The following is a 72,089-nucleotide window of genomic DNA, read 5'->3' on the forward strand; positions in this document are numbered from 1 at the left end:
GTGTACCGCTCCCATCACTCCTTACATTACAGACTTTACTGGAGTTATTTCAGCACAGAGATCTGGACGGAAATATTTCACATATGTGACTCTTTGTCACAGAAAATTGTTTAATGAGTTTTAAATTAATTGGGCTGTAACCAAATAAATGAGCAATTTCATGTGAAGTGGCCCATCATTGGTATCTAGAAAGCAGGGGCTGTGAGACAAGATATTCATCTTCATATCTCTGTCTCTTATACTGCATTTTACTTGACTTTGATGGAAATAGCAGATGTCGCTTCAAAGAGTTGTTTGTGAGGCTGCGGGTTTACCCTTTACATCACGGCTGGGATGTAGATCTGACTGGAAAAGGGGGGGAAAGAGTTAAGATTAAGGCTCACAACACAAATATTCCTCTCTCTTTTTTAAGGCCTTGCTGTTTATTCTTTTTTCCCCCTAGAACAGCAAATTACAGAAGCAGTATTGAAAATAAAAGTCTTATTTTCTTGTTCTTGTAAAAAAAAAGAAAAAAAAAGAAAAAGATCTGCACAAAATTTGAATGACAGTACAAAACGAAGCGTTAATATGCCATTAAATGGTGGAGGGACATTACGGTTGGAAAATCTATTTTGCCTTTTTCAATAATGAAAACATCTGAATATTTTTACAGCTCAGAATTATATCACACAATCTGAAACTATATATATATATTTATATATATAAATGAAATAAATGAACATGTTTTTTTTATTTTTTATTTTGACCTCTTGTTTTTTTTCTGCAAATGAATACTATAAACACATAAACTTCTTAAATATATTTATCAGTGCAACATTGTTGTTATGCTACAGTATCCTTTTTCTCTAGTTTAGCAGATGTGGCTGGAGCTGCAGTCCTCTATATCTGAAAACGCAGACAGTATGGTATAGAGGTCAATAAGAGTGTGTGTGTGTGCATTTGTGTGTATGGAGTGGGGGGGATGTCAAATCTGAAATGGACAAGCTTCGAATGTGTTCACCACGGCACGATGGCACAACAGCACACAGATGTGAAAGACTTCTCCGCTCTCAGGGCCAAGTTTGTGATTGTTTGACTCCTGAGTCTTTGTGTCCTTCAATGCAACAGAGTTCACACACAGTTCCTTCCCTTGTGGTGTCTGGTGACGGATCTGATCCATCTGTCCGTCTGACAGCAACAGCTTCAAAAGCTGGTCGAAGAGTTCACATTGACGTGACATTTTCCACTTATTTAAGCTTAAAAAGAGATAGAAAAACTGATCATCACTCATCGTTCCTGTGTATAAATGTCCCATCAGCAACCCTCTTAATTTCCCCCGTGGGGGCTCTTGACAGGGAAAAGCAAGCATTGAGTTTTTTTGTGAGTGATGAGCATTGGTGACCTGTCATCTTGTGATAGTGAGTGTGTTGGTGATAACCCCCGGTGACCAAGACGAGGGCAACCATCCTTTGGTAAAGCCACAGAGGGCAGGCCAGGCGACCTGAGTCAGGTGACATCACTTTGATCCCCTCAGTGTTCCGACATCCCGTCCCAATGACATCAGCTCTGACATCACAACGTTATGGCTGCTACACTCGAAACACGTACAACTCTTTGCAGCCCGTGAGGCCTTAAGCTACATTACAGCATGTGAAAGATACAAACCGCATTTATCAAGAGATAAAAATGTGTCTGGCTAAAATAATGATAGCACCATTCTTCAGTTAGTGTGTATAACCCTCTTTTAATAGACTCTTATCATGAGGGAATCAGTAACAAAGTGCATTCAAGCTGCAACGTCTAAATAGCAGATTTTTTTAGTGATCGATCCACAGTGAAGTTTGGAGGTGAGAAGCCAGGCCTCAGCCAAAGCGAAGCAGTGATGATTGTATTCATTTATCTATTTATTTTTTGGTATGCCAGCAGATGTTTTCTGTATTTTACCACCTCCTCTGCCATCGCCAGGAGTACCTCTGAAGCTACGTGACCTTTTAACTCATTTTACCGTCAGTGGTTGTTTCCAGGTAGCTTGAATGCACGTTGCAAAATGATGTGATATCAACATCACATATATTTGAGTCAATAATCTAAAATTAAAGACAAGAACACTGCACCTTCCACAAAACAGTCAGACGATTGTATTTACACACACAAACCCATGAAAAAAGGGATACTGCAGCTTTTTTCTGTTTTACTTTTTTTTTTTTTTTTTAAAAAAGGGCAATAAAATATATTAAAACATATTTACAGTGTGTGGTTTTTGGACAGAAAAAAAGCTCTATGATAGATTGTTTTTACTTTTTTACAGGTATTTATATGATAATGTGCCCCTGTTTCCTGTCATTTAAACTCAGGCCTTGTACAGTAAAAAACACTCAGATCAACAGTTGAGGCCAACCAAAATTTTCTAAAGGCACTGTCAGAACCATACATTGCCATGAATGGACCCTCACTTTAGAGAGACATAGGTCAAAGGGGAAAGGGTATGGTTTCAGGGTCATGGGATATGGGCACACCCTGTATGCCACACCATGGGGCAAATCTACAGTTTTGCCGGATATGGTTCATTTACGATTTTGATACGTCTCTTTCAAAACTTTAAAATAAACAACAGCCTTCATAAACTGATAATAAAAACATTTCTTTTCCAGAAAATGATAAATACTTTAAACATCATTAATAAATTGGTCTCAACACCAGCATCCGATTGTAAAAATGAATGAAAATCAAAATAGAAAATTAAAATATCATCTAAATCATCTGTACATGTTTTTTTTTCTGTATTTTATTTTTACACAGTGTCCCCTACTGGTAGGTTCTTTTTACTGCAGCTCCTGAGAAAACTGTGGATCAGTCCAAACCTCCCATTGGTTCCTGAACCCGTCCCTCCTCCAGCGAGTTGAGAGTGTCGGCAATCTTTTCAACCTGTCTGCTCACAGACACATGAGGATGTACCTACAGTCAGTCTGGTGCACAGTCTGCGAGCTCTGCAGGGCTTAAAGTCACATGGATGCACACAGTCCCATCTCACGCCTCTGAGTATGAGCTCTGTACATTGAGTTTGTCCTTTTTTAGCTTGACACCATCCACTAGTTCAAAGTTATAGTTCTCCAGGGCCGATAAGTTTCTGTCTGACATGCCTCCATGTGAGCATGCACAGTACAAGACCACACCGCAGATGGCACCCAGGAAGACACCCAGGGCCGACATGGCGATGATGGTGATGAGGATGGGGTCAAGTGTCTTCAACATGTTTCCTGCTCCGCTGATCTGGTTGGTCTCCACAAAGTCAGGGTATTCAGTGATCTCTTCGACTGGAGCAGAGAGACAGAAGAAGCAGACGAGCGTGAGGCACGAGGAATAAGACTCAAATCTGGAGGAAAATTGGGCACACGTTCAAATGACTTACGGATTTCATTGAAGCGATCCTCTGGCAGCATGGGTTCTGTAGGTATGTCGGGATCTGTTGAAACAGAAATTTGAATTACAAGCCGCAGTGAAGTCTGAGTAGGCATATTTCATATTAATAAGGGAAAGCAGACATTGTTACAGTGAACACTAACCTTTACAATCAATCATGCTGAGCCCATCCAGTACTTTAATATCATCCACTGCAATGTCTCCCCAGCTCTTTGCATCCACCAGGCTCTCAATCACCACCTTGATAAAAACAAAAGTACAGTAACCATTCAACTGTTTCTTAAATTCATCAATGACAAGAGGATAGGCGCAGTGGAAAACACCTGAAGAAGAAGTCACAGACTGGAAGAGCGGACAGCTCTGATTTACCTGGTAGGGTTTGTTAGTGCGCGGCACAAGGACACGACCTTCCCTCCACCGGTTGCCTTGGTGACCGCTGACTGTCCACAACAGGATATTAGCTGGTCCCTCAACTATCTGTTTGCGCTGTTTAATGTGGAGCGTTCCAATGTGTGACCCGAACATGTGGTACCAAAAGGAGACGCACAGGTCTGCGTCTGGAGAGCTGACCACTGGGCTGACCAGCCGAGCCACCTTCGTCTCCTGGGGACCCGTTGCTAAAGTGTAGATGAAGTTCCCAGATCCACCTGTTGGACGATACAGCTCGTATCAGTGACGCATAAAAATGTAACTGCTGAATGTAAGTTTCACGTATTGTGTCGCACACTGTCCATTTAACGGTAGTCTTTACGATCCCCACCTGTATGGTCCATGTTAGGTCCAGTGTTGAGGGTGGGGGTGCCACTGGACTGGATCTGCCACCTGGAGCCAGTGTCCTCTGATGTCCAACTGCAAAAGGATGGGTCATTGGCCCAGCCGAAGTCACAGGCAAACCACAGGAAAGCTGTAAATGCAATAGAGAAGGGTTAAGGTCACGTGTCAGAGGACAACACATCTCATCATCCTCCTTAGGACAAAAGTTAAACTTGTCAAAAGTTTTTGGGCGTTACATGAACACCTGGGGGGCTTTCATGACATGACTTTAGGCTACACTTTGGAGCGTTAGCCACACTTCCTGATCAGATGTGAGCACTGGAGGGCAGTAAAGAGCTACAGGGTGTAAGTTTGAAATCACAGCTGAGTGAGTGAGAAAAAAAAAAAAATCAGAACCAGACGGGGAAAGACTGACTCTAAGTTCTGGCTCTAAGATGCGAAAAGAGCAAAAAGACAGCACAGATGTAATTAAGATCTTAAGTTTTGGCTGCAGTTAGTGATATCTTTTAATTAACCTGACACTGTATACAAAGCAACACACAGAAGGATCCTATAAACAGGTATAGCATATGATCAGGACAGGGAAAATGAAGGTGGCGCCTGAGCCGGTTGAGAAAGAAGCATTCATGGCGGCTCATAGATATCTTTGGTTTGTAATGAGAGCAGAGATTTGATGGCATCAATGTTGAAAGTGTCATGGCTCCTTTCCAATGATGAGTCCCCTCATGGACATATGCCATGCTGAAGATTCCTCAGGAGACTAAAAGACCACATTGGAGCCCACATTCGTTCAAGAATCTCAAAGGACTGGGATATTTCCAACGGTACCCTCTGCCTTAAACTCATGCATAATCTACCGTTAGAGATCCAATCATGTAGTTCTTCAAATGAGAGACTATGTAATAATTCCTTTAATAACAGGATGATTTTAGTTTGAATTTGCAGGCAAGGACTCTAATTACCCCTTCAGTACAAAGGATGTAATTCCTATGTGGAACTCCGTTTCATATGCCAAACCACAATTTTTTGTCATCTGATCACCAGTGAAGATGACTTTAACTTTTATCCTCATTCTTTGGAGGCTTAACTTAAGCTACCAATAGGCTGTGGATATGATGAGCAGTTATATGACTCATTTGGTCATTTGATGACATTGTGTTTTTCTTCTTCGTATTTTTCGTATTAACTTTTCCAAATGCAAATTTAAAGAGCACACAAACACACACACACACAGCCACACACGCTCTAACACATGGAACTGGTTTGCATTCATCGTTTGAGAGCTTGAAAATGAAAAGTCATAAAGTTTACCCACAGACGTTCCTTCGACCCATAAACATGCACCTCGGCTCCCATCTACAATCACAGCTGGTTCCCCAGCAGACTGCAGACAGACCACAGCGTCAGCTGATAGAGTGAACGGGGGCTTGGATGGAGCCTATGGCCCATTAGCCAAGGTCAGACTGGGGCACAGCCTCTTAGCTGGCGAATGCCTCATCAACCTGCTGTAGGAAACTGCACCGTGTATGTCAGCTCATGTGACCCCAAAGCACACTTCATTTCCTGTGGTCATGTGCATTTTTGCGTCTCTGTGTGCTTCGTGTGTCTATGTATGCAGTTAGTGTGTGTGTATGTGTGTGTGTGTGCGTAGTGTGGGCCGGTGTCGGCCCAGTGATTAGTGATTGTGCTGAGGAGGCATCAACAGAGCACCAATGCTAATCATTGACTAATCCTGTATCACACAAGCTCCCTCAGGAGCCTCTCAGGGCCATATCATCAGCTTTAATAACAGGAGGCCGGCTGCTAATCATTAGCTAAGGAAAAGTCTATGGTAATGAATTTAGCACTTAAATTATTATATTTGAACACACTGTAATATAACCTTGAAAGAAGTGCATGGAGTTTTGATGGTGGTATAGAAACATATCCATTTTCTGCTCACCTGGGACGGTGTCCACTTCAGTAGTAGTGATCTCAGGCTTTCTGGTAACACCTGTCAAAATAAAGAACATTAGCAGCGTTCGCCCAGCCTGGCAAGAGTTACCGGAAAATTCTTTTCAAATACCTGCACTCATGCATTAAATGCCTTCCTGCCCTCTAAATTTAGGATAATCAATACATGCTTTGTCTATCCCTTTAGTGTTATGACTTCCTTGTCTCAGTATATCCACCGTGAAGTATTTATATAATACTTTCAATGCACGTGACTGAGACAATGCTCATCATTGGAGACTGCAGGTTAATGGGGGGTGCAGGCAGCTGTGCAGGCTCAGTGAGTTAGTGGGTTAGTGGGAAATGAGGCCAACAGGAGCAAAAGGAGAGGAAGGTGCAGCAGGACAAGACAGGTGAGAGATGAAAGGAATGAGAGAGACAGCTTTGGCCTTCTGCTGGGTTTAGAAGCAGGTGTGTGTGTGTGTGTGTGTGTGTGTGTGTGTGTGTGTGTGTGTGTATGCACACATCTGTTGATCTCAGGTGCAAATGGGGCGATCTAGTGTGTTTGCAGAGGGGGAAGTAAGAGGGGATAAACTGAGAAGGGAGGTGGGAGATGCTGCTGAAGCTAATTAGAGCTGTGCACATGCCAGAATAGATGTGGGTGTATGTGTGTGCAGTAGATGGCAGATTAGCTACAGCGTTAAAGGTAACTGTGACAGGGAGGGGGGTGCAGATCAAGGGTGAGAGGCATCGAAGGGGGTTTGCTTGCAGTCTCGTGAGGGCGATGTTAGCACCTGTCACGTCGTAGTCATCACCTGTGCCGCTGTGACAGCTCGCCTGGTCGTCGTCGCATTCGTCCGACGGAACGGTACTCGGGACCACCGTGGTCGGAGGGGGTGTAGGGGCTGCAAAGGTTGAGAAGAAGACAAGGTATCAAGGTATTAGGTATCAAGTTAAATGTGGATACGCCTCTGAAGTAGAGACTGGAGCTTCAGTTCAATGACTTTTAAGCTTTCAAGCAAACCAACGTCTCCTTTAGTTTCCAGAAATTGTAAGGAATTTTTTACTTACCATTAGTTATTATGATTAGCATAAAATTACATTCTTGGTGTTTGGCATGATTGTGTCGTCACTTTAAATGACGCATTGCAAATTAGAGGGTCAATGCTACGGAGATAGAAATAGGAATACATCCAATATGGCAGCCGCTTAAATACTTGAGGTGAATACCCGTAAATAAGTCCACGCAATGTGTTCACAGTAAAAATAAGTCTGCTATAAACAATGTAAAGAGAGATATATGATGTTTCACTAAAATAGAAAAAGTGCGCATGAAAGCTTAGCATGTTCACACTGGGCACAAAGCTGTCTAACCTATCAGTGTTTCTGCTTTCATCATGCATGTAGGGGCATGGGTGTGTACAAAAATGAAGCTACAGCATGATGCCTACTGCTTGAAGAACCAGAAACATGGTTTGGGATTGGCTGTAGGCAGGGCCATGATAGCGCCCTATCATTATGGCCCCGCTGCACTTGGATGTGGGCCTGGCTCTAGATCCACTCCACGTTCCGCTGCCACACAGCCGTCCTGTGGTGTAGCTGCATTTGTATCTGTGTGTGTGTGTGTGTGTGTGTATGTGTGTGTATCTACAGAGAATGAGTAATGAATGGGCTTCCCCAGTGGAAAGGAAGGATAAAGGAGGAGGACAGAAAGAGACAGACATACACAGATAAAGGCAAACTGCTTGAAAAGGTATCTGTCAATATTTGCGTGCGTGTGTGTGTGTGTGTGTGTGTGTGTGTGTGTGTGTGTGTTTTGCTCTCTCTCCGTCTAGGAGATGAAATATGAGGCAGATCAGTCCCTCTCTGACTCGGGGTGGGGAAGGTCAGGGTTGGGGTCAATGCTGCATGAGGGAGCTTCTCCCAGAGATGAGTATTTAGTTTTTTAGTTAACACACACACACACACACACACACACACACACACACACACACACACACACACACACACACACACACACACACACACACACACACACACACACACACACACACACACACACACACACACACACACATGCTTATATAAGCACCTGCATATGTACTTGACAGTGTGTATACGCCTGCAACCACATGTTTGGCAGGGTGATTGCGGTTACTCTGTGTATATGTTAGTGTGAGTGTGTGTGCGAGTTTGGAATTAACACTGAAAACAAGCATTATCATCTGACTAAAGCTCCCGGTGGGAGCCCACGAGGCTTACAACAGAACGGGCCTCCCTGAAATCCAATATGCAAATCCACTTAGGGCTAGCGCTACACACTCTTATATCGCTGAGCGGCTTCTGCGCTACATTGGCTTGGAGAAAGGAAAAGATAAAGAGCTAGGGCGAACATATGCGTAATGTTAAAGATAACAAAGTGTGTGTAACCCTTTGACAGATGAAACACATGCAGGGCTTGGGGAGAGTGCGATGGGGCCAGGCTGCAATAATCCTAGTAGGCCAGGTGGGCTTTCATTTGATCCCCTCCAGAAATGGCTATCTATGGGGGCCACGTTGATGTAAGAGGGAGACAAGACAACTGTCCCTTGTAGGGATAAAGAGCAAGAGCTGGACAGCTGTGTGCTCAACACAGTCTGCTCTCACGGACATCTTTAAATAACTATGGCAAAGACAAGAAGCACAAGTTTACAGCCATGTCATTAGCTGCGATGATAGATGGCTCACCTGGGTACCTATCAAGACCTGTCACTTGGGAACACATGTCAACAAAGTCTGCAGATGAATATGTCAAGGGGTGACAGTAATGCTCTCATTGTGGGTAGGAAAATATATATTCTAAAAAAATTTTTTTTTTAAATCTACAGACGTCACCAGGAGTGAATATTTCATTACCATGAAGCATCACCACAGCTGGAAACGCCATTAACGTGAGAAAAAAAAAAGGCTTTGCTCTGTCTCCGCTGGCAGAAACACCATTACTTCTGGTAGAATCATAAGCAACCACTATAGGTTCAACCACCATTCCTACTGAACACATTTTTATATAATACGTATTAAGACATGTTTGTTTATTTACATGAAAAAGTCACTTTTATGCAATTTTGAACAAGAGTTTCGAGTTACCTTCAATCTCACAGCCGATGAGCTCCACCCGGAGACCCATGCCAGTCGGAGTGGCCCTCTCTGGGTAAATCCTGATGAAACGGGTGAGCAGAGGCTCCACTATCCTCAGCTCAGGAGTGTCATAGTTGCTATTCCCTTCAAATATCTGGAAGGTGAAAATGAGAAAAGAGGGAGGTTAGAGGGATAGAGGAGATGGTGGAAGAAAATACCCCAAAACCCAAAACCTATTGGGTTTGAATCATGAGAGTTAAATACCCCAATATAGACTTGCTTCTGTATTGTAGAAACTAAAGTGCTGTAGAGGAATGATACTTGCAAGATGGGATGAAGGCCACAAAGAACAGAAGATGACCAGGACTCTTTCAACATAATGACCTCTAAAATGCAGTTTATGCAAGTGATTCAAGAGGATGGTTGTAAAGACAACATGCCTCACACCAACTTTTGGTTTCCCTCACAAAATGAGAGAAAAAGAGGTAGACATGGGTTTAATAAGTGGGAGAAAATGAAGAGATAAAGGACAGACGGAAGTGGATTAATGGATGTGATCACATGAAGGAGCTTCGGTGCGACTTGGATGGTGCGAACCTCTCAGGCGAGAGGAGGGAGGTGGCTAACTGGGACAAGGCGGATATGGATCCTCCTTAGTCCCGTCATAAATCAACCATCAGCCCATCTGGATCAGATTTATGCCCTGTCAGGGATGCTTGTAATTGGGGACGAGCTGCTGTAGCTTGTCTTTGTGCGTGTGTGGTTGTCTACGTGCTCGTATATATACATTGTGTAAGTGGGCGCATGCATTGAGCAAAGTGTTGGCATGTGTCCTCTGTGTGTGCAGCGACACTGGCTGATAAATCTTGGGTCACTTTTCCATGTTGTATGTTCTTTCCTCCTTCCTCCTCATCTTTCCTCCCATTTTCTCAAGACTCCCTTCACCCGTCCTTCCTCTCGAGAGGTTTCACTATCCATTTGCTGGGTTGAACGGTGTGTGTGTGGTGCAGAATACAAAGCGAGACGAGAGAACTGGGAAAGGTCTTGAGATGCTTATCCTAATGTGATTCAAAACACTACTGAAATTGACTCTCAATGACTGCATAATGACTCATAACTGCCAGGCACAATGCTCCAGTGAAAACTGTTTTGACGTATCTAAGAGACATTTTGAAATGTATGTATTCAAGTAATTTTCCACAGCGCTGATATTTTGGTCTATTTTAGAAATGAAAACCAATTTCCGTGAAAGAAGTTGACAACCTGAAGAATCGTTAAAAAGGCATTATGGATTCTCTGGGTGGCGATAAGCTACTGATTAGAAGAACTGAACCAAGACTTCGATGACTTTTGGCGTAGCACAAGTTCTCACCTTTGGCTTGTTTCCATTAGCGTCAAACACCATCCTCCAGTCGGAGCCATTTGTGCTGTAGCCAAGGCGGAACTTCTTCATGAAGACTTTGTTCTCACGGTGTTTCCCTCCTTGGATGATGAACCCCTTCACGACCTTCTCCTCACCAAGATCCACCTGTAGCCATTCACTGGTAAAAGGCTGGGGCTGGGGCAGCAGGGTCCACCCCGTCCTGCTGGTCAGCAAGCGGGCGTTCTCTGGTACCCAACTCCGGTCCGTATGGGATGATGCAGTGATCTGGTTGTCAGTAATCAAACCAGACACCATGCCCAGCATGCCAGAACATGGATACTCTGAAAGATAAAAAAGAAAGCAGAAAGCGTTAAACGTTTTGATTCAGGCTAATGAAAACCTGCAGATGTTTAGATAGGAAACAAAGGACTTGATCTATATCCAAAGACTTGCTAGCTCACATTGTTTACTATGGCACAAATGTAGTTTTGAGAGTTCAGCTTCTTATACCATAGGGGCATCAAGGATATTGAAAGTCAAAGTGAGGAGAACAATTCCCCCAACTCTTTGAGATGTTGCTGTGATCTCTCCCTCTATTCTCTTCCTCTCTGTGTGCCTGCAGATCTCATGCATACTAATTCCTCCGCCTGAAGCAGTTGTCTCCAGGCAGCCAATTAAAACCCTCCTCTCAGTTTGTGCTTCCATGTCCTGTGTTCTGGGAGCACTTTTTTTCTTTTCATCTCCCCTATCCAACCCACCTCTCTCAACAGACTCAGATATACTCAAAACAAAAACACATTCTCTTTGTGTTTTATCTTCAGCTGCACTCATCTTCTACCTTCTGCTCTGCAGCTGTCAACACCTGTAGGACAGGTGTCTTCTAAGACCTTGTTTTCCGTCCACTTTTTCAAACTTTCCTCCTTTTATTTTATTTTTCTGTCCTCAGGGTAGGTCTAATTTCTTATTTGCTGTTAATATTTATCACCCCTTTATATCAAGATCTGAACAGGAAAACAACCTGTTGCTGCAGGTGAGAAGCATTTTTGCAAAATATAATCAGAATTTTGTCATTTTTGAGATCAAATTCCACAACCTGATGAGTATTTCTTAAGCGCTAGTATTATTTTTGATATTTAAACAGCTGTTTCGCAGATCGTACAGCTACACTGCAAAATTGTTTTGTACTTGCTAACTTTTAAAATATTACATTTGCGAATGTAAGATCTAAAAGTTATACTATCATAGTAACTGTCTTACTGTGTAAAGAAAAAAATAATATTATGTGTTTTATCCTCAAATTCTGGTATTGCTTGTACTTTATCTTCTCCTTTTGGAACGTAAATAAAAAAACTGACATATTTTTAAAATTAGACTATAGAATATGGATATTACATTTCAAAGGATTTATTACACAGCTAGACTGCCAGAATGTTTTAAAAAATAAATGTACAGTATATTTTAATAATAGGTTTTCAGTTCTAAATCATGCTGTTAATTCCAGCTGGATATTTTTTCTTTGACCTTTTTTGGTGTTCATTTCAAATATGACCACCATGACTAATAAAAAGATAAATTAACGTAACCTTTATTGGTGCTAACAGTTAGACTTTCTTAGTCCTTATACTGATTTCTTATGACAATGGGAATCACAATGAGTGTGTAAAGGTCAACTGTACAATCTTAGCTTAAAGAGCATACAAAATATCAAACGGATATCATTCTAAAACACCTCAAGGTGTAAATTATGGTGCCAATGGTTCCACAACTTTCTGCCAACATTCCTCTTCAGTGCACTGGAACCTACAAAAGTTTCTCAGTGCTGTAATTACCACTGGATTTGTGAGAGTTAATAGCTTATATCGGTGCAAATCTTTCTTTCTTTCCTTTCTTAACTGAACTCCAACACTAAATCCCAAAACACTGAGTCAGGGACTTGTGGTAAGCAATAAAATATTTACAATCTGGATCCCACAGAGGGCAAAATCCAGGCATTATTATATCTTCTGTGTCTCTGCAAGACAAAGTGGACACTGTACCACTGCAGAACTCAATAGTTGCTGCATCTGGGAAAAGTCAGTGAAGACTTGGAGAACAAGGCAGCATTGAGACATGTTTTCTCTCTCTCTCCGGTTATCTAAAGCCGCTATATAGACCCATGAGGTTCAGAAATTTTGGAAAAGTGAAGTTGGAGTAACAAACACTGCTGTGTGGATAAAGCAGCTCTTCTGCTTTAAGGGGTTTTTCTACCTTCTTCCTTTCATTTTTGAGTAAGATCTATTTTGTCAATGCTGGCCTTTGGTGGAGCAAAGCTCAGGCCGTGTGCACTGACTGCCTCTCAAGAGGGAAGACATGAGATTAAGGGGTGCAAGTGAGATTTTAAGTAAATTTGTGTTTGTCTGATCTGAGTTCAGACACCGGAGTGAACTCCCTGGGTCATCTGGAACGCTTCATCAAGTTCAGCTGCGATCACAGAAGCTCTAGAGATGGCACGCAATGACACACCCAGGAGAACAAACACGAGTGTGAAGATGGTGATGTGGGCCACATTTAGGCTTTAGGTGGAGCATCAGGCTTCCGTTAGGGATATTTATATACCATGGCGTATTTACAACAGCAGGGCGGTGTATGTTTTTATTAATGAGTAGCTTGCACGCAACAGTGATGATTTAAGGAGCACACATGTAACATTGTGGAGTTCAGCTTACCCTCTAATCTGATGCCTGAAATGTCGGTATAAAAAAATGATAAGAGGAAAAACATTTTATAGAACTCAATACAAATAGTTTTTATCAATTTTATAGCCATATTAAAGCGACAGTGACCAAGGCAGTGCATTTCAGCAAAACACTATAAAAGCCACACATATTTTAGAAAAAAGTTTTTCAGAAAGTTCTGGTACCAGGGATTCATAACTCAAGGTAAAATAGAGTGAGTCACAGAGTTTATGCAGCCCTCTAGAGCCTGACAATTTTTTTTTAATGCCCCAATTGTACTGTGAACATGGAGCTGAGATGGCAGCGTCTCCGGAGGGCCCAGGGATGCTGACGTCCTAAAGGCGGCCCTGTGGTGAGTATGAACTTGTGATGTGTTTACGCTCTACGCAGCGGTCTGGTCCCTTGCCCGAAACAAATGCCCCAGCTGTGGCCCTGCTGGACCCACAGCGCCTTGTCTGTGCAATGACATGAGCAGTCACACATATACAATATCACCCATACCTGCAAAAACCCAACACAGAACCCCTGAATGCTTCGGAACATTCGGCTAAAGATTTAGTGAAAACTAATCCTAACCTTAAATTTAATCCAAGACTTAAAATTGCACAAAATTGCTGACAAAACTTGTTAAAATTGCAGAGGACTTAAAATTGCACAGAATTGCTGACAAAGCATCACTGCTTCTTCCCGTCATACAATGGACTAATATGTGGGTAAGAACAAAAGCCATAGACAAGCATTAATTAACATTCAATACACAAGCTCATAAACCTAGAGAGATAGAGGCAGATGTTCTAAAACCATATGAAAATATGCCACACACACACACACACACACACACACACACACACACACACACACACACACACACACACACACACACACACACACACACACACACACACACACACAAGCCATTCATTAAAACAACTGACTAAAAAAGGCAGAGATGAGACGAGCGTTGCCGAAATCAAAGCTCTGAGAGGAAAAGACAGATTGTGGCTAAAGAGGGGGCCAAAACCAGATCAGCAGGAGGGATGGGACCAATCAGATCCCTCCCAGTTCCAGCTCTTCTCTGCTTGGCAGCTGGTGGCTCCATTTATATTGAATGAGCTACATCTAAACATGGGGTAACATAAATAGGTAATCCGCCTTCATGGGCCACTCCTCTATTATGCAGCAGCTTGCTTTAGCCTTCAAGCAGGACTCTCACAGAAATAGAACATCATCTCACACCTGGCAGAAGTAAGGTGTTTGTGCAACTTGGGCCAGGATGGGAAATACAGAGTATGTTACACAAAGCATAGAGATAAACTAGCGCATGTACAAAAATAACAGATTGAGTGCTATTGTTTGATTGTTGAGTGTTTCATATTTATTAATGTAACCATTCTATTAAAAAGCTGTATGTTCTCAGCAGCAGCCGTGAGTGAAGAAAGAGCTGAGATGTGTGCTCGTATGCATGCGGATCAGCAGGGATTCAGCAGGACCCACCTGATATCTTACATCCATACACCTCGAAGCGCAGTGCGATGCCTGTTTCCCAGGTAACCGGACGGATCCGGATGAAGCGTGTCAGCGTGGGTTTGGGCAGCATCGTCTTGGCAACGTCTGTCGGGTTGGTGTTGCCTTGAAAAACCTGTGATAGAGGAATAAAAAAGTAAATTATTGACAGAGTATGTTGAGTTTTTGATGCGGGTTGGGAAATTTCTCAGGCTCACTGAATCTAGAAATGAATAAACCAAAGCACAGAAAGATGTGAATTGAAATGAAGAATCTCAAATCTGATGATGGAACATAAAACAGCACGAGTTCTGTGATTGGTCGTATTCTTCACTGAGGACCTCATACAGAAGTATAAATCTAAGCATCTCAAAACACAATCATTGTAATGCTGTGCAACGTTGTGTAAATGTCACACCCAAGACTGGTTAAAATAAATTTTCTGTCACTCCGGAAATTTTATTAGCACTTCCTCTCGCTCCACATGCAGCGCCACAAACAAGCCCTGACCTGTGAAACCCGAGGCGGTATCTGTAACACTCACAAGACCAGACTGGCTCAAGATGGCCTTTTACTATCCTCTGGACTCAAGCTTGGTGGAGGTTTACTGCAGTGTCTTGTTTAAAGGTCAGATGTCACTGTTCTCCCCTGGGGTCAGTTGACAGTTTACTAGCACCATTCCACCAGGAATGGCCACCCAGCCAACAGCTAAACCATTCATCACAGTTCATCCTGCGTAACTAAATCACGCTGATGACCATGTGACCTTGTGAACTCCCTACAGAGTGACTACGTGGCATACTATATCCAGCTGGGAGCAGCAGGATGGACAGTTCACCGAAGACACACACTTCTGCCCACACAGCCTGCTGTCCCACGGCAACTGAGTCCCTGAACAATGTCAGTCGTCCACATCACTAAGGGACCCTGCAAGAGCCATCGACTCTCTTAAATGTCACAGCGAGCCTTCGCTCAACTCAGTAACAGTGGCTTTTTCTTTAAGAGCTGCGCCAAGACACCAAACTGCAGACTCAGCATGTAGCAAATGCCCTCCGCACATAAGCACTTCAGAGTCCAGACAGGCCGGAATCATCGCGGCCCCTTCAAGCCCTCACTGTCCAGAGATGACTGTGTGCTTTGGAGAAAGTATGACATAATCAGGGCACGTGTACGCTGCAGCTTGTTTGGATGTTCTGTTGTTGAGAGCTTCTTTCTGTACCACTTGCCACCTTACCTTATGGTATTTACATGTCACACACACAGAACTGTCAGGGACAGACATCTCACTGACCTTCTGGGCACCCAAGGAGGACGGTTTGTTTTCCTCCAGATGGATAAAATCTGGTCTGTTTGACAGGCTGTTCTGCAATCTATGGTTAGGGTCTGTCATGCTCTGGTCAAGCATGTCACCCCCCCTCCCCATCCCCTTCATTGTTCTTCATTCTCTCCTGGACACACCTCTACCAGCTGCTCAAACATGACGTGTTTCTTTCCATCCCCTTACCATTAAACTCCTGTTTGTCAAGTCTTTTGTCATCCCTGTTTCTTTTACTACAGCTTGATGGGTGTTTGACATACAACAGAGGCTACATTCCTTACATAATCCTAACTTCAGAGCTCTATGAGGAACACAGTGAGTACTCTAGTTAAAATACCAACCACTTACACACAGTGGGTACATTACCGCAACAAGGAAAGTACATAATTACATGTTGGACGACAGAGAGTCAAATATACATAAGGGTATTGGGTGTTTCCCCTTCTGTAATGCTTAATGTCAACTTGAACAAAACAGCAATTCAAGCTAGCAAGCTGCTGCACGAAGCTGAGATAGTTCTAGTGTACTTCAGGCTTAAGAGATGTTCTTATGTCATTGTCACTGGTCAGGTGGATGCAAATGTTAATTGCTTTTATGATCTGTCAGCTTTGCTTTTACAGCCTTCGGTGTGGTAAAACTGTATTGCATGACATTTTTATCAGGCAATTTTAATGAAATAGAGACCGCTACCTTCTGTTTGGAGCCTTCCTTCAAAGTGATCCAGTCTTCTCCATTTGAGCTGACATCCACTTTGTAGGTCTTCACAAAGTATACTTTCCGGGTCTCCTGGGAAATAGCGCCCTGGGTGCCGATGGCTGAGACAAACCGCAAGAACCCGAGGTCCACCTGTGGAGGGTGAACAAAGAGACAAATGACAAAGAGTTGCTTAAAATGGTTCATCACAAGTAAATGCCAGAGGAACTTTTATCTTTCCTGAGAATACTGATCAGCTGTGGTCACAGCAGCTGAAATACAGTGATCTTTTCTCTTCAAATGGATGAATAATTTTTCCAGAAAAGGCCATATTTAAAGACTATTTTGCATTCATAATGCACCAGCAAGCTGAAGAGTTAAAATAAAACCCCTCTATTAAATCCCCTTTGGCTAGAGCCTCATCAGCTGCTACCTGGAATTTAATAAACAGCAATGAAATGATATTCACATTAACGAAAGGGACACAGGATGACAACTTAATTTCCTGAGATGTGAGACAAGAGCTTATTGGATAAAAGTGAATGTTGAATAGAGCGAAGTCTGCAATCACATTATCAAAACTGGCCAGGAGGAAAGAGAGATGCAAATTGAATATCAAATATTGTGGCTTTAAAATATGCAGAGTATTATAAAGTAAAAATGAGCGGAGGTACATGACTGGGGGGTTATTGTACTTTTGCAGGGATACCACCAGAGGCAGTGGGGTCAGCGGTATGTGAGACTGTAGGGTCAAGGCGTGCTAACTATTCATATATTTTAGTAACATTAGTAACATTAAGACATTATATTGGACTGAAGAGGTTTCTGGTTTGCATTAGACATGGTACAGAAGCACCGATTCTGTCTAGCAATCATCATCCCTGTTCACAACGATAACCATCCCTGCTAAGGAAGGCAAATCACATGGTAACAGAGTCTTCCCTGTGTCACCCTGTAATTTGTGTCTGTGGTAAAAATAGTCTGCAAAGTCATGTTTTATTATTTTAATGCTTCCATCCGTTGCACAACTTCCCTTGGACTATTAGAACCTGAACAGAAATCTAGGAGTGAGTTCATATACTACTAATGACTATATGACAAATAAATCCACTACCCTTGACTTCTGTGTCCACATGCCTTCATCCGTTACAGAGGACACCATTGGGTACAGTGTAAAATTGAAAGGCTTTAAAAAAAAAAACCTCAATGTCTCAAAGTAGCAGCTTAATCTTAACAAGCGATAAGAGAGTCCCTGACAGACTAAGCTGACGATAATGAGGAGTAATGGTGTTGCGTGCAGAAGGCACTGAAACACCGAAGTGATGCAGGAAGCTCGGGTGGAACAGATCTCTGGATCACGACGAGAGATGAGGTCTTTGATGTTGACATGAGATGCGTTTGGACTCTGATGGATTGTGACCAGAATCTTGAGTAGATTACTGCATCAAGGGTATATGAGCATGAGTACATGGTGAAGAGGGACATCAGTGAAATCCTTTATGTGAGAGCAATTAGACAGATAGAAGGCTTAGACATATTTTAGAAAATTAAAGCCATGGTGATCTCCTGTACCTTCAAAAGACTTCACAGAGCTTTAACTTGTTAAAACCATAAATGGAAAGCCCAAAGCGGACTTTGTCTACTAAACTTATATCCAGTACTGTGCCCAATTTAATGACTCAGAGTAAAGAGCAGAAAAGGAACATCTGCATGCCACAGAATGCTCCTGCACCTCAGATTCACGTCTAGTAGTAAAAAGACCTAAACAGATGGGACTAATAAAAGAGATTCTACCATGCTACTCTGTCTCTCTTGGCTTCTGAAAGGATTTAATTGGATGGATGCTAACAAAAAGTCACATAAAGCGACAGAATACCTTTGTTCATGCCTATAAGCTAAAGGGGATTCTACATTATGTTCCAGAGTTGTTTTGGGTCCACAATGAGAGACAAAGTCAGATCCCTTCAGCTTCAGATGGTTCACATTTAATGATGGAGGAGTTGAATTCTTCTCGGCAGGATGAATAGCCACATGTGCCAGCACTGGATGGGGAAAGCATACTGGATGGCTGTGAGGATTGTGCCAGTGTATATTAGCCGAGGCAGGTCTTTAACCTTTATGTTCAAATGGCCCGTTTGACTCATTTCCAATTTGGACCAATGGCAAAGTGGCTTCTTGAAAAGGCTCATGTAAAATATGCTTAATAGGAATAGTTGGCTTTGGGACGTTTTCTCTGAAGGGATCTCATTAGGTGTAATGGAGAAGAAGAGCCACTGGGAATTAAATGAGAGGTGGGGCTAATTGAGAGCCGTTACGCTCAAATCTCAGAACCACAGCCTGCTCACATATGAGTGGGTTGAAGAGTTTTGGACTTGTCTAATGTTAATCAATATTATGGGCCAAATGGAAAGTTTATTCTGTTATTGTAAACTAATGTTTTTATTTATAGGGTAGCAATTTTTGAAGGGTTCCCTGCCAATGGGTGTGGTGTTCCAACATACTTTCATCACTTGTGGTTCAATAGTTTTAGGGTCCCGCAAACCACAGAGATGCTGGGGCAAACAGAAAATTGCAATGTTTAAAATGTCTTGGCAAAAACACTCACATTTAATGATACTGAATATATGTGACTTGACTTCCCAAAGGGCATCTGGGTAAGTTGTACTGGGATATGATGAGGGGAATAATGATGGAAGAGTGCAGAGGGGATGGAAAGAGGGAAAGCAAAGAGAAGTGTGAAGACAAGAAAGTCGGCAGAGCAAACAAGCCCCCCCCTCCCCGACAGTGATGCCTTTGAAGATATGAAGGACAGAAGCATGGGGTCTCTGCTCAAAAAGTGAACAGACTAGATCAATTTCACAGACTTGGGCTGATAACAGGCCCTGTGTAATGAGCAATGCATGATTTATTAATGGTAGGAACAGGGCAGAGGCAGCGCCAACAGATTGAGATTACAGACCGGTTTTAGACGACTGGATATAAAGTCTGTCCTACAATACAGACCAGGGTTAGAACCAACAGACGGAGATAATGATTACTGTGGGAACTCAATTTAGCCCGGAGCCACTGACAGCATTATATCTATAGACATAAACCAATAACCAAAATTTGGAAAACTGCAAGCAGTGCATGTTGGATCTGGTGTAAATAAATCATTCTCAGATGATAAACTATTTGTCATTGAGCCCCAAAAGGCTAAATCATGCCTAATGGGTGATGTAGTCACAACACGGAAGGCATGAATTATTACTCCTAATCTAGGATCTATAGGGACGTGCTGCATTTTGAAATGTTGCTGATCCATAAGAATGAATCTTGTGTCTGTTCCAGTTCCACCATATTAAGTGTGCGTTTGGACCGAAGCCCACCTACGGAGAAATGATACTATACATTCTGGGCATGCTGATGCACACGAACTCATAACTGGAGGGACACACATACCTTGAGCCATAAACATGCCAGCTGGGGTAAGAAATCATCCAGACTTTTCAGAATCTTTCCATAAATCGATATGCGAGCAGGACTTCAACATGTCCTTGTCTCACGGGAGTATTTTTCTCCTCTGGCACAGTCCAACATATGTTTGACTGTGTTTGTATGTGTCCATTATGTATACCCTACCCTCCAGTTCTGCCACAAACTGATTACTTAAAGCCCTTTGATTCACAACAGCTAGCATGAATAGTTGCAGTCGTCATACAGACTAATGAAACGAGAAAAGCATAAAGAGAATTAACTCTGCTCGGGCTTGTTAAAGCAGCTATTTAAAGCCTGGTGTGCAACATATTGGAATCAGCATCAATCATTTAAACAAGGCATATTTAAGTATGTGTGTAAGCGTGGGAATAAATGGTGGGAATTAGGCACAGACAGTGTATTTATGTCTTTACATGTATTTGTACAAGTTTGAATAAGAGCTTTTCATATCATCCCTCAACCACGGTGGCAGCTGTTTGCATGATCATTAGGTCTATCTAATAGTCAGTGCATTGTCTCTGTGCTGTATGAGTCAGATGTGCGCCAAGGCCACATGATATGTATTTGGGGATAAAGGTTAGTCATTGTTGTGTGGGTGCAGTGTGGGTTTACAATGGTGGGGAGGCGTGTTCAAGGAAAAGCAAAGGCTCAAAGGCTTTATCTCTTCCTGCTTGATTGGCTTAAGTGACTTGCCAAGAAGTTGCATGCAGCAATCCATACTCTGGGAGAAGTTTACAGAATACTTAACTTTAAATCCATTTCTCTGCTTCCCCCAACAGAGAGAGGGAAATAGTTTCCCTGTGTGTGTGTGTTTCTGTAGGTGTGTGTGTGTGTGTGTGTGTGTGTGTGTGGGCTGCTGAATAACCGAGCCCTCTAGGGAATGACTTCATTCGTTTTCCCTCACCAAAAACAAGAGAAATGCCAATGGTGAGAAAAGAGGAGCGCTCCTCTGTTTTCCGAAGTCAAACAAAAGCTTGTAGACAAACAACCAACCCCTGAAAATACCTTATGGATCTCAAAGCATGGGGTAGTTAAAAGAAATAAAACTAAGATGAAGAGTCTGTATCCTTGTTTTTTTTTGCATGCAAAATCTGATTATAATGTCCATTTTATGCATCTAAGCCCAAGCAGACATTTTTGATGACTGCATTCAGCTAGGTAACTGAAGCCCGGATGTTGTATTTTTGAACCAGCAGTCAGCAATCTGTTCACCAATTTCACCCACAGTAATTTGGTGGTGGAAGCTCTTTGGAATTAATCCTCCTGTCATGAAAATTGTATTACTCAACTGCTGCAGGACCTATGAGCTCCGCTCACGACCCTTCATTTATCACAATATTCACCTGACGGAATTACAGTTTATTTTTAGCCCCCAACACCTCTTTGGTGGCATTAAATTATGCATGTCTTCCCATGAGACCATCATCTGTTTTCCTGATGCAGAGGGATGTATAGGGCAAATAACATAATAAAACAGGTGATCTGGTTTGCTGTATGTGAGGTGAGCTCCAGCTCTGATTTAAAGTTTCAGCTACAGCTGATAGAGGAAACATTTTTAACAGTCATGTTATAAGATTTCCGGCCTTCTGACTCATCTTGAAGACTAACTCCAGGGTCGTTCTCATCCTTAGAACACACACATGAGTAAAGGTCTGAGTAATGGCTGCGGAAATAAAAAACAATGATCAGGAAGGAAAAGATGTCGACTTGAAGGTATGTCATGTCTGGGGGCTGTTCAGTGATACGAACCCAGCATATACAGCTGCTGATGACTATTCAGCGATGACGGCTGACTACAGGGCTCTCGGGCATTTCCCTCGTCTGTGGTGCAGACACTGAAAATGACACTGATTACGAATGAGCTGGATTTTTGTCTCCGGATACTTTTTGCTGCACTGTTTGATTTAATTACAGCATTCCATCCTTCATGTTTCGATTTCCAGTCCCACTTTTGGGCTACTCCACTCGAGTACGGGTCTCTATCCTCTCATTGATTTTGCAATTGAGAGTGAGGCCCGGGAACAACAAGGCACAGACAACATCCATTGTTTCCATTTTTATAACATGATGATGATGTCACTGGCAGCCCCGTGCCAGCCACAGCTCCTCTGCGCGAGCTAGACTTCATCAAGTGAGACACTAGTGTTAATTACCGGTCCATATTCTTATTACTCATCACTTGACGAGGCGGTAAGCCCTGAAACAGGGACATGAGTGAGGAGACAATAACGGGGACATTTCAGCAACTCAATGACCCAGGATAATTTAATGCACATTTGGATGAAAAGAAAAACAGGACATGGCAGAGTGCGCTGCTTCAGCATCTGCTTTCGCCTCTGCACTCTGGGCTGTGGAAAAGATAAACGCTACGATGTGCAATTAGTGGTCGTTCAGTTGGTCAGGTGGTGGAATAGAATATGTTATTTTTGCTAAGTGGTCTTAGTTTCGCTGTGATGTTTGCTTAGCTGTTCACAAACTGCAGCGTAAACCTGTGGCAAGTTTGTCTGTAAAGGGTTGGCTTACCTTGAGATCAGCAACACATGCTGCAGATAAAGGAGCATATTGAGTAAACAAACACCGATATGCTTCCCATGTTCAGCGTTTTCATCTATCAGAGGAGCCCGATTAAAGTATTTCTCTCATGGCAGGAGATAAGGGACTCATTATCTCTTCTTATGATTGTGCAATTTAAGTTATCAGATACATGTAGAGGGTAACAAATACATAAACACAGATGAAGCAATCCGGGAATAATGCATCCTGGTAAGAAAGTTGAAAATAGAGCAAAATCAACACAGATAATAGTCTGTGGGGTACACATGCACTGTATATTGCCATGATGAGATACTCAATAAAATGGCTTTCAGGTATTGACTTTTGGGTTCTCTCCAAAACAGTGTAAATTATTCATGGTCCATACATGTGCAATCAATGGCAGCTGCCTGAAAGAGATCCACTCTTGCTTTTATTGCATCATTCAGAAGTGGTGAGTCTACAGGCCATCAGATCCTTGTGCTGGTACAGTGCCTTGCGAAAGTATTGCCCCCCCAAGAATTTTCTGACATTTTTCTACATTTCAGGCTTTAAACTTAAAGATAACAAACTGAAAATATTTTTCAAGTATCCACAACATGTGACACACAATCATGAAGGGGAACCAAATTTATTCAACATTTTATATTGTGTTTACAAATTTAAAACTGAAAAGTAGGACGTGCAAAAGTATTGGCCCCCTTTGAGTTAAAACTTTGTACAACCCCCTTCTGCTGCGATCACAGCCGCAAGTCTTTTTGGGTATATCTCTATAAGTTTTGCACATCTTGGGACAAATATTTGCCGATTCCTCCGTAACAAACAGCTCAAGTTCCTTAAGGTTAGATGGAGATCGTTTCTGAACAGCAATTTTCAGATCTTTCCACAGCTGCTCTTTTGGATTGAGGTCTGGACTTTTGCTTGGCCATTCTAACACCTTTATATGGTTAGTTTTAAGCCATTCCATTGTAGATTTGAATTTATCTTTAGGATTATTGTCCTTTTGGAAGGTGAACCTCCCCATCCTCAGGTCTTTTGCAGACTCCAACAGGTTTTCTGCCAGAATCGCCCTGTATTTGGCTCCATCCAGCTTCCCATCAACTCTAACGATCATCCCAGTCCCCGATGAAGAAAAGCAACCCCAGAGCATGATACTGTAAACACAATATAAAATGTTGAATAAATTTGGTTCCACTTCACGATTGTGTCTCACATGTTGTTGATTTTTGAAAAAATATTTTCAGTTTGTTATCTTTAAGTTCAAAGCCTGTTATGTAGTAAAATGTCAAAAAGTTCTTGGGGGGCCAATACTTTCGCAAGGCACTGTATATTTAACAAAGACTGTCCAAGCTAACATACAGCTTCCAGGCAGTTCTCCTTGTCACTGACCCAGAGGAACTGACAGACCATGAATTCCCAATCTGATAATATACAAAGGTGTCCTCCACATGTACATATTTTCTTACTAATGTCACAAGCCAGGGATATTTATCTTGTAAATCATACTACAAACTGGGTAGTCTGCAGATATACTCATTTATTTTAGCTGCAACCTGCTGCAGAGACCCAGCTGTTCGTGTTCATGAGCTTCAAAGACAGCCATGCCTCAGACAGGCAGGATACATGTAGAAATCTTCCTCTTCTTGATGTAGATCTGTACACCTGAATTTAGAAGAATCGAGGGAAAAAGAACTGACAAATAAGAAGGAGCAGGTTTTGAAAGATTATTTCCTTTTTCTGCGCTCCATCCTTAAATCAGAAAACCGTTCAGAGGACATCTGTCCATCTTTGTGAACACCAAAGGACTGATTAATGTCCTGGCTAACCCAGCACTCAGTGCTGAACCATACCACAACAATCTAATTACTCAGAAAAGAGCACACAGACTCTAGCATCTTGCCCTCCTTTACTCTGTGCATCAGAATGTGGTAGCATTAAAATGGAGCACAACTCTAGATTATGTTTAAAACAAAAGAAGAAAGAAAGCGAGGACAAAGAAAATGCCCAGGAATCAAAAGGCCGGCAGTCATGAATAATAAAACTGTCTGCATCAAACCACAGTCAGGGAATGATAATGAAATAAATAATGAACTAATTATTATGCATCTGATGGCGCATGCAGATGATATGAACGTGCTGAGAGGAGCCCTGAGCTTGTTGCAACACCACAGACGAGCTTAGTGAAAGACGAAGAATTCTACTTTTTTAGTACCACTTGTGATAATTGGGCTTCTGCTCAGAGTGCTCAGCACAAGTGCATCACCCTTCGTAGAAAACATAAATTATGTGGCAACCACAGAGCTCGATCTTTTGGTGCATTTGAAATTAGAAATTAGACAAGCCCCGCTCAGTCTTTTGATATTGTAAGAATTAAGAAATCTGCATACCAATTAAAGCACATCCCTTTCAAATCCAGATTTTTCTTGCATATCAAATCTGCAATATGATCAGTCCGCAATCTATTGATTATTTCTTTGTTTCAAATCTGGGTTAGGGTTAGTATCTGGTGCAAAAAAGATATTATTGTTGTTCCTTGTAAAAAAAAGGCAAACTAATATACAGTAGTAGCATCCTTTGGTGTTGCGCTGCTTCATGCATCTGACTGTGAACAACGGACTTCTCTCTCAGACAGACAACTACTTTGATGTAACAGACTTTCATGTGCCACAAACACTTACTGCCACAGAAGTTTAGCCTCTAATTCACTCAGACACATGATGGGATTCTCCGCAGCATGTTATGGACCCTGCTAGACCCAAAAAGCCAGGAATACGTGCACACTTGGGAGACTGCACAGAAGCCCACACACATGCATGCTCAAACACTGATTCAATTACTCTGAGCGAGCAATGGAGGCCCTCAGGACAATATTTTCATTGCAATAATAAAGGAAAGGCTTGCTTATGGCCCTCCCAAAGTAAATATTTGGCTTTGGGTCAGCCTTATTATTTATCCCCTGAGGAATCAACGAACCAATGACTGTAGAAAAACAGCAGAGAAGAAAAAACAGTTTGAGCATTTACAAGGCCTGGAGGCTTTCGGTTAATACATCCAACATGTTTTAAATGCCTCTGTAGTGATGCTGTGCTTGTGTCCCTGGTAAAGGGGGGAGGGGGGTTGTCTTGGGATATACAGTATGATTTTCCCATTTAGAGATGGAAGGAATAAATCCTTAATCTTTCCACATAAACTTCGCCCGTTGGGTGATGATTGCTTTGTGCAGATAAGCTGACAGAAAGAAAAATATGACAGGACTTGGTTTGAGATGAAAAATCTGTGGGTGAGAGAAAGAGACTGGGTGGGAAACAAGAACAAAATCCCAGCATCCCCAGAGGCAACTGCTTTTATCAAGGAAAAGGGAAGATATCAGGAAAGACAGGAAGACAGAGGGGGAGAAAAGACACAGAAAGGTAGGTTGACTCAACCACATGACAGCCCGTCAGGACAGTTGACGTTCATCATCAAAAATGTTGAAACTCGTCAAAGTGAAGTTGCACCTTCAGTGAATGAAGGTCAGACACACAACGCTCCAACTGTCTTCCATAGCAGACTCCTCCAAAGCTGACCGACCTTCAAAAATGTACTGCAGGTGAATCTACCAATCCTGCCATGGTTAACTTTAGTTTGTACCGTTGGTGAGTGAAGCGACAACATTATACACGGAACTTGAATATAATTGCTTACCTGTATCCATTCTTTGTTTGAGTCCTCTGCTGGCGTCCAAGCATTTTCATAGTAGTTGAGTCGGGAACGCTCTGAGGACCAGCTGGGATTGTAGTGGGATGAGGCCATGATTTGGTCTGATGTTATCTCTCCCGATTCCATTCCCAAAGGGTCGCTGCAGTCAAAATCTAGTGGGGGGGGAGGGAGATGAGAAGAGAAGAAGAGATTTTTAGTTCATTTCAAAGCATTTAAAGTATTAAACTGTTCCCAGCTTGTGTTTCAGTGTCCCCAGATTCAGAGCTCATCTCTGGGGATGAGGACATCACATGACAGGCACTCAGCACTGCTGGCCGGAAAAGGAGAGCATGTCAGTGACGCCTCGGTTAATCCTTCCTGTTTCCTTCTCTTTAGCTTTTAATGGAAGCGGGATGGAAGTGTTCAGCATTAAGACATAAAAATGTCTTCATAAAACATTGAGCATGGGCTAAGTTTAAACCAGTATTAGGCATTAAAGTTACTTTGACCCGAGTTATTTCTTCCACTGAAAAGATCCCTCACTCACCCATGGGCAATTTATCTTCTTGCACACACAATGATTTCCTCAACTTTGTCTCTTGGGGGAGTTTAGATGAGTTTAATATCTGTAGTTTGAAGCAGTATATCACTCAATGGCCCAGGTATTCACAGTAGGAGGCGATTTCCCCTGTTTGTGTTGACATGAACCAGACGTTTCCACATATCCTGGGCTCCTCGGCCAAAGACTCAGAGGGACAAGCTTGGGAATGGCCTTTCTAACCCTTGGAGGTCAGACATGCTGACATCAATGTCCATAAAGAATGACTTGGACAAACCAATACCACCATTTAATCTGGAAAGGAACCCTATAATGTCACCACAATCAGAAGTATGCAAAGACACACACTGAAAACTGCATGCGTTCAATTATACTGTACTTCTCATTGTTTGTTTATTGATGGGGTTGTTCTTAAAGGACCTTGACAGTGTTTCAAATTGCAAACAGTTGAGTCACAAGTCTACTTTTCTTAACACAAAGCTACTACTGCCATAAACACATGGTGCTTTGCCCAACAAAGCAGTCATGTGCTCGTGGACACACAGGATGAGGAGTAGCTATGTGGCTGCTGCCTATGAGCTAACACAGATGGTCTTCCCATCTGCCACACTGCCAACACACCTCAGTCACTGGGTCAGTCTGAGTGTTTGCATTTACAGTGTCGATGCTTGGCTACATATGTACTGTACGTGATCACGTGTGGGAATGTGTTTGCGTCTCAGTATGTGGTTGAGAAAACCGTCTAGCACCTCTCCACTCCTATCTGCGTTTCTCTGTTCAACTGTTGTTCTCAGACCGACATGGTCTAGATTATACCACATAAAAAACTTGAAACATAAAACAGTGACTGCCTTTTGCCAAAGATTTTATGTGATCCCACATGTTTCTAACCAAAGTGGGGCTAATAGCTGAGAAGATAGCGAGAGTGAATGGGTGAGGAGAGGATGAGATCCACAGAAAAGGGGGAAGAACAAAAGACAAGGCCTCCTTTCATCAACTTATCACCTCTCATCAGTAGTTTTCAGCTAGAGTGTACCATTTCCTTGCAGAAGCAGAAACTCTAGTGTGTATTATACATGAGGGTATTATGAATGATTCAAGTGGTGTGTGTCTGGAGAGGTACAAAGAAAGATTCGAGATTCTTTGTATCTTGGATACATCTCGGTATGTGATGTAAGACCTGGCAACTCATGAACATTAACGTATTAGACCATTATGCCTCTTTATGGTGAATTTAAGCTTTTGATTTGTGTAATCTGATCGTAAAACTGTGATTAAAACAACATAAGTAAGTCTCATGAAAAATGACATCAGTGATTACTGAGCTCATTACTGCGAGGGAATGGTTGTTGCAGTCGTTGCACGTGTGTGTACTCAGAGTTCCCTTTGGGCGAGAGAAAATCCTTTTTGGAGATGATTAGTAGATTTGTTGTCATCCATCTCTATTCCTGTTCAAAGACTGACTATGTGTCTTTGGGGTGGTCCAGCCTCCGGACAGATTTATGGCTCCTACTAGCAGTCGTCTTCCTTAATGAAATGTTTAACCGAAGCATTTTGCAAAATGAGGTCGGCAGGTCATGCTCTGTGATGACGATGCTGCATGTAAAAGCCTCTGGGGTGTGTGTGTGTGAGTGTGTGTCCAAGGTGGTTATTGTTGCGGAAGCCTCCTTTTGGAGCGTGTCTCAACTCACAGTGTGTAAAAATGCTGTAAACCACGGGAGGCAGACTTGTACTCTCTAACACGTTCAGCAGGAGGTGTTTATTTAATAACTCTTAAGCTCTGTTAAATGTGTGGGAATTTTGTCATAATAGGACTGTGTGTGGCTTCAGTTACAGACAACTTTTGTTCTTGCTTTTCTTAATAGACCCATGGGGGTTACTTTATTGCCCTCTAATTCTTGCAAGTACCCATTTTCAATTCAATGCAGTGAACAAATTTGTGTGGACTTTGACTTCATTTTTGTTCTGCAGACCTGATATGCCTTTGCCTACTCCTGCTTTTGCCTTTTTGACACCCCTATCCACCTGATTGTTAGTTTTTTGTTTTTTTTACACCAACTCACCTTCTGGAACAGTTCTTTCAATGACGGTGAAGTTGGCAGAAAAGCCTTCCTTAGCGATCGCGCTGTCAGTGTTGATTGTCAGTGCCAGGATGCCGGTGTAGGAGATGATCCTGCCAGGAGTGTTCTGGCCACAGTACCTCCCGATATATGGACCAACTAAAAGCAGAAAGAAGCAGGAGAGAAAAGCACAGATTGTTAGGCTTGGGTTGACTCAATATTTGTTTATTTGCCACAGACATGTCAGACATGCATTTAACTACCAAACCCCCCCAGGAGGTGTGAAAACTAGTGTGTCATTGAGGTATAGCACCACATGTATTTTTTCACAGAACCCTGTAAAGAAGGCCTGGGAAATTGACTCTCAGCAGTCCGTGCCTGCTTGCTGGTCAGACACAAAGAAAGTAAGCTGGAAGAGGGATCTGTGGTGTGGGCAGGTCACAGTCTCAGTCTATTTGGTGGCTATAAATTCCTCTGAGTTTTGGTCTTTTCAATTTTTTAAGACTTGAGGTGGCGACGGCCATGGCCGGGTGAACTTTGTGAGGGAAGTGACAAGTGAATACGAGGGAGAGACAATAGAAGAGCAATAAAAACACAACAGGGACATGTTCCACTGAGCAGAGAAGAATGGGTAAGCAGGAAAAAGTGGGAGGTGAGGGGAGGAGGAACGTTAGGGGGAGACAGAAACATGGGGCAAGAATGATCGCGTAACAAGGGAGTGGGAGAGCAAAAGAGCACAATGACCTTGGCCTATGTCTGATGTGTGCTGTGATCCATGCACATTTGTATGTGTGTGTGTTCATGCTGGTGTGTGGGGACCTGCAGCTTATCTGTGATTAGTAATGCTGTGATCAGTGGCGAGTGACAGTCCTGCCTCCCTGTGGACCCCCGTCATCCAAAACATACGCCTTCCAGCCAAGCTCCTAGTGGAATGGCAAAGTGCAGACCGCAGGGACCGAGAGGCCTGGGGTGTGATGCCTCAAATTAATCTTCATAACCCTGGCTTTTGGTGCATGTGCGTGAGAATCTAGGTGTGCTTTTAAACCTGTTAAGGCTTGGGCTGAACAAAAAAATGCCATCTCCCAGATTATCTGCATGACTTCCCCAGCCTTATGAAATTTTAAAGAACCTCCCTATGAAGTCCTGCCTGCCTCAAGATTCCTCTGGGAAGAGGGACAAGAGAGTTCTTTCACAACACCAGTGTGCGGTGCGAGAACTGTAGATTGTTAAGACTGGGAGGTGTGATTTCCCCTGTTGTTTCACGGAGGCCTGCATTCGCCCGGACATCGCCCACCTATGCACACCCCAATGGCTAGCATGCCTCCAACCTTCTGTGCTAATGCACTATCGATTCAATAGGCACCATGGGAGCTGCCTGGCAAAAGCAAACATGCTATTTTTCTTCCATGGTGTATTTTTATGCACGGCTATCTGTCACATGAAATAACACTTGAAGGATGCAGAACCTCAGCATGTTGAAACGGTGGAGTCACTTCCGTTTCTGCTGTCAATACGCTCACTGTACTAAAGATTCTGGTCTCATTCGGCTTTATTATGCTTTACAGTTCAGCTTACAGGAGTAGAATTCTTCAAACTAATAATTCAAAAGAGTCTTATTTTCTGCTCAACAAACATTTGAAAGTTTTAATAAAAACATCAACCCACATGCAACAAGTCACACATGCAGGAGAGAAGACACAGATGGAAAAAGGAAATCATTGAAAGTGAACTGCAGACCTCTTCAAATCTATGGAGATTTTTGAACTTTTGAGCTAACTGACTTGAAAAGGTGGCTATGATTTACACTTCAACCTTATCACCAAGTATGTTAGGGGAGATAATAGTGATATGCATTAGGTTGGAAAACTCTTCCAATTTTCAGCCAATGACGGGCGAGAAGAGCTTTCATCTTATCTGCACCCTGAGCTGGAGTAGCCGGCAGAAAAACTGAAAACTTCAAGAGATGATTTTACTTGCTGAGTTCAAAGCGTCGCCCTCGATCGTGGAAGAGTCGCTTTGAACACGGCTCAACCTCTCGTTCTATCTCACTCCTGGTGTTTGAGATGGGTTTCAAAGATGCTGTTCTGCTGGGGTGTTTCATTGTGTGTGTGTGTGTGTGTGTGTGTGTGTGTCTGAATCTATACAAGTACAGCCTTTGCCCAACCTGGGGACAAGAAGGCATCAGAGTGGGAAACAAACAAAATCTTCAAAAGGAAAGAATCATTTCTGTTAAGATTTTTTTCATGTCTGAGAAGAAGGGCAACAACTTAATAAAAATGAAAGCTTAAATGACATTTCTAATTCCCAATACTGATTCTAACAAATCCAGCGGTACAATGTATCCAGTGACAGCAAAAGGAAGGGCAGGGGGCTGTTGTAATAAGGAACTGTTTGACACTGAGAGATTAACCATTCTACTCATGATGACTCTTGGACTCCTGCCAAGCATGGTTAAACTTGTGAGTCTACTGGCCTATATAATGCTATCGCATTGAATAAAAGTTGTTTACTTCATCAGAAAAAAATCTGCGGAAATCAAGTTAGAGCTGAAGTTATCCACTCTACATAACAGGATAACAAATTTCTGAATGGTGGACTTATGCACATTTAAACAATTTTGCTATTCTTGTGGTGAAACGAGAGAAAGTTTAGAACTGTTGTACACTGTTTATAGTTTTGAAGATTACATTTATGTAATAAAAGTGACATTTCTTATTAAGATATTAAAACGATAAGTAGTTCTGAAAAAAGAGAGAAGGTGTTTATGATAACCTTCTGCTGCGAGGATTGCTTTAAACTTATACAATAAAGCATTGAAGGTAGCAGTGGGTAGCGCTGTTGCTCTGGCTAACATGCAATTTAGGTGAATCATTCGCTCTACATTGACCGTAGGTCTGTCTATATGGTCCTGTGAGGCACTGGCGACTTGTTCAGGGTTCACCCCACTTCTTGAAAATGTTAGTTGGGATAGACTGCAATGTAAACCTGTGATTCAGATAAGTGGCTGAAGATAAGACTATTATGGCTTGTCTCATCTTCACAAAATGAATGAATGAGTAAAACATTACAAATATAGTGCACCAGTTGCGTGTAGGAAAGAGCCATAAATGTTCCCAATTAATGTCGGTCAGTCCTTTTGTGGTTCGCTCAGGTTTGTTAAATTAAGCAATCATTGTAAGGCTGTGTGAGAAAAGGCTATTAGTGTATTCAATTTCAAATGTTACCATTTTTTAATCAGTAGTAGAGAAATTGTTTGCCAACTTTTTCCAGCAGTCACGCAGCCTCACTTTAAGCTACCAGCACTGCTCGATGGTTGCTCACCTCCAGGGAAACCATCCCAGATCTCCAGTCTGTCGTAGCGGCAGAAAACACCAGCTGGGGGTGTCGCGTCAGGCTCCAACTCAAAGCTCTCAAACTCCAAAATGATCTCAGACATCTTGGGGGCAAAGATCATGAAAGTACAGTCGAGGTTGTTGGGGTATTTCTCTGGAAAGCCAGGCGACTTTATGACACCGCTGTTGGAGGTGAAGTTTCTGGAGCACTCAGGACCTGCAGGAAAGGCAAAAATTGGAAATGAGATGGAGACTTCAGAAGATTAAGGTAAACAGGGACATAGCAATAGCTGCAGGTGATCCTTTTGTTTGACTGCTAACTGGTCTGTTGTGGATATTGTTGTTTGGTGGATACTGAAAAGCTGTGCCTCCCAGTTGGTCGACCAAATGGAGGGTAGTCTATGCTCCATATATATGGACCACCTTGACAGTTTTTCCACTAGAAGCCACATCTGGGTCTCTCATCTCATCTCTAAGTTTTTTTTTTGCTTTTGTTATTTTTCCTTCTGATCACAAATTTTCCACATCTTCATTACTTTGCATGAACTAAATCATAAACTCCTGGAAAATCTGGATTTTGAGAGTGACATTAGTGAAAGGCTTCAATCACCAAAATCAAGGAAGGATGAATAAACAGCTTGATTTATTCTGCAGAAACTTCTTTCCTACGCACGCACGCGCACACACACATACACACACACACACACACACACACACACACACGCACACACATCCTCATCAAGACAGGTCTGTGATATGAGAGGTACTCAGGCAAAATTGTAGATTCTTTGATGAAAGCTGAGGGCAATAATAGTGCATAAATCAATGTGCATGCAAAATTCAACACAGATTTACCAGAGGGAATGTAAAAATATTTATTCACAGCACCCTATAGAGATGGCTTTCAGCTGAAGAACAGCATAAGCACATTTCCCATGTTAGATTCTCTTCAGTGCATCATGGCAGTGAGATTATGATTAAACGATGAGTGACATGATTAAAGAAAATGGCTAACAGCAGCTAACAACTACAGAAAAAAAAATATGAGAGTGACAGAAAGAGACTTTGAGATATGTTGACTACAGACTTCTTCAAATGCAGGGCCAGAGTTTTCAATGCTTCACACAAATCTACATACATTCAGATGTGTGCAATTATTTTAAGCCATTAGTGGCAAAATTGTGTCCAGGATGATGTCATTTTCATACTAGTCTGACAGCTGGCAGATAGGTGCAGATAGAGCCAATCAAAACCAAAATTGCAGGGAGTTATCGCTAGATAGAGCCTCTGTGCTACGGTCGTTTTTGGTTTCAATAAATGTGGCAAACGGCTTTTTCCGCTCTTACTCAAGCATCTTGCTGGGCCTCTAAGACCATCAGGAGAACTTCAGATTGTTCACCAGTGCAGTGACGGAAGTGAAGGAGAGTCATGTTGATTTTCCAAGCTGAAAGCCACAGCGAGCAAAGTTCGGACCATGAAGAGAGCTGGCATTTAGTGAAGAGGCTAAAGTGTGGCTTTCAAGAACAGTGGGCGCCATTAATTTCACAGCTTCCCTTCGTATTTACTCACAGAAAATAGAGATATTTTCTTGAGAGCGGAAGCGCTCACCAGGATGAAAGTGCTGCTGGATGCTGGGTTTTCGCATTTTCCTTCACCGCATTTGGAAGACATGTCAGACACTTTGGGATTAAAGTATAGATGTGAGCCACTTATTTGAAAAGGGTGTCCTGAGTGCTTTAGACTGCTGATGTACCCGCAAAGTGCAATTCAGGTCAATGTCCTGAATTTTCTGTGGATATTGACTCAAAACTCTCCATCCATTTCATCAACCTCCACCATGACCCTTATCTCAGCTCAGCAGTTGACCAGAACAGATTTGTTCATTGGAAACGGTTTACTTTGAGTACTTGCCAAAGTCCTGGTTCGAGACTGGCACTGGAAGCAAACATTCTTTTGTCAGTATTAAGTTAAGATTTATGATCAAATTATATTACATTTTTTAAATTAATATGTGAAATGTTAATCTTAATAATAACCATCATTACTTTTTCAGTCTTCTTTCCAGATGATTATAACTGTGGCCGAGCCAAGGTGAAATTCATCAACTGCAAACTTTTGCATGATTAGAACAAGGCAGTCAGAGACTGCAACATCCCGCAATACCCCTGAATTCAAAATTTTACCCTAACCTACACATTTTTGGATTCCTGTTGCTTTTTGTTTTGTGATTATATCTCATCAGGTTTCAGAGATGTTTACCTAAAAAGGTATAAAAGTAAAAATTTGACCTTGACCTAGTTTTTCAAGGTCACGGTTGCGATCTAATTTTCATCCCCTTGCTTTCATGAATATAACTCCTTTTGTTGTGTTTTTCTATTCCTGAGATATGTGCAAAAAATTTACAAAAGTTGAAATTTGACCTTGACTTGGTTTTCTCAAGGTCAAGGTGATCATCTCATTTTCATCCCCTTCGCTGCCTGAGGAATGTGCTTTTTCTGTCATCTTTCTGTCTGCAACAGTTGTGAAGATATTCGGTGGACAGACAGACGGACAGACGGAACACACCAACACTGACAATTACTTTACATCACGACTTCACGGGATGTAAAAAGACAGAGCAAACACATGGCAACCGGCTAGAGGGGAAGACTGATCATTCAGTTTGGTCCTGCTGGTGGGATAATGGTCCAACACATTCCTTTAACATCACCTACGCATGAGAGAGCTTCTGTCCTTAAATCTTCTCTCTACACTCAGGATGCTTTGCGCCGACGACTGTGTGAGCGACGCACAGCGATAGCAGTCGCGTTCGTCTGTGGCGGCATCCGTCTGTACGGCGTGTGTGTGAACGCATCTCTGTTTACAAGGAGCTTCAGGAGACAGATATACCCCGCTGTCATCCAAATGCTAGCTCATCGCCTTTGACTCGCTCTCTGTCCCTCGCTCGTTCTGTCAGAGCGGCTGTTAATGTCTTCTGGATGTCTTGCGGATTTATGGACTTGATGGGAGAGAAGGGTTAACGGTTGGAGTCAGGTGAGGCTGATAGGAAACACACCCTCACGTTGTTTGATTTCATCTGAGATAAAACAGGTTAACAAACCGCAACGCATGCGGTAGTCTAACCACCCCCTTTCAAACAAACAGCTGAATTACGACAGGAAGTTCAGAGAGAAAAAAATAACCTTGGACACAGCATTCTCAAACATTTACTACGAGCACTAATGGATTCTCTTGTTTAGATTGAGCCCTTCTCCTCTGGACCGGAGAGTAAACAAACGTCTCTGACTTGGTCACTGTGTGATTGCAGTTTGTTTAAAAGGACAAAATTATATTTAATGGTTATTTGATTTCAACTCTGCAAGTGTTAGACATCTATAAAACACATTAAATAAATATGGCTTTAACATATTTGCAGTTAGTTCCCCTGATGACTTGTCCTCTACGTTTCTATTGCTGTAAGTGCTGAAAGCAGACTAGAGACTGAACATTTATCTTTAAAACTACTTTGTGCCAAGGAACAGGCTTTAAATGTGTCAGTCTCTTGTTATTTTCATTTTTAAATCTGTCTCTCTATCCATTTTCTCTAATTTTCCATCCCATGCTGTCCCTAGCAAGCGGTGTTTGTTTCCGGAGACATTGGGGCTGAAGGTGTTGTTCTTGGACGGGTAAGTAAATCACCACTATTTATGTTCCACGCTGCTCTCTGGCCGATCATTACCCCAGTTCACAACCCTCCGCCCCACTCATACCTCCCCTTCAGTCTGTCGTCAAGCAGGTTTAATCGTTGGCGGAGAATTAACTCTTTCAGCACTAAATCAAACATTAACCTGAACCCCATAGGGTGGTGGTCATTGAAACAGATGGAACTGCAGGTTTACATTTAACCTGCACACACCCTGAGGCACGGTACTGCTGACATGGGATTTAGTGCATTAACTGTGACTGTGATGTCGCCTCTCTCCCCCCGTCCGGTGAGGGACGACACACCGCTGATGGGATGGAGGCAGAGTCCAAGTCTCCCCCCGGCTGAGATGTGTTGTCTTAAATTTCCATGCGGGCTGTCTGTGTGTGTGTGTGTGTGTGTGTGTGTGTGTGTGCGTGCGTGCGTGTGTGTGTGTGTGTGTGTGTGATGACAGTATGTCTCCGTGCCAGATGTGACCTATGCCATCAGGGTGTGCCGTCCATTAAGGCAGAACGTGCCCCCTATTAGGCCCAACCCAACACACACACGGACACACACACACACACACACACACACACACACACACACACACACACACACACACACACACACACACACACACACATGCATACACACTTAGTCATTCTGCTTGTGTATGTTTTCACAGGTGTGAGCTAAGGCTAAAAGGCCCCACATCAGAGCGGCACCATAAAGTTTTTAGTGTAAAGACGAACCCGACAGGCTCCCTTCAGCCACCTTGATCATTTTGCTTAGTAACAGTGAACAGACAAAGAAGGGCTTGCTATAGCGCTATCTGTAACTCCTCAAACACTTCAATGGACTCAGATTGTTGTGGCTCTAAGCAAAGAGCTCCAGTTTACCATCTGTTAGCTTCTGTTCACATATGTAGACTTCAGACGCTCTCTCTCCTTCCTGGAGACACTTCCGTTTTAAGTGAAATACTGCAGACAACAGGGTAAACACAGCCTCTCTGCGGGGCTGACATAGTTGATCATTTTAGTTTTTTTTCTTAAATACAAGCTACACTTTTATAACCATTTTGCTAATCTTCACCCTTCAGCTCAAATATTTCACACTTCTCAACCCATCACTCCTCTCTAACTCCTTCTCCTCGACAATCTTCCTTTCCTGTCTCTTGCCAGACATCAGCTGGCGGAGCGAAGCTGCCAATTTGGAGGCCGTAAAATAAATAGCCCATGCTAATTAAGATGGTTGGATTGGATTGGGAAGTGGAGGGGAGCAGAGTCTGAGCCACCAAACAACCTGTTCTCTTCTATTTAGACACTTTGCAGGCTACTGTTGATGAAGGCCAGGGCTACAGATGCCAGAATGTTGATGTGGAGTATTATATTTACATAGTTTATGGCTTAAGTGGGTGATCCTACACGTATAAATATACTTGCATAAGATGATATATGATCCCTGTGAGGAATTCCTATTTATATATATCGTATTTCCATGTGACCTTTACTTTCTTTAACCCTCGATGTAAGGCAGTTCCAATCCCAGAGGTTGACTTCAGTAATCTTGAGGCCTATCATCAGAGCCATAAACATCCTGCATTCTTTGCATTTTCCTTCATTGAGATGCAAACAAGGGAGCCCCGCATTCCTCCATCCATTATCCGAGCATCTGTTTATCATCATTAATGTTACATGTGTTAGCCAACACAATGTTTTCCCAGCTAATACCCTGCTTGTTGATAAGCTACACTAATCAGCTAGTGTTGAAGCTCTCTCCGCTTCGTTCTCTCTCTCTAACAAACAGAGCTGCTAATTGATCTCAGAGCCCTCCTCTTGGCAGCAGCCAGCACCGCAGTAGTCAAAACACGGGATCAAACCAAAACATAACCGGGTGTGAACCCACAGATGAAGCAATGGTATTGTCATTGTCTTCTTGTCTGTGGTGGAATGGCTCCAGAACCTAGTGACAATGTTCTGAATGGGGTTTACCCTACAGCAAGAGTCTCACACCCCCCAAGCCCTGATTCCCATTTGAACATCATATCATTTGTTTTAGATTCTGAGCTCCAGCTCTAAATAGTTCTGAATATATTATAACTTAAATAAATTGTATATGTCTCGCCAGATACTTATTTCCCCCATATCTCAGTATCTTTTGATTTTTACCAGTAGCTTTATCTCTTATCAGCTCTGGGCATCTAACAAGCCTCATTTATAATCAGTCCTGGCTAATAGATGAGCCTGGGAAACACCAAGCTGATCACAGGAAGACTGTCGCAGATTTAAGCGGCCTATTGAGGGGACTGAGTGAGTGTGTTTGGACGGGTTTGCGTATGTTGGGGCGGAGTGTCCCTCTGATCGTTTAAATGGACCCACACTCCACCAGCTGCTCCGTTGTGATGGTGACACGCAGAAGCATTGACACACACACACACACACACACACACACACACACACACACACACACACACACACACACACACACACACACACACACACACACACGCACACTAGCCCAGATTAAAAGAAAGAAGGGCCCCTGGTGGACCATTCATCATGTCTTGGAGGTCATGAAGGGGGTGCGTCCTATAGACTGCTGTTAAGGTTAATTAATGAAAGTGGACTCTCTACCACCTGTCTGCCAATGGGTCACGCTCCAGCTATGTGCTGTCCTGCTTCAGTCCAAACAAAGAAAGGTGGCTCACCAAAAGGAAACTCCCCCCTTGTTATGCATCCCTCGAGGATATTTGTGGTTTATATCTGATTCTAGAACAAATGTTTTTTTTTGGTTGTACAATGACAAATTAACCTCTAACGGACGGGATACCATCGCAGTTCATTATTTCAGAATTCACTCTACAACCCATCAATCAGTGGTTGTAATGACAGGTTTGTAACCACGCCATGTCATGTCATCTGACAAAGAAATATTTGAAATAACATTTGTTGAATAAATGCTCAACAAATTATGATCTAGCTTATTGTACAACAATTAAAAAAAACTGCAACAGTTACGGCGCATATGGGAGTATGATTCATTGGTTTTGAATTGAGCATATTGCTTGCCATATTGTGATTGCATAATTTGATGCTCCAGCGCCCTCACTAAATCCCAAACAAACCATGAAATTAGATGGAGAGGCTGTTTTTTTTTTCTTGATAAAGACAAATCACATAGATTTTTTTTTTTTCCGCCCAATCTTAAACCATGATGTCAGTAACTACTTTCTGGTCAGCCATTTAAATGTGAATAATTCCACTCATTATATTTGGGTATTACTGCAATAAATAAAAGACGACCATGACAAGTCAAAGCTGTCGGGTTGTCACTGTCACATGGATGAAAATCTGCTGGATTACACTGAACAGGAGGAGGGAACTGTTCAGAAAGTGCAAATGACTGTTTTACAACCAATCTGTGTGTTTTTCTGGAATGGCAGATGGTAGGAGGAGTAAAAGATCTGTTAACAATAAAAACAACAAGTTGAAGTGTCTTAGCTCTCAGATCATCTAGATGATCTGTTCAATGACTGATCCAGAACAGCCACCAAATGATCCTTATTATGAGGTTTCATAAAACAGTCTAATTAGAAATGTGGCTCTGGCCCTGGGGGATTTGCCTGGAGTGCTTTCATCTAGGAATAATAATTTGATAAAAAAATTACAATGGAATATACGTACATACTATTACAATATTATTTTAGGATCATTCTTTCAATACCGTGTGTGTCAGGTTTGGTAATACTTCCAATATTTGATGCATGTTAGGCCGCCCACCTGTTTTGAAGATCTCATATCGGATGGAGAATCCGGCTCCGTGCGTCTCGTAATCTGACACAAACTTGATGAAGAGCTGGTTTCCGGATGAGACGACTGGAGAGGGAGCGATCTTCCCACAGTACTTCCCCACGAGCTGACCGGTCTCGTCCACGCCGTCTCGTACCTCCACGTAGTCGTACCTGAACGCAGGAAGAGAAACAGAAGCAGTGTTAGCCATGCTTAAGAAAACCCTTTAAAAAAAAAAAAAAAAAAGTTTCAGGTTAAAGCTTCATTTAGTAATTCATGGTTGTTTTTGCTGCATTCTCATGGAAGTAAATAATGCTTGTTCCCATTAAACATTTATACTCAGAGGATCATATAAACACGGAGCGACACAGCATATTGTGCAGGTAATGTGGTGGAAATGAAACACAGTGTGTTAATGAGTTTTTAGGTTAAAACTCACAGAACAGGTGAACAGGCTATGCTTTCATTATCTCGTGCACACTGTAGAGGTTTTATCCTCCCAGCAGCACTGAGGTCATGTATCACTACCAAGCTTTGTCTGAGCACTACTTGTCTCTTGTATGTGTCTGTAATTGTAGTGTAACTGTAACTGTATAAGAGAAAATGGTGTGTTAAAGTATTAATATTTTGGTGTCTGGCTTTTGCTGGTGTGCAGAAAGAGCAGATGTTAAAGCTGTTAAAAGTGCATCACATTCAAATGGAATTTCAAACCCATTGCTGTTTAAGGCAGCAGCCGCCTACCGTAATTGAGTCAGCATAGAGTTTAGGACCAGAGGAGGAAAACAACTTTGAAATAGGACTGGGAATAGGAGTCATGATGCTCACACACACGGAACCTGGCATGCGAAACTTAAGCTGGTGGAGGAGAAATTACAACGGCTGGCCGACTAGGGTGGTCCAAATAGCCCCTGGTTATCAGGGTGTGTTCAGGCACTTGTTAGGAGTGTACGTTAAATACATTTGAGTGTGGTTTTCACTCCAGGCTTGTATGTGTGTCAGTTAATATGATTTGTTCAGATGACTTTTCCGTGCTGTGTTTTGACTGTGAGTGACGAGGGGGAGTGTCGCTCCTATAGCAGTTTTTGGTTCAGGTTTCCACAACGCTTAATTACCCACAATGCATGTGCCAGGTAAATTTTCAACTTAGTGTGACACTTATAGTATATTCCTACCCAAACCTTGATGACCTGCCATGATGGACGTCCATTTTTTTCAGAGACCAAGTAAATTAAAAAAAAAAAAAAAAGTAAGTATAATGTGCAGCAGGTGTGCGTCTACGCCTCAGAAAATATGTGGCTTCTGGGCAATGGGAGTTAGTTCATAGTTTCACTTGATTCCCGAAATTGCTATCAAAACATCACGCGTCTTCAGAGATTTTGAATTCACTTGATGTACAGGATTCACACAAAGGGTGATTTATGCTTTGACTGACGACTCAGGGTGGGCTCGGTCCCACGGGTGGGTCCTGACACGTATCCACACGCACAATGCCATCTGCAAACAGGGTTTCCTTCACCTGCCTCACGTTTATAAAGAGAAAATTGAGTTACCAGTGGAGGGTTGGGGAGGTTGTGGAGGTAGTTCTGGGGGGATTTAATGAGCACGGTACAGCAGAAGTGAGAGAGAAGTTAATTTACAGCTGGACAGACGCGGCACTCCTTGAAATTACAAATTGGTCGTCTGAGGAGTTTTGGTGGATGGATGACTTCACTTGTCTTTGTGCTCTGATGGAGTGATCTGAGGTGATATGGAGCTGTCAACATGCATTAAGTGCCGAACCTCATTCTCCTTCTCTAAATTTTTAGCAATGTTGGTTTGTTGGCAGCGCAGACAGCAGCTGTAGGCCCTGATAGACCTTCACTCATCACAAATCTTACCGAGGAGCCAAGCTTTTTTTCATTTTATTTTGGCACTCAGTTCTCCTTTTACTGCTGCTTTCTGTGTTAAATCTCTTTCTTCTGTGTTTTCAAACCGGGTCTTCTCTCACTCCCCTCGCCGGGCCACCAACTGTGGCAACAGCCAAGCGCTGCTTATACAATTACCTCTTTGTCTTAGCCACTTTATCAGCGGCACCACAGTAGAAAATACTAGTTTCACATGGTGTTTACAATGTTACCTCCACCTAACATTCACTTTACAGCTAAATGGCACTCATTATTTTGTTTAAAAGGTTTCCCTGGAGCAGGGATCAGATTTCTTTTGTGTTGTAATGTCTTGGCTTAGTCACTGAAGCAACAAAAAGCATTATTTTTTGGCAATAAAACATAAGATTTGAATGATTGTATTTCATAAAATGAGATAATCATTTTTACTGAAAGTATCTGCTGACTTCTGATACAGTTATATTTCCTTTTAAGGCTTCTGCTCATGCTGAAGTGGGAATACAGTGTTCAGTCACATAAGTCAAAACTATTCCAAGAGGATACATCTGTAATATTTTCTACCCAATCATTTTTTGTTTATGCAATCAATCTCTCCTCTCCTTTCCTCTCCTCTCCTCTCCTCTCCTCTCCTCTCCTCTCCTCTCCTCTCCTCTCCTCTCCTCTCCTCTCCTCTCCTCTCCTCTCCTCTCCTCTCCTCTCCTCTCCTCTCCTCTCCTCTCCTCTCCTCTCCTCTCCTCTCCTCTCCTCTCCTCTCCTCAGGCATCAATCTTCTTTGCTTTCAGCTGTGCTCTATCAGCTGACATATATTTCACCTCAGAGCCTCTGTCTCTGCAGCTATCTAACTGCCAATAGCTGAGCGTTGCCAGACGCCTAAAAAATTGATGCTGAGATGCATCACTGAGATGGAGAAGGAGAGGAGAGGCATGCTGCAACACGCCTCGAGGAGCTGAGAAAGTGTTTGTATGTCTGTGGTTTTGTTTCTGCAAAATTTAACCAGTATTATGTATGTTATTACAGTAACACATATTGTACGTACTATAAATTGACTCCCGCTAACCAATATTTTCATTTCACTTTCCCTCACAAAGTGCTCATTCACCATCCAAACACAAGGAATGTCCTATTTTCCTTCCTCACACCTCTAGAAAACCTGTTTACTGCATTTTTACCCTGGCAGACTATCAGTTTGAGTCGCCTCTGTGGGAGAGAGGATACAGATGGAAGAGAGACAACGTCCTGGTGGTCCTCACCGGGCTCTATGAGAAAATAAAGAGTGTACATAGAACACATATTTCCATTCAGGTCCTTATCATCTGGGAGACATCACAAAAAAAAAAAAAAAACACTTGGCAGGGCAGTTTGAAGCCTCCGAGAGCTTCTTCTGTTGCCAAGTCTGTTAAGAGTACCTCTAATCAATTGGACTGAATGCCAGTGGAGTCTTCTTTCTGAGGTGGAGAGTTTCTAGGGAAGACAAGGGACCACTTACAACCTCTATTTAGGATCATAAAAGACAAACATGATCATAACCTACTTTTAAACTCCAGCTTTGGGGTTTGCCTCTCATCTATGTCCTGACCTGCAAAGTTAAACTTAGATTATTCCTCTCAGCGGTCTGTGTGCTGATTTTCTGTTGCATCCCTACTGTTGTTTTTACTGTTCTTATTCCCCATGACAATACAGTGTAGTTGAGTCATGCACCTATTTATCTGTCTCGTCTGCTTTGGGTATGGGTGGGCCTGTCAGCACAACACACACACATACACACACTCACACACGCACACACACACGGAGCTGCCTACCACAGTCCTAATAGTGAAAATGGTTTACCAATCCAATGGGGAAATTAAAGAGAAAAAAGAAAAGGGTAGGGGGGGATTGAATGTAATTCTCAACGACCTTCGCTTCACCGACTCAAATGTATTAGCCTGCCTTCTTTCTTCAGGCACAGAGAGAAAGCAATCCGCTGGTGTCAAACAAGAACATTAGCCCTCCTCGCAAAGCCAAAGAGAAGGCGACAAACCACCAGTCTTACAATATAACAGTTATATTGCCTGAAGCTTTCCCATGGAAATAATCTTTCCTCCCTCTATAAATGTCTGCTTGATATGGTTATACAAAAACAATACAATCAGAGGCAATGAAATAATGCTATGACAGACTGCATGAGCCTCGTAAATTGGTGAGATTTCTTAATCAGACCATTTATAAGCTCAAGAATGCCATGGAAAGCCCCAGAACAACAGTTCTTTCTTTGCTATTACTCCTCTTGCTTCAGCAGTGTGGAGAACAAATGCCTGGCAATTTCCTCTGACATTTCTCTTTCTGCTGCTGTCACAGTATAACTTGCTATTGCATGAAAACATGTCACCAACAGCATGTCAAAACATCTATGGATAACACAAGTGTAAAGGCCTAACCACAGACTAGGGACAGCTTTTTGAGGCCCAGGGGATTTAGCAGGAAAAGGGACTTTGTTGTCAACTGCCAAAAAAACTCCGGCCCATTGAGTTAAAGTGTAAACGAGCCTCAGCTAACAAACTGTCACCTGGGGCTCCAGAAAAAATACCATTAACGTTTGTGCAAGGGGGCACGAGACAAGCTGATCTCAGACTTACTTTTTACTCGCCTGGAGGGGACATACCTCAATGAAATAAAATGGTCTCTCTTTCTCCACTTTCCCTCCCACACTGCTTTCCTCTTACATATGTCATTCATTAACCCATACTAAAATAACTGCTTCCCTATTTCTTTGGGTTTGGTCCAGCTGTAATGATCCCCTCATCAGCTTTCCTGGGCAGACAAGGATGTAAGGAAAAAAAAAAGGCCGTACATGTTAATGCTCTCAGAAGAACACATTAGCTATAATTGACTCTGGAACATTAAGATTTTCATTGAAGGTCAAGATCCCATTGTTGAAACGGAAGCTTTACTAAGGTGTGTAAAAAAAAAAAAAAAAGGTGCAGAGTTTTTAAGCCTTTATTCTCTCTACTGGTGTGTCTCTACTTCTGAATCTGCAGAAAACTAATGCGGGAGTTGAAGGCCTCTGAACGTGGAACCCACTCAGCAGGATGGACCCCCAACCAATCAGAGCTGATGGGGTCAGAAGTGGCTCCTTGTCGGTAACGTTAGAAGGGCGTGATTGCTTTCCTCACCATGTTGCCGCCACATGGATGGATGGATGAAAGATATAAAAAAAAGATGAAGGAAAAGATTGATCCTCCCCACCCAGACAGTTCAGCTTGCACTTATCCGACGGGCACCTCTGGGTGTCACCGCCACGCGTTCAGACTTTGTCATATTTTTAGAAACCTAGGTTGTGTCTGATTTTATGATGTTCTCAGCCACACGTAAGTAAAGTAAATTTGCTTTCCTGAGGAGCAAATTATCATTAGCATTGATGGATTTAACGTGCCTTTATCCATTAGCTTTCCTAATTACACTGTCGAGAGATCTGCTGTTGCCAACAATCAAATTAATGAATTTGGCTATTTAGACTCAATTATCGCACCCCCCTCCTTTTGCAACACGCACAATAATCCTTTATTCAGAAATATGAGCTCAGACTTGCAGATGGAGAATTCTGCCCCACAGGGGGAAGGGGGGGTCCTCCCTGCTCCGCACAGAGCTGGCTCACATAGCGTGATCCCGACCGGGAGCCGGCTAGAGACAAGCAGGGCTAATAAAACTGACCACAAAAGCTGCCACTGTTTGCAGGCTTTCTAATTCCCCCATGTTCACCTCACATGTAAGACCTACTGCACTCCGAACTCTGGCAATGGTGAAGTATGTCAGCTGACGTGTTTCTATTCCCATGGGGGATTGTGACATGGCTGCAGGGCTGAAGCAATACTGGGTGTATTTTCAGCCATCCTATTTGCATATTTTAACAATTTTCCCGAGTTAAAATCTCAAGTTGAGGCTTTGTAAATAGGTCAAAATAAACCAACTGCAAAAATGCGAATACACATGATTATTGCAAACAAATAAGTGAGTATGTTTGCTCAACACTAATCATGAAAACGTAAATAACTTAATGCCTCAGCATCATTATTAAATAAATTTCTTTTAATAACCCTTACTCTAAATAAATACTTTCTCAAAGAAGCTGATTTTTAAAAAAATCTTGCTGTGGAAGCATCAAAAAGTAATTTATTAAAATTGTCATCCCATTTCACAGTTAGGACAGTACTGTTGTTGTCGCCATAAATAGTTTCCACTAACAAACATTGCCTCAAACATGCGACAAAGCGACTAGCTGCTAATATTAATAAAACAAAAGGTAATGTTGCATCGTAATGGACAACTCTAACACACCACATTCACATTAAATTATTTAATATTCTCACATGAAAATTGAATTTTTGGTGTATTTTTGGTGTATTGAATATTTTCTAATGTAATAATAATAATAATAATAATAATAATAATAATAATAATAATAATAATAATAATATTGTGCTAGATTTCTCAACATGTGAAAGTACAGCAATCTTGAGGACATGACTGAAAAAAAAAAACTAAAATACTGAAAACCATCCATCTCTGCACAATTTTCTTCTGCTAATTGCTATCATGAATATAGTGGGACTGAGTAAGTACAATTAATTACAATACTGCCCATGGCAAAAAGGAAATACACATTTAGCACTCGGTCCCTGTTCTGTGAGCTTCGGAAATGAAATTTCTTAGTGTACGGCAGCACTCTGAACATCTTAGTGTGCAGTAATTAATATTCATATGTGAATGTATGCTTTGCAAATGAAGCAGCCAACCCCTTGGGTACATTTCTAGGAAAAACTTCATAGAAACAAAACCATAGTGTAGTAATGGCTTCTTGATACCAAGCTTTTACACAATTTGGCAGTTATGTACCTTGGCATAACAAATCCAGAAGCTCGGTTATACTGTATAAGTAGCAAAGAATCAAAAACGAGAATCTGGAAATTGGCAACAAAAAAAAAAAAGTAAGTGATAAATACAAAGACATAAAGCAAACAAAGAAGATAGAAAGAATGAAAACACCTGCACCTTTTATCAAAGAAGGACAAGAAAAGAGAGGGAGGGAAAGAGAGGCACTCAGGCCCATTTCTGGGGCCATTACAGGAGGGAATGGCTTCCATTTGTCCCACCTTGACATTTGAAAGGATCTCTGATTACACAGGAGAAAGGGGCAGGGAGAGGTGAGAGAAGAGAGAGTCCTCGGCAGGAGTCTGTGGCACGGCTCAAATGATACGCCATCGTTACAACAATGAGAAGTCAAGGGTAAAAATAACAGGGCACGGGGAGAAAGGGGGCGGATGCCTACACTGTCTATTTTAAATGTTCTATCCTCGATGTGCTCCAGTCATTGACTTGCCCCCTAGGGGCACCAATGGAGGCAACTGTACGTAGACTCCCCGCAAGGAAGGAGATAGCACTGAGCTGCCTTGTCTCAACCTGCTGTATAATGAAGATGTAAAGACCCTAACCCCCAGAATGGTTCACAATGTATCTCAGTGCATTACAATACTCACACAGGGATCCAAGTATACACAGGCTAGGGTTACAGCTACATCATTTGGGTCGGCACCTGCATGATTTGAGAGTGGAAAGTATGTGCAGGATTTTGGACTTAAGTATAATCTTGATAAATATAGGCTGTCGACTCCTTTCCTATCGCCAGATGACAAATTTGCTCTTCTGTTTTTTTTTCCATTGTATCACAACTATAGCAGAAAACAGAGAACCATAGAGAGTAGCAGACAACACAGATTAACTTAATCCAGTAGACGTTTAAAAAAATCTTGCCCACCCAGGTGTAATGTTTACATCATAGCCAATCAGATATTTTCTCTGTTCCTTGGTGACGGCAAAATGGGTAGTGCTGTCGCTTTGCCGCAAAATGGTTCTGAGTCCTTTGCTGTCCGTTTGCATGTTCTCTCTGGGTTCTCCGGCTTCCTCCCACCTCCAAAAACGTGTATTTCAGGTGAAGTGGCTGGTTCAAAATTGTCCATAGGTGTGAATGTGCATGTGAGTGGTTGTTCGTCTACAGTATCTTGTGGTTCCACGATGCACTGACAATGTGTCCAGAGCGTCTCCCCACCTAATGCCCGTATTCTGCTGGGATAGGCTCAAGCAACCACTGTGACCCACTGTAGCACAGGAAGTGGTACAGTAAATGAATGCATGAATGAATGAATGAATGAATGAATGAATGAATGAATGAATGAATGAATGAATGAATGAATGAATGAATGAATGAATGAACTGATTTTGATTTAGAAAAAAGTAAGACTATGACACTAGTGACAGGATCCAAGAGCAGTATGCTATTTATTCTGACTATGTCACAGATAGGTGTTGCTTCCAGGTGACAGAACATCACTGTCCTGTTAGTGAGTACATGTGTAGTTTATCAGAGTCAAGCTGGAACCACATAACAAGAAGAAACATGAGGAAAGGGGAGATAATTGTATTAGTGACCTACTGAACTTTACATGGAACTCATATTAGCTAAATGAGTGCTACATAATTTCTCATTTTATTGGTTGATAATGGAAAACAAGAACAACATGCTCTCCCCCAAACCAAGCAGCATATGCAAAGGCCATCATCTATCTGTTTCTGATGCTGTTAGGAGCTACCCACGCTCCCCGCCGGGTAATGAGCTGTGTGCATGAGGAGCCTGCCACAGGAGAAGGAGGAGAGCGGAGGAGGAAGGGAAGGGATGGGGAAGGGAAGGGAAGGGAAGGGAGGAGGGGGGATGAGGCTGAGGTCAACGAGAGGTAAAGCTTTTGGGTACTTTTCAAAAATCTCATCTCCACAATGGGCAGGAAGAGAGGAACAGTGTGGTCGGTGTGATGGTGGTGTTGGTGGGTGAAAAGGAAACAGACTGGTGAGGCTGATAGAGAGAGTGTGAAGGCATGTGAGTTGACTGGTTGATAGAGGGAGCACAGGAACAGAGACAAAAGAGAGAAACATTGCAAGGAGCTGATAGAGGTAGTTGGTTAACAGGTGCCAAGACAATGCAAGCAAGACTCTGTGAAACATGCTCTCTCTCTCTCTATGAGGTTCTTTAACGTGGCTCCATAATGGCTAGGAGGCTTGAGGGCAATGGTAGTAATAACCGCACTGGGAATTATTCAATTACGCCCCATCCGTTGCCTCTAGCAGTCCTCTTTTTCTTTCTATTTGTCCTCCCTACAGTCTGTAGGGTTGAGGGTCAGGGAGCGGTCTAGGCTGGACACTCCATGACCCAGTCATCTGGTCACACTTGTAACCACTTGGTCAGAGGCAGCAGAGATAAACAGGAGTGAGCACTCCCCTTGTGAGTGTATACAATACACACAAACAGCAAACAGCAGCCATGGCTGACCTTAAACCACACAGTAACCTTGAGACAAGACAAACTATTTCTGGCTCTACTAGGAAGAGGAAAAAGGATGGAGATAAAAATAAATAAGAGGAAAGGTTTTGGTTTGTTTTTTTTAGCTTTTCTAACAGGCATATACTAGCATGACAGCATGAGTCCATGCCAGATTTTCTTTTAATGATGATCAGACTAGGGACAGGACATCAGTTCTTTAAAACCACATCCTTTATTTGATTGTGATAGCTACATTGTTCATGGTGCATGCAAAGAATTCAGATTTTCCAATGATGCAGCACTTTGCAAAGCCAAATAAGCCAAGCCACGGGAGTGTCATGACGAGAGGTGAATGTCTTCCGTGGCACTGGGAGGAGAGGCTGAATGCCTGATATTACATCTAAGTGCCAGCCGAACCCTGCCAGTTTTTGGAGGGCAAGGTGACTCTTCCATTTACTGGCCCTACAATCAAAATTTCCTGCCAACTTGGAGGTTGTCTGTCCATTACCATCATTTCCCCCTCTTTCATTGTGAAGTCCTCTGGGAGATTGTGTAAGCATAGGTGAGACAGAGGAGCCGTCTTTTCATTTACACCAGAGTAGGTATGGGCAATTCAGGAAATGTTGGACAGGTACCAGAGGTAAACGCCACTAATAGTGTTTTCACTGTAACCCTACTGTGATAATGCCACACAGTAGAATTATTTGCTGTCCTTTTTTCCCCTACAATTATTGCCATCTAACAAAATAAGTAAGAGGCTGTGAGAAAGAAATTGTGGAGGCCAAGGCAATGAAAAAGAAAATCTAATGTTGCCAATTTAGTGACAAGAGATCAAGCAAAGAGCAAACAAAGTGAGGGACTGTGAGTGGCTCTAACTCAATCAGAGAGCAGTGGGGTACCAAACCATCAATCACCATCTGCTTGCCGCTCCAGTCGGATCACGCAGAGTTGAGTGGTGGAGAAACACCAGCGGGCAGCCAGCTTGCTGTGCAAAAACACGTTGACCAAAAATGACCCCAGGATCTGGGACCCAGACAGGACGGTTTTTACTTCCTACCTAACAACCCTCTCACCCACTGCAAACAAACTTTGCTGTGACCAGAGCCCCTAGAGGGGCTCACTTGATTGTTTAAATAAAGAACTTGTGCTTGCTGAGCCCCCACACCTGCCACCCCTTGAGTATCTGTAAGCACTGGGGCGTTGGGGCAACAAACATGCCACGTAGGACCATGGCCACATCAATCAAAATCATTAGCCCCTTTCAAGGTTAGACCACAGAATGAAACATGTCTGACAAGCCTGGACACGCCGTATTAAAGTGTCCAGAACTCCCTCATCAATTCAACCAAACAGCCTCTTGTCTTCCCTTTCTCCACTGGGATGGCTGGATAAGTAAGACATTGGGGGGTAAGGCTCATAACAATCCACCCTTGACCAGAATACTGGTCTACCACCCACATATTACCAACAAAAATTATTCAATCACCCTCCTATGACTTCTTGGCAGTAACCATGCAGTCTTGTGAACTGCGAAATATGCATTTGATGAGGAGAAAAAAGGCAATTGATGAAAATCTGCTATTAATTATATCAAATAAGGCAGAGAAAAAAAAAGAAACATACTTGTTGCCAGCTGTTCTTTGGAAACAGGATATAATTAAATAACAGTTTCAATGGTGCTGGAAGAAAAATGACCATGACATTTTTTCACAGTCTTTAGAAATGTGCTCTCACTTCAGTCTTTTCTAGCAATCTGCTTTAGATATGATCTCCAAGCACACACTACTACTACCTCTAAGCCATTCCACAAAGTGTTTTCCTTATAGGGAAGCTTGTATTGGTTCGGGGGTTGGAAAAGAAAAAAGAATTCACCGGTTATGTGCCAGAAATGGCTTAGTGACACTCAGACTCTGGCAAACATGAGTCACAAAGTCACACATTGAAATGAAAAACAAAACAGGCTGATTCGTGAGACTGTGAGATGCTTTTGTGCTGTCGCGAGTATATGACTGAGGCTTGTAAAACAGTGGTTTATTTATGAGCGGGGGCTTCGTCTTCCTCTCTTCCTCTCCCGTTCATGCTTTTCCTGCTTCTCTGCTGTGAAGTGGACCTTCCTCCTGCTGTGAGGTAGAGTGGCTCAGCTCGCGGTTGTCGTCGAGTTGAGCATGAATCAAAGTGGTGACAGAGCAGCAGGGAGGATGGCAGATGCCACGGCCAGAAAGCTTTTCAATCAGACTGCCCTTCCAAGCCTTGGCCAAGGTGAAATGTTCACCGGTGAAATGAAAAAAGGACCCTTGACCTCACAGTCACATACATGTAGACATGCAGAAACACACATGTGCACAGACACGCTTTAATCCTGCTCATTATTCAGAGAGGAATCTTTCTTGTTGGAGAGATATTAAAAAGAGGAATGAGAGCGAAGAGCAACAGTTCTCTGAAGCAACATCTCTGGCTGCTGTCCTCTCTTTCTGCCCCCTGGTTAATTAAAAAGGTGAAAACTTAACATCCATCAAGGCTGTGGCTTTCATTTGTGTTGAATATCTCACCTTCATTAATGGCTCCATTTTGCAGGGAGCAAATTTGGTGATGTATTATAAATAGAAATTGAAAATGCAGAGTGCTAATCTCTGGAAGCTTTTCTACGCTGATGAAATAAGGTTTTGGTACAATCAGGCAGTGCAAACACAAAATATTCAAGGTGTATTTCACTTTGATACACTGCTGGAAAACTGGCTTTTCATAGTGAATTGTTTCAGTTCATTTTGGGTGTAATGTGATTTCTATTGTTATGAACCGTGGGAATTTGTTGCTGTGGTAGATCACAGGTACATAATTTCACCTACTTATTTTGAACCTGGTAGTTAAAAAAGGCGTTGTCCCCCTGCACACTCTTTCTTTTGCCATGTCTATTTTGCAACACTACTTTGAACTCCAATTGCACAAATGCTTCTCTGACACTCACACATTGACCACAGAAATAAACATCTGCTAATAGGCCATAAGCATCTCCAACAATCCTTGTCACTCCAAAGCTACATCCCCTTGGCCCGGGAGGTCGCAGCAGTTCCCTTCTTTTAAAAGCCTTTCCCTCTATGGGCCATTTGAGAAAAGATTCCTGTTGAGCTCCTGCCTTATTTATTTTCCTCCATGACAACGGCTGATAAATGGTCCCACAGCACATTTCTCCTTATTTGCCAATGGTTGCCTGACAGAGTGAGAAGGGAGTGTGGGGGAAGAATGAACTTTTCAGATATATCAAGGAGTTATCACTCATCGCTGTGAAGTTCTGCTGCTGTTTATCATGATGCTCTTCTATGACGTTGAGATGAGTTAGGAAAAGTATGGGTCATTTCCCCCAAAGCACATTCTGTTCTCCACTCTCACTTCCTAGAAACAGGTGGCTGTCTTTGTTGGGACATATGACCATCAGTGGGATTTCACATCACAAAGAAGGAGCCAACTATAGATCCAGGGTAGGGAAATACCCCACTCCCCCTTCTCAAGCTCCTCTTGGTCATCCCTGGAGTCCAGGCCTGGTTTGGACTGACAGGAGAGGCAGGATATCTATTGTAGAAGATACACAGCCGAAAATGTTTGCCTTCCCAGCAGGCCGAGCAGCTCTGCAGGGGCAGCTCGGCAGGAGATCGGAGTGGAAGGGGCAGAAGGACAGACAAAGCGGTGGACTACAATTAAAAGGAGGAAAAGAGTGCTTTTCCAAGCTTTGAGTTACAGGCACCTGAAGGCAGGGGGCTCTTGACGACTTTTGAAGCGTGGTGAGGCATGAGGCTTTCGCTGACTTTCCCTTCGATCTCCCCCACAAAGAACTGCTTGGGAAGGCATTCCTCAAATATCTCTGCTGCCTAGCACCCCACTACCATACATCTAATCTGAATCCCCCCTCCATCTACGGCACAGGCTGTCATAGTGGAATTTCAGTGGAGTCCAGAAAAACACCACCCAGACAAAGGGAAAAGCAAAGAAGGGGAGAGCTGAGAAGAAGACTGCTTCTTCCTCTCTTTGTAACAAACATCACCGTCTTTGACTGACTGGCTGGTTGCAAAGAATTTCAGAATTTTGAAGAAGTAACTGTTTTTTGGTCCAGTCAGCAAATCTGATGTCATCAATGATTCATAATGTTGTCTGCAGTGCATCATATCCAACAAAACTTCTCCTACTCCTACTTTGAGTCAGCAGAGAGAGAGAGAGAGAGAGAGAGAGAGAGAGAGAGAGAGAGAGAGAGAGAGAGAGAGAGAGAGAGAGAGAGAGAGAGAGAGAGAGAGAGAGAGAGAGAGAGAGAGAGAGAGAGAGAGAGAGAGAGAGAGAGAGAGAGAGAGAGAGAGAGAGAGAGAGAGAGAGAGAGAGAGAGAGAGAGAGAGAGAGAGAGAGAGAGAGAGAGAGCTCGGGAGACCAGTCTGCAGCTCTATTTGTGATCAAATGTGGAAACAGATTTTATAACCAGACTATCTTACTCAACAATAAGAAACCTCATCTGACATACACATGAAATATATTTCCTATCAATCTGTCTTACATGAAACCTGTGTGTCATTTGTTTAGATTTTCATCCCCAGGAACCTCCATTTTCGATTCAGATGGCAGGGCTGTCACAGACAGACGAGCCTGACGGTCCTTATCAGACCGCAGGGAAACAGAGGACATACGATTGGAAGGAGCGGGCGAAAAGCAAATCTATTTACTCCACTTTTTCACTTGAGCTTAGCGCGCTCATTCCACTGATTTTCAGAGTTGAATTGACTTCAAATATTTGCTTTGATGTGGCCTGTGCCTTCGTCTCAAACTTCATTAGCTGTGTTCAGCCGCGAGGGCGGCCCCCTGAAACTCCACTCTGTGAAAGTCTACAACGGTGCGTGAAAGGTAAACACGTTCTGCATTCAGAATTGCAGGGCTCACTTAGTCGCCTTATCTCTGTGATGAAGTGTTTTCCTCCTTCCAGCTCTCAGGATACAGGCCTCTGCACTTCCCCAAACAAACCTGTCAAGGCTAGCGCACACGTGCAACGACACCGACGCGGCCCGGCTCCGCTCAGTTAAGGCTGTTTTTTTTCTATTTTTGAGAACCGCTTTGAGTGCTTCTTGTTTGGTTTGCTGATAACAGTCGTGTTTGGGAACATGTGGTGCATGTGTGTTCCATTTACCCACTAATTAGATTGCAAGGCAGTGCACTGAAGCATGCATTGCAGCCGCCCCCCAACCCTCCACCCTCTTTGCCAGTATATCAGATAAGGAAGCCATTCTGACTCTCATCAGTTTCCATTATGTAAGGGCTGATTTGGTGAGTGGAATTTGCGACAGCGAGTCTGATGGTTCCAACACAAATAACACCCAACTACTGTCTACAGATGCACAACTATTCCCCGCATAATCGAGTTACCTATGATATGTTCTGTCAGCGATGACCACAATAACCCAGCCTCATGTTACATGATGCCGTACTTTCAAATTAAGAATGAGTTTCATGTCATGGCCTGTCTTTGGTGGCTAAAGTCAACGTGAAGCAGCACAAAGTGGAATACATGGTGAAGCGGAACTAAAGTCCCACGAAAACCGCACTATTAAAACATTTAAAATCGAAACGGCGCACTAAGTTGAAAACGGGTAAAAGCTGTAGGTCAGGTCAGCCTCATTTTCCAGTAATCTGTGTAGCCCACAAGAATGAGAGGCTGCTGGGGGTATTTGTTGTTAGACAAATGGTTTATAACTGTATAACCACACACCGTTGATAGAACATAGATTGTGTCTGTATGTAGCGAATAAGTCAATAAAGTACAGGCAACAAAGAGACGGAGGGATGCAAAGTGAACACAAAGACACCAACCAACCTACAGCTTCTGGCAAATTTGAACACAAATTAATTTGCAAACCCCAAATTCAACAGGTGTTAAAAAACAAAAAGTGGGGTAATTTGTAAATGATACACTGATGGATCAGTTAACTCAAGAGTCGGCCTTTTTTTCAACACAGAAAAGAGCTCTTTCTGAAGCCTGCAGGGCATAGGCTAATTTTTTTTTTTTTAACTGAGCATGTTTGGACACAGGAAATTCATTCCTGACTAATTTGATTAGTACAAGCATTGTTACTGCTAACCCCCTCTTCCTGTCCCTTCCTCAGTCTCTCGTTCTAACCAAGCGTTTTCGACAGTTTAACGGTCCCTCTGGTGCTGAAATCAGACCCCAAAAAAGAAGTGTCAAACAGCATCCAGCCTTTAAAAGACAGCAGCATTCAGCCGGTTATAAATCTCTGACAGCAGGAACAAGAAAAAAAAAAAGGTTAGAGTGTGATTGAAATCCGGGATTAAAAAGCCAAACCCTGAAAACGTATGCGGGGACCATTGAGGAAGCACAAAAGGAGCCCAGGGTCTAGATTTTGGGTGGAGCAGGGATACAGTAACAGGATCCAGTAAAGCCCTGTTCTCTCCTGAGCCCTGCAGCATAAACAAACAGCTGAGACAGAGCAGGGCAGAGGCACTGACACACGCACACACACACACACACACGCACACACACACACACACACACACACACACACACACGCACGCACACACACGTACAGGCAATCAGAGTGAGGCAGTCTGCCCAGGCGAGGCTCACCTTAGGCCATCCACACTGACACAGGCTCATCACATTACTGTCTGTCTCTGGTTTCATCGGCTTAAACTATCTCTCTGACAACAGGTCCGCCGCTTAGCCTTTTGTTGGATGCAACAGTTCACTGCTTACAAGTCAAATGAGGATCAGTGCCTGACTGTCACAGAGAGGCTGGCATTAAAAGGGACATTTCACCTGGCTTTGAATTGAAAACGCCTTTTAATCAGATCCTTTTCACATGATTGACATAAAAAAAAAGTGACTATCTGGTTAAAATAAGCTCAGGCTTTATTTCATGTCATTAATTATCCTGAAGCTGGAAATTTTAAGAAGAAATATGTCAGTAAGTGGTTCATGAACACGGACCTTTTTTCCTTCCAGTGTAAAAATTAACCACAGCTAATGGCCTCCAGTGAATTTTCGGGCACTTAGGTCTCCATCAACGCCCTAAAAGTACAGCAATTAAATAATTATTGTGCGATGACTTCTCTCCACAAAGACGGGAAACGAGCTCATACAAACCCAAATGGCAGGGGTGATAGATTCCAGCTGCCCCGTTCACCGACACAGCACTGACGCTCTCCGAGCGCCTGCGGACGCTAGATGGCGCAGTTTCATGTGCAATATACTGTACATGAGTGGGGGGTTATCACGCACACATTCACTCACATCACGCTTGCGGCGACTTATATTTATGGTGTTAAATAGAAACACACGCAAATGCAAAGACGCGCTCAGCATCTTAGTGTTGTGGTTGTTGTGACGTCTGAAAGCCAAGAGGGAATCTTGGAAAAGTTCCATGACAGTTTCTTTTAATGAATACTGTTATTAATTCACCATTATTTACTGAATTAAACATATACGGATTATTTTTAAAAAAAAATCATTTTATCTCATTTTTACCAACACACTTTGTTTATACTCGAGGCTGCAGGGATAAATTCAGATTAAATGTAGGACTTTTTATTGTTGGAGTTAAACTCACATCTGTTACTCATGAACATGGTCGCTAAATCGTGATGTACTTACTTGCATTCCCGGTCCTCCAGATCGAAATGCGGATTGAAGTTGATGAGGATCCGCTGGTGAGGACCAGGCGCAGATATCACCCATATGCATTTCTGAGAGGGGGGATAAGACATGGGGTATCCAGGCGAGGTGAGGTAGTTGGCGGTAGAGATTCTGATGTTGCCTCCACATTTATCTGCAGTGGGAGTGAAAAGAAGTGTTAGAAAATGGAGAAGAAAAGACGCACATTTCATATTTCGGGGTTTATTTGATACTCGGTTTTTATTCTGACACAGAGAGAACATTTTCACACCAGTTCTTGTGTGTCTGCATTAAAACAGCATCACTACAATCCTGTTTTCATTTTAAACCTTAACTTTGAATTTTATGAAACTTTGAGGGCCAATTAAATTATGAAGTAAGGTTACCCTGTCTATTCCGACAGGCACATCAAACAAACCATATAACTTGGGAGCAAAGAACAAGACCTTCATTACTATAAGAGTTTAATGTTATCAGTTGTGATATTATGTTTAATATTTTACATTTATATTCATGGTGAGCTGTAATGCTGTCAACAGATTTTAGTCTGAGGCACAATGGCGTGGATCAAAGTTTCACCGAGAAAAGTTCCCCATGCAAACCGGCCGGTTCAGGAATAGAAAGTTTAAATTAAGACACGTCCTTATAAGTTATTGTTCGTGAAAAACAAAAGTCACAGAGATCCGGTTCTTTAACTTCCCCACGACTTTTGTCATTAAAAACTTGATTTTCAACAGAGGCCCGTTACTGCTCCTCACCATCGTCTGTTCTTTTGTGTTTTGATTATATCACATTTTATCATCTATCATCTGCTTTCTGATCAACAAATATACTTCTGCCAATCTTTTGATTCCAACACATGAAACGAAACTGATTGCATAAGAATAGAAGTTCAGCCAGTGGACTGACTTTTTGAACTCCAGCATAGCTGCAAAACACAGTTCTTATTAAACTACAGCTGGTCCCCGGGCAAAGCGATTAAAACCATTCTAGGAAACAATTCTATAAATATTTTGTTGTTGCGTAAACACACAAAAAGCATGCTTAACAAATATTTAAAGTCAAACTAAAAACCTCATTACTCTTCATTGGTGTTCGACGGGGGTGTCAAATTAAGGAATAAACACTAAGGATTTAGATTCCTAAGGTATATAAAGTCACTATTGAGCACTAGTGTCAGTGTAGAAAGGGCATCAGATGTTTTTTCTATAGGTGTTGGCAGAATTGGCAGGTGAGCGCCTTCATGAGTTTGCGAAAAGATCAGCGGGGATCAGAGGAGGTTAAGCTGTTAAAAAAATACTGGGATTAGTAGCTTTACAGAGTTTATAGAAGCTTCATTTAAAGATATCACATGTCACACTTACCGTTTTTGTGAGCCTTGACCATCAAAAAAATCCCCATGAACAGGATGAAAACTAATCCACAATGCATCCTTGTTTTCTCACCAAAAAAATAAAATTACGCACATAAAAAAAAAACTCCGAACTTAAACTCCTCCGACAGTTTTTTTTTTTTTTTTGGCAAGTAGTCGTCTCTCTTCCTCTTGACTCGACAAGTAAAGTAGAAGTTTCTCTTTTTAAAAACTGATATGAGTGCGGCTCAAGTCGCTGGCATCCTGTCATTCAGCTCCTGTTTCCTCTCGCCTGTGCCGGCTGCGCTCCTCTCTCCAGCGCCGACCGTTCCATATCCTCTCCAACGAAGCCAAGATATGTTAAGATAAGAAATGGCCCACTCCTTTTGTGGTCCTACTCCGTCAAATAATGAGGCAGGAGGTAATCCTCGACTGTGGAGTGAAAGGAGAATGAAGGAGGAGTGAGCAGGTTAGGAATACGTGCAGCGTTCATGCGCTCTAGAAATGACCAAATCGGTGTAAAAAGCCGCTGCTGCTGATGCAAACGGGGCTCCACAGAGAGGGGTACACCTCTTCCCCAAACTGTGTCCAATTTTCTTTTATAGGATCAGACTGGGGGACTCATAGATTGATGACTGGTTTCATTACAAATACCAAAGCTACGTGAAAAAAGCTGTGTCTTTATATGTAAGCGGAGGTGCAAACTGAATCATAGCGCACCAGCACTCCGTTAAGTGACATGACTCTCCTTTCTCTCTCTCTCTTACTCACTCCCCATCCCTCCCTCTCTGTACTCCTATGAAAAGGAGCTACAGATAAAAGGAAGATGCAACACACCAGGACTCCCTCAAGGAACATTTATTTTGGGATAACCTATTTAACGAACTTACGCTCGGATAAAAACGTCATTATGTTTTAGAGTGGATTATTCGGAATTCCTCAGGGTATTTTCTCGGGATAGCGTCCCCTCTCCCTTCGCTTTGATCGCTGCATGCGATACTCTGAACTCCATAATCAACTAAAGCTACCCTTTGTTTTATAATATCGATTTGTACCTATAAACAGATCATGTGGAGTAGTATTTGTCTTAGACTTTTTATGACATGTCCGTTGTCCTCCCCACAGTGTTTCCCCCTCAGCCCTTGGACTTCTTTTACGCACCAGTAGCCATCCAGATGCGCTGACGGTTGAAGGCTGCCCCACAACAGTGACACAATCGAACTTACGATCTGAAATTTAGGGGAAATCAATTAAAGCGTAAATTATAGTAGCCTCGACACTCAAAGTTGCCCTCTGTGGGTCACGCTGCACAAAAAAAAGGAGCGGAGCGGAACGCAGTGAATTCTGTCCGCACACATCCTGTACAGCTATTCAGCATAAACCTAACGCAAGTCAAAACACTGCTATGGAATATCGTACTATGTATTTTGTAACGTGTGCGTCTTAAACGGATACCATAAAGAAGAGTAATGGGATCATATCAGCCGAATTTACAAAAATTGTCTCGGATAATTGTGGGAAATTATTAAAACCTCGAATAAATAATATCCTTTACTGCACTTAAACACAGCGTTACTTCTTCCTTCTATATGTTTATTATAAACACTAAAACCAGCTGCATTCACCTGCGTCTTGAGGACTCGCAAACCCGCAGGCATCCAGCCCTCCTCTCTCCACTTCCAACATGCGTGGAGCCGAGTATACAGTCCGACAGGCTCCCCGGGTTTTTAGTTAAAATGACACCTGATCTTCTTCACAGCCCAGGAGTAAAAGAAGTTATCCCCCCCCCCTAAAGCCCCCCCCTTTAAACGGCGGTGAAGAACCGCAGAGCAGTCCGGTTCAGTCGTGGGTCCTCACCGCGCAAAGACGCACAGCCGATGCCCGGAGAGTCGCTCTCCTCTCGGCGTACAGACGAGTCTCCTCCCCGCCGATCTGTCAGCGATTCTCCGCTCGACTCGATCCCGTTTGTTCAGCGCTGTCACGAGTGTGTGGGGCAAGCAGGCAGTCCCAAAAACGTCAAAGGGGTAAAAAAAAAAAAAAAAAAAAAAGTACCGAGAAGCAGAGCAGTCCTGGTTGATATGTCAATAAGTTGTTTTTAGTTGGTCTCTCCTTGGATCACCACTGTCTGCCTCTACACCTATGGAAACGCACAGGGTTTGAGTCCCTGCCAACCCCACACGCCCCTTTACGAGTTCGAGTGTGTGGAGAGCGAGAAGAGAGGGAGGGGGAGAGTGGATGGAGCGTGGAGGAGGAGGAGGGGGGGTATTCTGAGCAATCGAGATGCAGATTTCACACAGCTGCCTCTCAGCAGCGTGGTCTTTACTGGACTCAGAAATCACATTTGAACACATCAAATGCTCAAACCCGATGGCGTGTGCGATTCCTGCAGATCTGGAATCGATCTTTTCTTTTCCTTTTCTTTTTTTTTTTATCTTGAATGACTCAAAGAAAATATGTCTTGCCTTATCTTCTCATATCAAACATTATTTGATAAATGAACGTCCTCTAAAGAGACAGCATTACAGTATATTTACACATTATTACGCGCCACATGTCCGGTTTTGTGGGAGACTCTTATTGTGTGCAGTCAATAAACAGTGGAGCTGTCATCTTTTGGGGGTATGTACAAGTCTTTCAGGTGGTGATCAGGAATGAAACTAAAATTTATGCCCACAGAAGTCCACATTTGTTAAGAGTTACAACACTGATAAACATTTGGTTGTGTTTAAACTGATTAAACTGGAAACTACTTGTGTACTTGTGGAACTAACAGAACAACTTCCGCTAAAGCATTCATTCATGGTTTTTTTTTTGTGATTGTGCAACTTTCAAAAAAAAAAAAAAAAGGGAAGCGTCAGCCTACATCTCACATGGTCGGAGGTTCCTCCAGTCACTGTCATGGTTCTTCAGGGTTAAGCCTGCCTGGCTTGAGATGCTTGACTTGTCTGCTGTTTTAGCTCAATTGACTGAAATAACAGGAGATTTCCAGTTGCAAGTCTCGGTGGTTGGGAGTGTCTTGTATCCTGTAGGGGGCGCCAGAGCTGGTTAACGGTATGGAGAGTCATCCTATGCTCCTCAGCTTCTCCTTACTGTAAAGTCTCTCAAAGTGCACAGCAAGGACTTTCTTTTTCAGACTTCTTCATAATGTTCAGTAAATATTTTAGCTAGACCTACTATTAAATCAAATTCTCCCCTTCTTCTTCTTTGTAGGTGTGACTGTAATTGCAGTTTTAAACGTGCAGAGCATTACAATCTACGTTTTCTAAGACATCATTATGTTTCTCAGGACTGCAGGCAGAGCTGAGTCAGTTCAGGTGGCTGACATACAGACTGTATTGAGATGTTCACGGTTTATAAAGTTTTGTGACACAATGGAGCAAGATAAGCCTACAATATCTCCATTGCTATTATTTTATTCCTAGAGAGAGAGAGAGGGAGACAGAGGATTGAGGGGCTTTATTCCCATCCCAGCCTCAGTAATTCTGTCTTGCTGATAACATGAATGTTAAAATGGTTCCAGGCATCTCTATCAAAGGCAGCGCTAACTAGCCTTTCGTGCCGTCCGGAAAACACAGGAACAATGGCTTAGAGTCATTTCACAAGAGTGCCTGCCCGTGCTGTATCTAAAATAATGGAAGGGTGGGTTGGGGGGGGTATAGGGGAACAATAAAAGAACCATTTAAAGGATTTGCTTCCTCATATATATCCTCACTAATCTTTAGTACAGGCCTGATGAATAATTAGCGGGTACAAAAGCAGACATTTTATGACTCCTGTGAGCGGCGCGCTTGATTTCATTACCTTGGCCTTTGTTCACCAAAGTGAATGACTCAGAGTGAAAATTACAAGTTCAAATAATTTGACACAGCATTCCATATCAGTGCCTGAATGAAAAGTTTGTCTTCATGGACATCTGTCAGAAATTTGGATGTGATTATATGGTTTTATGTTATTTTGAGTTACACCTTACAGACCCCTCAGGTATTGCAGGTGTAGCTGGTCTGGACTAAGTTTGTCCACTAAGCTACTGCTCTGCGTTGTATGAATGATGAGGTATCGATGTAACAGGTCAGCCAAAGTGGTGGCGTATTTATTCTTTCTTAACTCTGCGCAACGTGAAGCAGCGCAACGCAACAGAAGGTGGACCATGAGTGGGAAAGAACACGCCGATCCAGGAGGATTAGCGTGGATTGAGGATTGGAAGCGCAGCGATGAAGATGATGTCATGGGGTCAAAAGTTACGACAATCCAAAATAAAAGTTCAGTGTTCACAAATTATTTTTCTCTGACATGAAAATGAATAGATTTTGGGTGGAACGCATAATTTTTCTTCATGACACACATGTGACATACGGTTCTGTGGAAGTCACAAAGGTGCAAAGAATGGTTTGACAACCTAGAAGAATGAGATTCTGTCCTCCTGATCGAGAAGCTCGTATAACCAACAAGCACTGGTGAAGGTACTGTACCTTCAATGTATTTTTTTTTTTAAATAAAAAATAACAAGAGTGGATGTTTTCTTTAAAAAAAAGAGGGATTTTGAAACCATCTTTGCATCAAGTCTAAATATATTTCCTAAACCCCAACTGTAGCTGAAAACTGAAAAGATATGGAAAGTTTCCACATACCCATTTTTAGCCATGCAACTGAATCGTATCTGTGGTTTGCTGTAATAAATGTTCAGGTGATTGTGTAGCATCTTTGAGATTAGGAACAGCTCATGATTATGACAAACAAAGGATTAGTTTACTGCTTGGGAAACATTGTGGTTATGAATAACCCCGACCTGCACTAACCCACGCTGTCATGAGATCCAGTCCAACCACACAAACCTGACCTGACCCCTGAAACCTCAACACTAATGCTTTAAAATGGTACACTCCTCAGGACTGAGACAAAGACAAATCTGCCCCCAAGGTGCCGATCCTGCTGGGAGCAGCTGAGTGATTCCTTCTCTCTTGTCCTTCATCCCTCCCACAGGAGTGGGAAGATCTACACTAAATAATCACACAACATTTTTTATTGTTACATAACAGCCCAACAAATAACCGGTCATTAAAGACATGGACACTGTCTGCATGTTTTTCTCTGTCATCTCCTCTGGATCAAACGCCATGTGACGAAGAGGCAGATGAAGAGACTGTCACTGTAAGTATTTAAGTTATTGATTTACTAGTAATTCTACTGCAACTTTCAACTCATTTAGCAACCTGGGGCATTTTCTTGTGAGCAAACAAGTGGTTTAAGGTTGACTTGGTCATCCTTACTGATAACTGCTGATAAAAACAAAAATGTTATACACATGTCCGTGATGGGACAAAGTTTCTGGTCTCCTGCGTGACTCAAACACATCGTGTATTCTTTTCCTGCCCCAGTACAAACAAGTGACATGATTATGGACTGGATTATACTGGTTAGGTATGACCTGCTGTTAACTCTTTGGTGAAAGTGCAGAGAGGATATCAATTGTAGACATTACAGTAAGTGTTAATCTATCAATACAATTTATAAGCTCTGATCTGCGAGTTAGAATAAGTAGGGAATTGTGGTGAGTCGAAAACAACTGGAGTTGTTTGGTCAGTTGAGTCAGACTACATTATTTATTTTCTCTTGGCACCATTAGTATAAAAAAAAAGCAAAAAAACAAAAAGCAAAAACAGAAAAAACCCTAACAACTCTGAAGAGGTTCATTTGTGGCAGTAACTTGATCCGACCTCCATTAGACACCACTGCAAGGCAAAACCCTGCACATGTGAGCTAAAGAGCTCCCAATAAGCAAAAATCAACAGTTGCATTCAGTTCGCTGAGGACAGAACGGATGTCTGCCCTGAGGTCAGTGCAGAAATATGCTGACCTCTTGATATCTGGGCAGCAGACAGCCTGCAGAACCTTCCTCAGGGTCTCATTCCTGTATTTATTTTCTTGTTGCTCACTTGGATCCATTAAACCAATAAGTGTGTTATCAGTAGTGCATTTTGGACACATCCTATTTTAGAATCCAAGAGGGAAATTCAACTGTTTACCAAACCGTCTACTAATCTACAGCAAAAACATGAAAATAATCCCACTAACAGGATTGGGAGAATTTGCTGGCCTCCAATTCTGAGATGTCATCCATCTTTCTGATTGAAGCTGCAAAACAAGACTTGATATTTTCAGCTCTGCTGCCCAAAATGACTAGGTGCAGGATGCCAGTCCTGACATCATATCGTCTGACGTATGCTGCACTAATCCCTGTCAGACATTGAGGCTTGTTCCCCTAATGTCACACGGACCATTTAATCTCTTGGATTTACACACTAAAACCACAACTTTTGATATTAGCTCCATCCTGGTCAGCATTTCTCCTCAAAAAAAAAACCAGGAGAACATCAGGGACGCTGCAGCAACGCCCACTTTAAAGGACTTTAGAATTCAGAATGACGTGTCTGGTATCCACCAGCAGGAGTATTTAAATGCATGTTCCCGTTCCGCTGCATTACAGAGTGGATTCGAGAAGCATACCATGAACTTTTAAAAAACCTTTTTACCTACTAATCATCTGGTGTTCCATTTTCTTCTCCATGACAACCACCGTTAAAGACGGCTCCGGGCTGAAAGGTTACATGGATAGGAGGGGGGGGGGGGTATAGCCCTGCAGTATAGAAATTGCTTTACCTGTTGTGTGAGAGAGGGTGTACCTGTTAATTACCAGCCAAAGAATTTTTCACACAGTCTTGAAGAGGCTTGCTCACCCAATGAACTCCACCAACCTCTCTCAATCTGTAATTGAGGCTTTTCCAATTTCAGGAATGTGGACGGAGCTTGTCCGTGTTCGTAGGGGTCGGGAGGAAAGGAGGAAGGGGAACAGCAATTCAAAACAGGAAAAGAAAAATAAGCTTAAGAAGACTTTCTTTTGGTGAAGACATGGGAAATACAGGAGATCCTGAAACATCCCCCTGCTGCTGATCATGAGGGGCAGAGCGCTGGTGGTGGTGGTGGTGTTGGGAGGGGGGTGTTCAGTCAGATCAAGGGCTGTAGAGCTTCTAACAGAAACAGCGTTTCCCCTCAGAGGCATTTGGAACGAGGTGAAACTAAGTGTGAATGGAATAAGTAGAGGAGTGACGTTTAGACGCATTATGATTATAGAGAAAGCACAACCAACCTGAAAGGTTTTCGGGGATATCCTCTGTCAAACACAAACACAGGAGGCAGGAGGAGGAGGAGGAGGAGGGTGGGGCAGAGGGAATAAGACAAAAACAGGAAAAAATGGCTTCATTAGAAGCAGAAACATTTACGGTGACATTTAGTGAAGCAAGGATGTATGAATAAATATGCATAATGTTGCCGGGAAGCATCGAGAGCTTCTCAGGGGCAGAAGGAGGGTGAAAGTGATGGCTCCTGAATTAATGATGAGGGAGCCTACTGTCTGTCTCTGGATGTGCATGTGGATCGGTTTGAGTCTGAACATGTGACACCATTTAACTGAAAATGGGTGTGGGTTTGCGAAGGAGTGTCCCACTCACACACACACACACACACACACACACACACACATACGCACAAATATGCAACTCTTGCAACACCCCAATTTCAGATGGTTGCATTTGGAAATGACCCGATCCTGGACACCTAAGGAAGTCAGAATTTTTTGGAGACACAGATTTAGAAATTGTCTCTGAGCTTTAATTATATTTGTGGAAAGCCAAGGAGCAGACTACCTGATAAATTCCAATTTTTGGTGCATATGTAAAAACATTTTTTCCCGTTTTGGGTGGTATCATGTTCAATTCCTCACTGTATTTTCTCAGTTCAGGCTGAGATGATGACTATTGCGCTGCTCACCATCAAACACACAGGGAGAAGCCCCAGAGATAAGGGCAATAGACGGGGGTGAGAGAGGGAGGGATAGAGGAGCGTGTGTGTGTGAGTGTGCGTGCGTATGAAGTTGGGGGGGGGTGGGGGTGCTGTCAGGGAGAAATGCTATGTAGGTCAATGAAGAATTGCACTGGGATATTGCCTCCTCAGCTCACAGTCTGGGGAGCTGATTTGATTTCCGGTGAATCCATCCGACTTGAATTATGAGAGATTACCCTCCCGAAAATCACCTTGGTGACTGCAGCAGAAACTCTGTGGTCTCAGGGGGATCTACACCCAGTATATTGGCTAATATATTCACTTAAAAGTCCAAGTTTTTCTAAAAATATTTTAAAAAAAGAAAAGAAAAATCTCAGTCATACAGTTTCTGTATTAAAGTTGTGTCCTTCAGGTCAAAGTCTGTTCTCCTGACTGTCATAAAGTGTCACTGTTTGTTTAGTAAATAGCAAATAAGCATTTCCAGAACGGCAGGAAAAGACTTCACAATGCTTTTAACATTCAATGCAAACATTTAAAAAAAAAAAAAGATCCTTGTACCATATCTGGGCGATGCAATGTAAATGGATGTTTGTGGTTAAAGAGAAGTATGTCTATGATGACACACGATCTCTTCTTATTATAGGCCAGAAATTAGCCTCAACCCAATGTCCTGTTGCAACACACTGTATCTTGTGATTTGTGAAACGTAGAATTTTCATGCAGAGCAAATATAAACCCTCCAGATGCTGGGATGTAAAAAGATGAATCAGAATTATCGTCCATTTCAAATCTTGTCCAGAAGAACACCAGCGAGGGAATCTGGGAGTCAACATTAATCAACAGCAATCCACTGTCGACTTCTGATGAAAACTGAAAATGAAACTTTGATCATTTTTATTTAAATAATATATTAACTGTGAGAGACTTGTGTGATTTAAATGGTTTCATGCGAAGATCACGCTACTCTAAATCTGCCAGAACAACAACAACAACAATTTTCTTAAAGTAAAATGTATTCTTCTCTGTCGATACAAGGAAGTTAAATAAATGGCACAACATGTGTGGGAAACAACATATCAGAAACAATGAACAACAGTAAACAATGTTTGTCATCCCAAATGTTGCTATTATGAGTTTATGCATGAAAGAAATCTTCACGAATTAATCTCTTTGGGTTGAAGTCATCTTTGAACCCAGATGAATGTGACCGAAGCTGAGGGCATTTTCAAAATGATCTCATGAAGGAGAAACGTTTCAAAACAAGACTTTTTGTTCAGATATCAACACTGAAATCACAAAATACATCCCCAATAAAGCATGTATTTTTGTTTTCTAACCAATGGGACACATCGGTTTTTATTGTTAAAACACTTCTTTTGTTTTCTTCATTTTGTTGTTTGAGATGAAAAAAAGTTTTCTTCACTCCAGATTTTCTTAACTTTAAAACTTTACAGCAGTTAATTTTGGATCTGATAACAGTGGTGGTAACGTGCCCTCAGATCCCACTGACTACTTCTTAGTAAATACACAGCACTGAGCTGAAATAAAGCCTCTCCCTGTCTGTCATGCTTTGTTCAGTCAGTAATTGCCACAACAGGTGGTAAACCTAGCTGCTCCTTCGGCCCTCTAACCGCACACAGGGAATAAAGACACACACACACACACACACACATACACACACACACACACACACACAGAGTAAGAAACCGAGCCTGTCCCGGTAATTAAGATGAGGAAACCTCGACAATGGCAGCCCAACCTGTGATGGTAAAGATTAGTGAAACGGTGAGATGGGCCACTGAGGAACATGAGAGTCTGGGCTTTGTGCAGGAGTGTGTGATGCTGGAGGGCTGGGAGGAATCCCATCAGTCTGTGAACTGGAAGGCTTGTGTGAGACGACCACTCCTGAAGTATGTGCACTGTCATGCTGGGTGTGTACATCTATTTCATGTGAGTATTTCACCATATAACAATGCGTGTCTTTTATATTTGGATCTTTGTCACAAGGTCTGCCTGTCTGCCGAATGAGGAACACGTCATGTGACGGGACTGGTGATCTGATCGCAGATTATTCACAGTAGGATGACAGGATGTGACTGACGGGGTGGAGATCACAGAGATCACAGATTCAGCTTAACTTTGACAAGAACTGGTGTTGGCTGCACGGTCACAATCAGTAAATCTAATCCTGTCTCAGGAAGCGGTGCAGCTGACGAGACCTGTCGCATCAAATGAAAATGAATTACAGAGACCAATAAGGATACGGGCGTAATGCTCCACAAAATGTAATCGTCAAGGAGACGCCTGTCAATAACAAACATGTGGGGAACAGAAAACACATTTGAACTCACATCCTGCTCAGGATATCTCATCATTCTCAGGTAGTGTACAGACGAGCCTTCTTAAAACCAACCACAGTGTAACCACAGTGAGGAATGTGTCATTCAATTCTCCTCTGCAAAGACGTTTAACCTGGAAACTCACTTGTCGGTTGTGATGTTAAAGCCTAACACCAGTAGTTTCCTTGATTCAGAGCTTAAGTTTGGAATCTAGATGTCACTGCAGCAGTCTGGATGAGTCCAGAGGATAAATGACGCATCAGAACCAGAACCAGAAGTACAGCTGTAAGAAAATCATTCATTATTCTACATATGATGATTAGATTTATAAAGAAACAAAAAAAAACAAAACACTTTTCAGCTGTTTGCAACGAGCAGATCAAATGATCAGATGAGCAGACCAAAAAGTAGGACTTTCGTTGAAGTTTCGTTTACCAGATTTGTAATTTCTTAGTTCTTTCCATGTTTAACAAAAAATGTCACTTTTGCTGACTACTGCAGTCTTTAAACCCTCTGTAGAGCATCCCTCATTAAAACACACATTTACCAATCTGATGTTAACACACTGTGCCAGACATCAAATGCATAGTTTAGCATTTTAAGGTTTTATCTGTTCAGTTTTAAACATGAGAGCTCCCTGCATGAGCTGAGAAATGTTCACCACTGCTGAACCAAAAGCACACAAACAGTCTCCAGAAGCTCAGAAACGCCTCGATAAGAAACAGAAATTATGGGATGTTGTTCACCAGAAGCTAGTCTCTGGATATGCTGCATGTCATAGCAGATAAAGAGTTTACAAAGTGTACTTGTTATTAATGGGTTCAATAATGTTGTCACCGCATGTCAGTAAAAGTAAGCATTTGCTTTTTATTCGTGAAAGAAACTGATAATTTATGTCATACTTGTTTATCACAATTGTCCTAGAGTGATTTGTTTCTCTCTGACACCTGATAAAATGGTAATATTTCTGGTTAACCGCTTGTTGAAAAATTTTGCTTCATAGTGCATTTGGAGATGCCAAAAATTTTTTTAAAAAATCCTTTTTCGTGAGAGTAGACTAATTTTTCAAAGCTTTCACTTTAGTAAAAGTATCAGCTCATAAATCTAATGAAAACTGCGGATGCTGCAGTGCTTTTGGTTATAAAAGTAAAAGCACCTGTTTTGTGCCTGTAAGTGATAGTTTTTTATTTTATTTTATCACCTAGTGTGTCTTCAGTCTCAAGAATGTGCTGCTGCAGAGGAAGATGCTCTTTTAAACACTTCTCCCTCCAAATAAAAGTATTCATTTTCCGTACCTCTTTCTTCGCTGTCGTGGGTCACGGGGGTTGTAAGTTGGGGACACATTGTAAGTGCATCAATAATGAAATGGAATCAGATGAAGACGGATAGATGAAAATTGAGAAAAGCCCTCAGTGGGGACAGGAAACAGACTTTGGTGTAAAATTCAAATAGAAATGGAGAAGGAAACTGATGTAATGCTCAAAATACCCATTTCGTTCCATCAAACACGGCTGAAAAAATACTTGTCGATAATATTAACACGTTCTGGAAACAAATTATCCCGACAGTAGCATACACACTGTTTTTTTTTTTAACGTTTTTATTTTCACTTGCTGATCATCTGCTTTAAATTGTGTTTAGAGCCTAGAGCCAATTTAAAATAAACTTCCACAGGGAAGCAAAAACAGATTAGTAGAAAAATCTAAAATATAAAATGGACAGCTTCTTATCAGTTAATTTAGTGTAAAGTTTGTTAAATCATGAAGTTTGAGAGATAAGCTCTGGGCAAGATGATCACCATTCTTAAATAACATGTTTCTATGGAAACCACACAGAACTAAATTAGTAAAGAAGAAATCACAATTTCAAAAAGCAAAATTACCTCTGTCATTTTTATAATGGATTAAAAATATTTTATGAATGAATACAAAGTGACAAACTGGCCAAAGAGCTGTTGTATTTCTAATAGTTGTCCCATGCTTGTGGTTTGTGGTTGAGATTCAACAAAGTTCGTGATCTACGTACAAAATAAGTTAACACTGATATTCAGTCACACACGGAACTAGAAATTTTCCAAAGTTACAAAGTTTCTTGAAACAAATCATGAGTCCTTGACTGAAATAAAGTTTCTGATGAACATTTTCACACACACACACACACACACACACGGAAAAAGAGAAGCAGAAACAGAAATAAGACGGTGAGAAACTTGTGAGATTCCAGCTCCACGGATTCTGCAGATTTAGAGGCTTTTTAAACAGAGAAGTGTGTTATCAAAAGGAAAACCCACCTGGTCCCCGGTGGACAGCAGCTCCCTGAGCAGAGTCTGGAGAAGAACATGTTTATTGGAACAGGCCTCCAACAAGTCACAGCGGTTACCGAGCAGCTCCACAATGGTCTTTTCACTTTCTCTCACACGACTCTCAAGATAATAAGAGACCTGGACAGTGTGTGTGTTTAAAATGTCTACACACACCGGCACACACCCTGGTCTTGGTAATGTTAGAGAACCGCTTTAAAGCACCAATTCTAATTTATTTCATGAGTTTAAATTATTAACTTGATTTTAATCCAAGACCTATTTCGCCAAAATACCATTTCATTCATGATCCCGTTTTAATCTGCTAAAAAAAGACTCTTGAAATCCTCCTGCCAGAGGAGACTGGGCGCGTTCATTTGGACAGCGAACAAAAAAACGAGGTCTCGCTCCATCATTCGCTCCTGTTTTATGGTTAATTATAAAGTGTTTGATGGGGGAGGCTGCTTTAAAAATCAAAACAAAAAAAAAACAAAAAACCAAACGGCCAAATGAATTGGATGACTGCTTGCTACAGTGTTCACAGACTGGACATATGGCTGGGTGTAATCGCCACGCCGTCTCGGCAAACACATCGCCTGGCACGGGAACACAACGACACACTCGCTGTCAACACACTGCCTTCTTGTTAACTGTTCCTTTAATTTGCATTCAGACACAGGCTCTTGCGTCTTCCACCACCCCCCTCAAAAACACACACCTACACACACACACACACACACACACACACACACACACATGCTTCAGTTTCACTTCAATGAATTGAAGGCCAGATTATGAACTACCACACTTGTGTGTGTGTGTGTGTCGGCTCCTGTGTCGGACTCAGTCTTTCCAGCAGCGGCCGCAGACAGACGTTGTGATGTTGTTGACCTCTTCTGACCCTGTTTGTTCCACTGCCAGCGTCTGATGTCCCGATATGGCTTTTCTGTTTTATCATTCCTGGTCTGTTCCTCTTCAGCTCTGCCACCTTCACAGCCTCACACACACACACACACACACACACACACATAAAACACACATATATGCCCAGAATCACAGGTGTGCACAGAGGTTATCTTGTTGTGACACGTTGGCGCTAATCAGCGTCACATCACATTGTTGCGTTGCACATCCAGCTGCTCTCCAAACAAAGCTTCTAAAATGAAGTGTTCCTCTCCTACAAAGTGCTTCTCCCCCAGGTTTTTTCCCATTACCCCGCCCCTATCATCCTGTCAAGTCGAGGAAGTGCGCCTAAGCAGACATTTAATTTGTCTTGTGTAGTCATTAGCTCTGTGGCCGCGGAGCGACCCGCAAATACATGCCCCCCCCCCCACATCGATTTATTGTCAGACGTCGCATGGCAGTGATGCACGAATCGGTCGCGCTTGTTTGGGTTTTAAAATAAATTGACTGGACATTTCATTGAAATGTGAGTGTCACACTGACACGACAAAAGGGGCAGCGAACAGGACTGAT

General features: G+C 42.4%; 1 protein-coding gene across 3 annotated transcripts; it reads right to left on the reverse strand.

Annotated features, from left to right (window-relative positions):
- Positions 1-2,094: 2,094 nt before the first annotated feature.
- On the reverse strand, positions 2,095-60,333 carry nrp1a (neuropilin 1a). Of its 3 annotated transcripts, none has more exons than XM_068303985.1 (18): positions 59,997-60,333; positions 58,153-58,571; positions 56,768-56,942; positions 39,895-40,076; positions 32,441-32,668; positions 29,123-29,278; positions 26,507-26,673; positions 16,811-16,966; positions 14,794-14,938; positions 10,595-10,926; positions 9,232-9,376; positions 6,900-7,010; positions 6,116-6,166; positions 4,160-4,303; positions 3,769-4,046; positions 3,543-3,639; positions 3,389-3,442; positions 2,095-3,293 (listed from the first exon to the last, which is right to left on the reverse strand). In XM_068303985.1, the coding sequence occupies exons 2-18, from the start codon at positions 58,217-58,219 to the stop codon at positions 3,007-3,009; spliced, it is 2,775 nt and encodes a 924-aa protein (XP_068160086.1). In that variant the 5' UTR covers positions 58,220-58,571; positions 59,997-60,333; the 3' UTR covers positions 2,095-3,006. The 3 variants fall into 3 exon arrangements, with proteins under 3 accessions (XP_068160086.1, XP_068160088.1, XP_068160087.1); XM_068303987.1 differs by having other exon boundaries at positions 6,921-7,010; positions 59,997-60,332; XM_068303986.1 differs by lacking the exon at positions 59,997-60,333 and adding an exon at positions 59,765-59,905.
- Positions 60,334-72,089: the final 11,756 nt, after the last annotated feature.

The sequence above is a fragment of the Antennarius striatus genome, chromosome 20 (genome assembly GCF_040054535.1).
Source record: "Antennarius striatus isolate MH-2024 chromosome 20, ASM4005453v1, whole genome shotgun sequence".
NCBI classification, from domain to species: Eukaryota; Metazoa; Chordata; class Actinopteri; order Lophiiformes; family Antennariidae; genus Antennarius; species Antennarius striatus.

Bases quoted from the DNA above. Each gene is read 5' to 3' on its own strand.
- nrp1a (XM_068303985.1), bottom strand. From the start codon at position 58,219: ATGCATTGTGGATTAGTTTTCATCCTGTTCATGGGGATTTTTTTGATG. The intron at 40,077-56,767 runs GTAAGTACATCA...TCCTGCGTTCAG, and splicing joins CTGGAGGACCGGGAATGCAA to GTACGACTACGTGGAGGTAC. The intron at 16,967-26,506 runs GTAAGCAATTAT...CACCCTCCACAG, and splicing joins CAAACAAAGAATGGATACAG to GTGGACCTCGGGTTCTTGCG.